We start from the raw sequence: 60,948 nt of genomic DNA, 5'->3' as shown, positions 1-60,948 counted from the left end.
TTGAATTGATGTTTTTTTAGAAAGCAATATTACGATAGGGAGTTTTATTGCTTCATAGACTAAATGAACTTGACCATCTTTCTAATTGGACAATATACCATTAACAGTGAAAAGGGGTGCTTACCAAACATATACTGACTGAATCGCTAACACTATAGATTATGATCAGACTGCACGGATGTCCAGGCTGATCATGATCTACATTGGTCGCTAAAGCAGAATCAATCGTGTCCAGCATGCTTAGGGCTAAGTACCGTGTCTTGACTGGTGTAAAACGCAATGTATTCAAGCACATCCGATCTCATTAGAGCCCGCATACACACAATTGCATTCATACACTAAAAAAACCCACAAAAACAAATGATAAACTGAATATAAAATTTATTGTGTAAATAAGAAATTCTTTGAAGCAGTTTAATAACAACATAAAAACAATAAGTAAAACTGTCTTGTAAATAGATGATAGATACAATTTAAGAGTGCCTTTCATATTGAAACTATCAGAGTTAAATAAAATAATAAAATGCGATTCTCTTTTATTGAATTCAATGTGGAAAAGCACATTAATATTCTTTCTATTACATGTTAGCTTTTCTTGCTAAAACATCAAATTAAAACTTCTTTTTTCTTTGCCTAAAAGGCCTACAGGCCATTCTAATATTGTATTTCTGTTTAAGATAAAGGGCATACTGGAATCCAAATAATGTATTCATAGCAAAATCGTGTTTTACTTAAATTAATACACTCAAAATCGGTTATATATACAGTACGTCGCCAGAATATTTCACTCGGGCTACGCTGTTGTTGCGTGGATCATTCCCAAAACGCCAAAGTGATAACAATATAACTATTGTAGTGGTGACGTAGTGGTGTCTTTTCAATTTTGATCATATTGAATAAAATATTTCCTCACTTTTCTGGGGAATACAAACAGTATGATTTATGGAGTAAAAAGCGAGATTCTGCATACTTTATTACGCTCGCCATCATTATTGTTAAAGAAAGCGGAATGGAATGTTATGAAAGGGGTATCAAATAACCGGCGCAGCCGGTTAGGGTAGTTAAAGTGATTTAACGTAGTATGTGCTTCAATGCCATGTACAAGTTTTATTTTACCAAAACATAGTAGGCCTAAGTGTTCTATACAAAGTTCACTTATTGAACGGCTTGTCGGTCAATAGTCAAAACTACTGTCCAAGGTTCAAAAGAATGGAGAGCAAAAGTTTTTATTGACCAGCAAGGCTTTCAAGAAGAGTTTTATAACAGGACATCTGAAATTGATTTCGACAGTTTTTTTTTAAATTTGTTTTGTAAGTCCAATAAAAAAAAACGTTGAATACAGACCGAATATACAGCAAAACATTCTTACTTCGTCTCATATATTCCTTTTGCTGTAACTGAGCTCTCATATTTGAAATAACTGATTGACAAAAAAAATGCCAGTTGTAAAATTAGTAGGGTATCAGAGTTGAATATTGGTGAATATATGACATAAATACCACACATAAGTGCAATTTTCATTATGATCAAGTGGATGCCTGATTATGTTTCTGATTAATAAAGATTAACAAAAGTTCTCATGTACAAATCAACAATTCGATTCGAAGGTCTAGTTCTTTTTAAGAACATATTTTTTTTTCCACATGGAAAATGGATATCATGTTGAACTTGAAATTAGATAATTATATAAACAATATATCGGCTACAGACTGTGATCGTAAAGTTCATGTGTGGTACTTAACCCACATGGTACTAGTATGGCACAAGTTCAAGGCTGCTTTCAAAGAAAAAAAATGACATCAGAATGAATCTGGAAACCAAATTCAACCAGCTGATGCTTGTTTATAGATAAGAACTACATGTAAACATATTCGCCATAGCTGTCAGCCCTGGCTAATTTGACATGCACGACTGAGTTATCCGCCCGCCCACTAGTGTAAGATGGCTGCGCCTGCCCGCTAGAGTAAGATGGCTGCGCCTGCCCGCTAGAGTAAGATGGCTGCGGCTGCCCGCTAGAGTATGCTGATACTACACTGCCGGACTTCACATAGCGTGGTTCTTCCAACATGTACGTCTGATTACTCATGGCTTGTTGGCCCTTGAGTACCGCTCCGTTGTTTGAAGTATCTGTTGGATAATACATCATTGTTGGTGTTGGTTGACTTTTGGCCTTCGGCTGCCAGTTGTTATAGGTTAGAGTCTCAGCCTAGAATAAAAATGCAAAAAGGAAATGGTCAGCTGTGTTTATTTTGATACCTCTGATCGATTGCAAGAACAACACAACTTAAGATTTTGATCTAAAGGAAGTGACTGAATACAAACTTACGGAATACATCTTCTTTTCTTCTCCAGTAGAATCTTCTGCCAGGCGGCGCTTTGTGAATGTACCAATCACAAGCAACACCAAAAAGAGGGCACCAGCAATTGTAACGCCTATAATGATTTTACCAACAGTTCCAATGACGTCCTTCCTTTCTTCCTCCTCAGGCATGTCAGCTGTATCACCAACTGTAATCACATTTATAGCCGAATTTCAAGTTTTGCTGTCTCCAACAGTGGGATTATCATCATATCTAACTTTGAACGTAGGAAAGGAATAAGGTATAAAGTCTTATAACAATTCTAATTTCTCCATTGTCTTACGAAACTCAAAATGTGAGTAGTAATTCAAAGATTACCATTTCCTCTCGAAAAAGTTACCAAGCTATAAGTTCGTTATAACCTCGGTGAAGACGTGACACAAAAAAAAAACCATTTGCTTGTAAGATCAAACTTTCTTGCCTATCTAGCGGGAAAAGACTATAAGGATCTTATATGACTGCCTCTGTACGACAAGGTTTTCCTTAACATGCAGGGTAGATTGGAAAACCGAACGCTAGCGAGTTTTTTTATCCACGTTCCCGAGTGTTGGGAATATAAGGATCTTAAATGACTGCCTATGTAAAACAGGGTTTTCCCAAACCCGAGGGACAGCGTGGAAAGGAAACCCGAGCACTAGCGAGGTATTTTATCAAAGCTGTCCCGAGGGTTAGGAAAACGCATGCCTTACTCAGACAGTCATGTTAGATTATTTTTCTTGCTTACCGTTGATAATATTGCAATATTTTCATAGATATAAATTAAAAATTGCTCATACATTATGACGTCATAATACGGCGTAAAATAATGACGTCAGGTGTAGCTTATCTTTTTCCTAGGGATATGATAAGATGGTCCCTTACTGGGATAACCTTATCTTTCCCCAAAACGATTATCCGGAAAAGAGATCTCCTTACCATTTTCTTTGCGAAAGGGTAAGATGAACATGCGCATATTAACGTCATTATTAACGTCGTTTTACGACGTCATAGGATACGTGCGACTTTTATTTTAATCATACCTTTGAAAATATTCGATAGGCAAGAAATGTTATCAAAATGACTATCTGAGTAAGGCAGGTGTTTTCACAGTCTTACATCAGCAGTCATATACGATCATTATAATTTTTCAACGAGTAATCACCAGAATGATGCTACGATGAAAATATTTTATGACAAAAAAATCCATACTTTCTTTTGGATCCCTTATCGTGTAAATCGCACTGAAGACATAACCACCGCCTTGCCCCTCAGTTACCATTTCGTCTACAACGGTTGTCACATCATCTTTCATATTGCTTTCTATTTCAGCTTCGGTTGCCCCGGAACGTCTCAAATCAACTGCTGCATCCACGTAAACACTCCCTTGTCTAAAACAGATCAAATACTCTTTAAAAATAAACTGTGATAACAGGAAAAGAAATTGGCATAACTGAAAGTGGTATAGCTGGCAAACAAACAAGAACAATATGTCAAATTCTTGCGAATATGTGAAAATGATGTCATGATGACTTTTCACAACCCTGCTAGTACATTTTATGCTTATTCAAAACGAGGGAAGATTCGAATATTTCAAAATACCGTGAATATGACAAAAAAACGCCAACTACAGAGCAGAGACAAAGTTTAAAAGTGGAAGTGATCGGTTGGTCAAATCTTGAGGTCATGACAGCATACAATAAGCTTTAATGCAATCTATTTTATATTCATTTTCTTAAACACTTCCTTAATTTTCGAAAGGGACTGTTTATGTATGAACTTATATAAACTTTTATATTTTTTTTTTTATAAAATTTAAACTTGCAGTAGATGTTCAAATAAGCTTTGAATGTTATTTTCTTTCTAGTGACTCTTGAATTACTTCTATTACGTTAAAAAAAATAATGATTACACTCGTTTAAATGCAAAAAATAAATCCAGCATTTATTGCATTTTTACAGTACAAAACCCATGCTTTTCAACATAATTATGAGTTTGTTAATCTTGATAAAAAAAGTCAGACTTACGACCTAAAATACCAGTTCTCTGCACAAAATACATAGAGAATGTAACTACATAAGAATCTAAATATTTTACAAGACTCTGACGCAGTGTAGGGGACTGATTATAATTATTTGAGTCAACCAAGAAGTTTGCTGTTTTCGTGTCAATATACGATGTCAGACAATAATAATGAAAATAGATTTGAAAAGGGAATTATCGAACAAAAATCGAGAAAACATATTTTTTAAAGCCCTGGGTTGTATGATACTATGTTTGTTAATATATTTATATACACTGTTATGAAAATTGCAACATGACCAAACTAGCGTAACAAGAGCTGTTTGAAAAAACATATATGCCACCATTGTCAAAAGAAACTGGGTATATTATCTGCTGCTACTTTGACCTAATGACCCACAAACATCAGGGATAATCCACTGACCGTAAATAACCATACCATGAAGTTTGGTGACCATAGGCCTAGGCATTCTCAAGCATTTAAATTCTAAAGGTCACTGTGACCTTGACCTTTATCCTCCAAAACAATAGTGGTCATCCATTTATTGACCATAGAAAATCATGCGATACAGCCGTAGGACAAAACCATTTCCAGCTTTCATTAAAACACAAGTTTCTCGGTCATGTGGTTATTGAGCAGAGATCATTTGCTCTAACGACAGATGGACCGACCGACACGAAAGACATCTACGAAACAATAAACCCCCACTTCTTCCAAGGGCGACATAATAAAAACAATAAAGATTGTGTTCTAAATTTTGCTTTCTGAATATCTTTCAACGACTGATTACAAAGAATATGTGTATTGTATATTTATTGTTTACCTGAACATTCTTATTGACACCCCAATGTAGCCTGGTAGGTTATTAAAATTGGATTCCAACTGTAACAGAAAACAGAAATTCTTACATGAACACATTAGACCAATTCAGCTTTATTTCGACTTTCGAGATTGTTTGAAATTAATTCAACTTTCGGTTAAAGTATAATGCTAAATCCAGTTAAGCTTTTCTAACATCCGTGAATTAAGACTTTCAACCAGGTCCGAAGTTCCATGCTGTAGATTGAAATTCAGCTTTTCAAAATTTCAGTTTCAATGCCAGCTAAAAATTCGTTCTTTTTTTTTTTTTTAATTTTGAATTTTGATCATCAGGCTTACTCTAAATTCAACACAAGCCCGATACTCAACTTCTTGAAAATAAAATGAATTTAGCTTGGAATCAAATTTCGACACACTATGATGTTGAATGTCGACCTTCGATCTAACATAAGTTTCAAAGCTGCTTTATCTTCAATGACAGCGCGACTGGTACTTATTTGATAGGAAATGGACAATCACTGTTATTTAATTATGCACAAAACTGTTATCAAGCACAGTATTATGACAACGAGTTTTTGTCTGGGCCTTTGAAATCAGAAATTATCTTGCAAATTGATCATTTCATTATCAGTGTCGAATTTATGATGTGAAATCGCTGAAAGTTATGGGTTTTTTTATTCATTTTTTTTATTGAGCCCCCTCCCCACCCCTCCAAAATGAGTGAGGCGGAACCATTTAACAAAGTTGAGAGAAGTTTATGAAAGGATATTACAGACCAAGTTTGATCTAATTCTGACCAGCAGTATCTATGAACATGTTAAAAGTAAAAATGTTGAGGCAAAACGATTGACAAAGGATAAAGGACCATCCACTTCACCAGCTCTCCTCCCACTTCACCTCCAACATTTTTTTTCTGCGCGAAAGACTTAACCTCCACTTAAAATCCTATCACTTTTTGAGTTTCTTATTAAGGTATCCGACCCACAAATAGATTACATTCAATGCCTGGTGACACCATCTTTTTGGTATCATTTGGAAGAGTTGTGTCTGCTGAACAAGAATTTGTAAATAAGATGACCATAATATTATGCACGAATCACTACAGTCATGTAATGACTGCGAAATGATAAATCTTACACTGCAATAACTGGATTTTTGTTGAAGTATCAATGAAAACTATAAAGTAAAATGATAACAAGAGGGCCATGATGGCCCTATATCGCTCACCTGTTATCATTGCACTTAAGGACAAGTCTTCAAGGTCAAAAGATCATAATAGAAATCAATCAAAAGAATTATGAGAAAATATAGTTGAAATTTTCTTTAAGTAACTTTAAAAACAAGATTTGAAAACTTTTTGTAGAGGTCCACTAGGCAATGCTACATGTCAAATATCTAAGCTCTTCTGGTTTATTTTTAGAAAATTTTGAAGATTTTTCTATGTACAATCAAGTAACCCCATGGGGCAGGGTCAATTTGACCCCAGGGGTCATGATTTGAATAAACTTTGTAAAAGTCTAATAGGCAATGCTACATGTCAAATATCTAAGATCTAGGCCTTCTGGTTTATTTTAGAATTTTTTTTTAAGATTTTCCTATGTAAAATCAAGTGACCCCTAGGGCGGAGTCAATTTTGACCCCGGGGGACAAGGTTTGAACAAATTTTGTAGAGGTCCACTAGGCAATGCTACATGTCAAATATCTAGTCTCTACGCCTTCTAGTTTATTTTTAGAAAATTTTTGAAGATTTTCCTATGTAAAATCAAGTGACCTCTGGGCGGGGTCAATTTTGACCCAGGGGTCATGATATGAACAAATTTTGTAGAGGTCCACTAGGTAATGCTACATGTGAAATATCTAAGCTCTAGGCCTTCTGGTTTGTTTTAAGAAAAACTTTTGAAGATTTTCCGTTGTAAAGTCAAGTGACCCCTAGGGCGGGGTCAATTTTGACCCCCGGGTCATAATTTGAACAACTTTAGTAGAGGTCAACTAGGCAATGCTACATGTCAAATATCTAAGCTCTAGGGCTTCTGGTTTTTGAGAAGAAGATTTTTTAAATATTTTCTTATGTAAAATCAAGTGACCCCTGGGGCGGGGTCAATTTTGACCCCGGGGCCCATGATTTGAACAAATTTTGTAGAGGTCCACTAGGCAATGCTACATGTGAAATATCTAAGCTTTAGGCCTTCTGGTTTATTTTTAGAAATTTTTTGAAGATTTTCCTATGTAAAATCAAGTGCCCCTGGGGCAGAGTCAATTTTGACCCCGGGGTCATGATTTGAACAATTTTAGTAGAGGTCCACTAGGCAATGCTACATGTCAAATATCTAAGCTCTAAGGCTTCTGGTTTTTGAGAAGAAGATTTTTTAAGATTTTCTTATGTAAAATCAAGTGACCCCTGGGGCGGGGTCAATTTTGACCCCGGGGTCATGATTTGAACAAACTTGGTAGAGGTCCACTAGGCAATGCTTCACACCAAATATCTAAGCTCTAGGTCTTCTGGTTTTTGAGAAGAAGATTTTTAAAGTTTTTCCTTTCGGTTGCCATGGCAACCAGTGTTCTGCATAGAATTCAATTCTTTGAACAATTTTGAAAGGGGGCCATCCAAGGAACATCCCTGTGAAGTTTCATCAAAATTGGCCTGTTGGTTTAGGAGGAGATGTTGTTTAAAGGAAAGTGTGGACGGACGACGGACGGACGGACAGACGGACGGACGGACGGACGGACGGACGGACGCCGGACGGTGAGCGATCACAATACCTCACCCTGAGCACTTTGTGCTCAGGTGAGCTAAAAAACTTATAACATATTTTTGTCATGTAATTTATATTTTCGTTTTCAGTAGACAATACACTTTCAAATGATAACAATAAAGAGTTTACCAGGCATCAATATTTGATATATAGTGGACTGGATTCCTTAACCAAGAATTGCTAAGTTTTTAAATACATATACAAGGAACGTAGCTATGTCATCAGCTAAACAACAACTTGTTTGTGTTTTCACCGCCCCAGCTACATAATGGCTGCTGAAAGACAGGCCTACTTATGAACATAAATTTTAGTGAACTAAACATGAATGTTTGAAGACAGTCAATTTATTTTCGATAATTTAAAGATCAACTTAACATGGGCATCTACCTACCAACATAATCATATCATCAGCTAATGATCTGTAAGCAGCTGACGTACTGATGCCGTAGTTCGGGTCCCATGGCAACCCTTTCAACTGGAAAGTAATATCTACCCTTCTCTCCCTTGTCATAGTCGCTAATGAGAGAGAAAAATAAGACATACGTTAACAGAATATGCAAGTATGAAAACTGTCGTTGTTATCTTTACTTAAAAAATTAACGTTTGTCATATTTGTTTTACTTTTCAAAAAGGGGTTTGTGATTTTCAAGATCTAGAATTTTTGATCATTCCTTAAAATAGAGAAATGTTTATTTAAAGTCCATGGAATGAAAATCATACGCCATAAAATCGTAGAAAGAAAAACGACCCCACTTATCAATGATAAACATGGTCTTTACTAACCTACTGTTCCCACAACATCTTTGGATTATTGTCTGTAACGGCATACTAGGTTTTGCAGATTTATGCAGGGGAGAAAGTCTTGATTTGATATTATTTTTTTTACAGGATTTGGTAATTATCAACAATTTCTATGTAAGCATAAAGGGTAGAAACGTTCTTACCAGGTCTATCGCAAGAAGTGAAACGATATTTATTGATGGATACCGATTTCCCCAAAAGATGTTTAGTGAGGCCACCATTAGCATTCACATTGCCTCCCCAAGCAAATACTAAGTAAGCTTCGTTGGTTCCGTCGAAATCGAAATCTTCTGCATCCCCGGTTACCAGTGCACGTGTAAAGGTGACAGACGTTCTGCCATTTTCAACGCTACCAGATACGCCTTCTACGTTCTGACTGGCGTCTAATGGTGGGGGACTATAAGCTCGAAGGTGTCTGAAATTATGAAAAGTGTTTTACTCTGAATAATGTTCCTAATCATGAGGAAGAATTGACCTCATGACCGATATTGCAGAAAATCGATATCAGGGGAGACAACAGCTATTTGGTATTGGTAACATATATTGGTAACAGGTGACCGGTATTGCGATGTCGATATCTACTGCCTCCAGGATGTTTATTTCAATATCAAGTGTAATAAAAGAGAAGGTTTTTCATAAGATAATTAAACAAGCTTGAATTATCACTGGAGTTACAAATTATGGAAAAGGGATTTTTCATTAGAAATAAAAGAAGTCATTTTTATCAAATGAATGTTTAATATGTAATTTTCTGAACCATAGCATTTTTAACATGTTATTTAATAATAATTAAATTAATTTTTATATCAATAGACCATATCTATCAGCAATAAAAACCATATTTTCATATAAACTTATTTTCATACATATTTTTATATAAGAAGAATGTATATTTTAACATGTTTTCGAAAAACAATGTAACAAATCGGCTGAACATTGCTATCTGTAAACCATTTAGATTCAAGTTAAAGGCAAATATCGATGAAGTCTTATTTATTTATTTCTTTCATTTTCAACCAAATCTGAAATGTAAATGACCCTTAATCTCTAGAAAAAAGGAGGTTCGTACCCATAGACACATCCTTTTATATTTATATAGCACTAGCATTGATATTTTTACGGCGTCTCCCATCTATAAAATATGCTGTCGTTGAAAAATAAAATCTGACATATATATTTAAGAAATATGATCTGATTTTACATTGTTTTAAATAACGCTGTCTTTAAGTATAATATGTGTAAAAGACCTAGGTACCACCGCCCCCCCCCCCCCCCCCCCCACACACACACCCAACAAAAAAAAGAAGATCGAACCATGTTTTATCCGATTTTATAACTTTTACGGCCATAACACATTCTTGTCCAAAAAAGGAAAACAAAGACAAATATCAAACAGGGAAGTCACAAAATACTAATAAACTTGACGAATATATTTTAAAATTGTCTGATTGATATGTATTATACCTCCTGCCACTTCCACGTCCATTCTTATGTCACAAAAATACATACGTAAGTTATTTTGTTGTTGTTTTTTTTTAAACAGCTGTTTACAATTTATAATTACACAGGTGTAGGTTTTGAATTATTTTAATCTGAAATGGTTGAACATCACACGTATATCAATTCAGTAATTCTTAACATATAGACAAAATAGGAAGTTTAATGAATCGAAAATTATGGTATGTTTGTAAAAATTAAAAAAAAAAAAAAAAAAAAAGATGGCAATCAGCGTGGTACAGGTATTTTGCCGTATTCAGGCAGACATTATTCATTTTAATATAACTACACATATTCCACCAATATATGAAAACTGTTTGCAAAATAAAAAATATGTAAAAGATTAAAATCGCATGATAACTTTACCTTGTAATTACAAAACAAATACCCGTATTAAATTCAAAACGCAATTATAGCCTTATCAGTATTATAAACGTCTGTGTTGTTTTAACGTTCCTTATTTAGAGGTAATTGGCAAGTTTTAATACAGGTCCAATAAAAAGGATTTATGCGTAATGCATACAACATTTTATTACTTCTATATAGAAATTTGTTTCGTGTAAAATTATCTTGAATTGAACATGTACAATAAATTATGAAAGTAAGTTAATCACGACGACATTTATGATAACTGAAAAGATCATGAAACCAGGTAAAATGTTCACGAAAACAAAAATATATCATTAAGTTACTGAAGAAAAATTCAATTCTGTTTTAAATGCAGATATTATTTACATTGCAAAAACATTCTTGTACACAAAAAAATGCTCCGGACTTATTTTCCAGCTTTAATTTGATCAAGGCGGACCTTGAAATTTATTTACTCAAATTTATTAAGTAAAATATATACAAAAAATTCTGTATTTTACTTTTTTACGACAGTTTGCATTTGTGATCCAAGGGTCGATAGGAAAGCTATCTCTTTTAATGTTTAATTGACATAATTGGCATAACTGACACTTGATATTTAAATGTATATGAAATAAGGTGAGAACAACAACATAAGAAGAAATGCGCATCTCTTTCTTTTTAGAACCGAAATATTAAAATGCAATATTTATCTTATATTGTTTTTTTGATATTAACACAAAATGAATTACTCGCGAAGTAAAATTACATTAAATGATTAAATCATTACTTTAACCTTTTGATCACAATACCGCATGTTCACGCGGCATACTATAATATCGTCTGCTTATGACGCTACAACAACAACTTCGCGCTGAAGTTAATTTTTCTTCGAAATTAGTGGAAATAAACCGTCTGAGAACGAATCAAATTTTTATTTCACAAAAATAAAATAAATATCATTCAAAAGATAAATTCAATGAGAGTAGGAAAGTTCTTGCACCTAAGCTTTCATATCAATGGTTTTATACAAAAAAAAAAAAAATGCTTTGAAGAAACGCATGTATGAGATTTTTGCACATTTTATATGGAAACAAAGAAGGGAAAAAATGACGAAATGATGGCACCAAACTTCATGCGAAGAACGAATCAAAAATTAAGATAAAATTTAATCAAAACAATCCTTGTGATGAATCAAATGTTGAACTTTGGTAATATGTTTGCACCTAAGGTTTCTTATTTTTAGTAATTTTGTTATTAAGTAAAATGTGAACATGCCCTTCTTATTTCTATATAGAAAATCTGACCGCTATCGATTATTGGCCGGAGGAATATTCTTCGGTATGAATTCCTTCAACTTAACCTTTCCAGTTTTTGCAAATAGTAAAACATAAACGGAATCAATGTTTGTATCACAGAAAGTCCTGCTATGATATCGTTTATGGCATTTACGTATTGATCATTCATTATTTTAAAGAAATAATTTATAACAAAACCGTGATTTAACACTATTTTAACATAAATATATTTTATGTTCATCAACAAAAAATGATTTTATATGTCGGTGGACACGGAATCTTTTTTTTTTTAAATGTTTTTGTTTTAGTCTTTTTCGTCTTATTATGTGCAATCATTCTTATTTCGGTGTAAACCGTTTCTCACCCACGATTAATTCGACAAATCATATCTGATCAGTTTCTTCTACTTACACAATTTCATTTTTGTTTCGGTTTTTCTTAATTACATTGAGCGTTATAATTTTGTGAAATTATTTCTTACAACGTATATAACCACCGGAGTGTATAAATAGTGTTTAAACACGATTTTGCTATAAATTATTTCGCATCTAATGTCCTGTATTGTAAAATTTAGATCAATTATGATAGAATTGTTTCTTTGTGCATGCAAAGAGCTATAAAAATAAATAGATTGGCAACTTGAAAGGCATATAGAGCAAATCTCGCCAACCTCCCGTGACAAAAAAACGAGATCTCGTTTACCGGAAGTGGCGCTTTCTCCGCGCGCCATTTTGTTTGCGAAAGCAATTATTCATCGGTAAAATCACCGTATGACCACGCTTCTTTCGATGGCAAAAAAAAAACGTGTACCATTTCACATTAAACTTATTTTGTTTTAGAAGCTAACGTGTATTTTAAATGTAGTTTTAAAGGTACACATTGTAACTCCATGCTCGCTGATGTTTGTTTTTAGTAAGATAACGCCGAATCACGCTATGACACGAGCTCACGCGAGATTACAGCCAGTTGCCATTCTGTGCATTTTATACTTCTTTGGTGCATGTATGGCGCAAAATGGTAGGTCGACACGCTCCTTTGATTATACACATCATGATCTGGACCGGAAATGAAGAGCACAAATAATTCCGAATTATTCTGCTGAGAATAACCTATTCAGTTTGGGCGTAAATTAATCAAGACAGCAAGACAGTTGTACTATGCGACATTTCGTTTTAGACATGTTTTTAAGTAAAATATTTGATCAAATTCGAAAGTGCTATTTTTTTATGCATACATGACGCCAAATTTCACGCCGATTTGAGATATTATTGCCATAGATTGTATAGTGTTAGTAATAGTATGATTTGCCGTTATTTAAATTGTAAAGGCGGTTTGAATTATATTGTGCAAAGAAGTATAAAATACACAGAATGGCAACTGGCTGTAATCTCGCGTAAGCTCGTGTCAGAGCGTGATTCGACGTTATCTTACTAAAAACAAACATCGACGAGCATGGAGTTACAATTTGTACCTTTAAAACTACATTTAAAATACATGTTAGCTTCTAAAACAAAATTATTTAAATGTGAAATGGTCTTAAGACACGAAGTACACGTTTTTTTTTGCCATCGAAAGAAGCATGGTCATACGGTGATAATTATTTTACCGATGAATAATTGCTTTTGCATACAAAATGGCGCGTAGAGAAAGCGCCACTTCCGGTAAACGAGATCTCGTTTTTTTGTTACGGGAGGTTGGCGAGATTTGCTCTATATGCCTTTAAAGTTGCCAATCTATTTATTTTTATAGCTCTTTGTATTGTGTGATATATACATTAATTTACTCTGATTTTTTGATACGACCTGTGTGATGACAATAAATATATTCTATATTAAATAATAGTTTTAATTATTCTTTCAAATTGGAGTTTAATTTTACATTCTGGAATTAATGGACTGATATCTGCCGGCCAGCGTTCAAGATCAAATACCAAATGCCACATGACATTCGGAATGTTTTTACAAAATGATTATCTCTATATCGACAAAAATGGTAAAGAACTACAAACCTCGGCGAACTGCAGTTTCAACGAGTGGTAGTGTTAACTATGTTAACATGAGAAAACATGTTGCTCAGTTACAACTCACCTGTCTGATACTGTTACCGCTCCATTACTTTGTGCCCATGCAACATACACATCTGCTCTGTCACTGAACTGAAATACATACAGACTCGCAATGGGCTGATTAATTAATAAAACTGTATGTTCTGAACCTTACTTTCGGGTAGATAAAAAAAATTTGCACGAAGACCATATACAACACAATTTGGTTGAATGTCACTCTCGCATAATTGGGTGGCATGCTGCATGTACGTTAAAAGTATACATTTGCTATAAATATTGACTGTACTTAACAGTAGATATAGCAGTATTTTATTTGACATGAAAAGTGAACATTGGCAACAATTAATGACTGTACTTAACAGTGGATACAACAATCATTTATTAGACGTGAAAAGTGAACATTGGCAACAATTAATGACTGTATTTAAAAGTAATTACAACAATCATTTATCAGACGTGAAAAGTGAACATTGGCAACAATTAATGACTGTATTTAAAAGTAAATACAACAATCATTTATAAGACGTGAAAAGTGAACATTGGTAACAATTAATGACTACTTAAAAGTAAATACAACAATCATTTATTAGACGTGAAAAGCGAACATTGGCAACAATTAATGACTGTACTTAACAGTACATACAACAGTCATTTATTAGTCGTGAAAAGCGAACATTGGCAACAATTAATGACTGTACTTAACAGTACATACAACAGTCATTTATTAGTCGTGAAAAGCGGACATTGGCAACAATTAATGACTGTATACTATAAAAGTATAATATAGAAAATCCAGTTCTATATATACGTCATTATAGACGTGAAAAGTGAACATTGGCAACAATTATATGACTAGTATTAACGGTAGATCAATATGCGACTAACTCATTGTATTATGACGTCGAAAGTGAACTTTGGCAACAATTAATGACTGTACTTAACAGTGGATACAACAATCATTTATTAGACGTGAAAAGTGAACATTGGCAACAATTAATGACTGTACTTAAAAGTAAATATAGCAGTCATTTATCAGACGTGAAAAGTGAACATTGGCAACAATTAATGACTGTACTTAACACTAGATAAACAATCATTTATTAGAAGTGAAAAGTGAAAATTGGCAACAATTAATGACTGTACTTAACAGTAGATACAACAATCATTTATTAGACGTGAAAAGTGAACATTGGCAACAATTAATGGCTGTACTTAAAAGTAAATATAGCAGTCATTTATCAGACGTGAAAAGTGAACATTGGCAACAATTAATGACTGTACTTAACAGTGGATACAACAATCATTTATTAGACGTGAAAAGTGAACATTGGCAACAATTAATGACTGTACTTAAAAGTAAATATAGCAGTCATTTATTAGACGTGGAAAGTGAACATTGGCAACAATTAATGACTGTACTTAACAGTGGATACAACAATCATTTATTAGACGTGAAAAGTGAACATTGGCAACAATTAATGACTGTACTTAACAGTAGATACAACAATCATTTATTAGACGTGAAATGTGAACATTGGCAACAATTAATGACTGTACTTAACAGTAAATACAACAATCATTTATTAGACGTGGAAAGTGAACATTGGCAACAATTAATGACTGTACTTAACAGTGGATACAACAATCATTTATTAGAAGTGAAAAGTGAACATTGGCAACAATTAATGACTGTACTTAACAGTAGATACAACAATCATTTATTAGACGTGAAAAGTGAACATTGGCAACAATTAATGACTGTACTTAAAAGTAAATATAGCAGTCATTTATCAGACGTGAAAAGTGAACATTGGCAACAATTAATGACTGTACTTAACACTAGATAAACAATCATTTATTAGAAGTGAAAAGTGAAAATTGGCAACAATTAATGACTGTACTTAACAGTAGATACAACAATCATTTATTAGACGTGAAAAGTGAACATTGGCAACAATTAATGGCTGTACTTAAAAGTAAATATAGCAGTCATTTATCAGACGTGAAAAGTGAACATTGGCAACAATTAATGACTGTACTTAACAGTAGATACAACAATCATTTATTAGTCGTGAAAAGTGAACATTGGCAACAATTAATGACTGTACTTAAAAGTAAATATAGCAGTCATCTATTAGACGTGAAAAGTGAACATTGGCAACAATTAATTACTGTACTTAAAAGTAAATATAGCAGTCATTTATCAGACGTGAAAAGTGAACATTGGCAACAATTAATTACTGTACTTCACAGTAGATACAACAATCATTTATCAGACGTGAAGAGGGAACATTGACAACAATTAATGACTATACTTAACAATAGATACAACAATCATTTATTAGACGTGAAAAGTGAACATTGACAACAATTAATGTCATATGATTACTTTATCCAGAATGAAGGAATAGAATAGATTAATTAACGGAAACTGTAAAAATAAAACCTACCATTCTTCTTTCAGGGTTTATACCAATAGCCATCCATGTATTCGCTGAGATTGTAGCAGTCAAAGTAAAAGTAATCTTCTGCGAAGTAGCGTCATACACCCAACTAGCGGTATAATCTCCTGATGGGGATGTCCAACTTCCGTCACAGGAACTTCCGGTTGTCGGTGGTGTGGTGACATTTGGATCCACTGCAAACGATAACATACATTCCCACGATTATTCTTAAGAAATAGAAAGTATATGTACATACAAATAGTGGAATATATCTGCCGATGTAAATCAAATAACTTCCGAGAAAATCTAATAGCGTTCGCGAAAAAGATAAATATTCTTTTCATGATTGTATGAAAATATTACCTGGCCGTCGAAAAAAATGTAAAAATAGTGACCACTACTATTAAATCTAACCAGAAAACTTTTCGCCCCATCTTTTGAATTTCGCGAAAACGTTTAGTTTTCAGGAAAATAAGTTTTCACGACAGCAAAAGGTTTTCCGAAAACTTTTCTCGAAATCTCTTCAATAAAGCGTTCACTGACAAAATTTCATCAAAGTAATAACATTTTACGAAAAGTTTAGGAAAAATAACTTGTTTTTGTTTGCAGTACATTGTATAAATATGAATTTTCCATCTGATAATAAGACTATAATGTAAGTGAAAAAAAAGACATTTTCTTTCAAAAGTTTTTTAAACATTTACAACTTCAATTTTCTTGAAAATTATTTTGATGTTCATGAAATTTAACGGTCATCGTATGCCGCCATACATATAAGTAAAACAGGCTGTATAAGTTATAATATGTTGATGAAGATATACTATTGGGAAATTTATTAAGATCTACTTTTAAAGCTGGATAATTTCTAGCGTTTTTCTATTGAATGTGTTGAACAGCTAGATTTTACCGAAGAAATTTGCTGTGAATGATCCTCTATGACCATACGTAGATCCACTGACATCCCGGCCGTGGTATTTCAGCTCATCCGAGTAATAGTAGTCTGGTATAGAAGGTGCAGACGCTGAATGCTCCAGGCCGGAACTAGGGTTATGATGAACATTTCCCGCCTCTTGACCGCGTGCCCATATAACATGCATGGCGGTATTGGTAATGGCATGGTCCGCCTTATCCGAAGCTGTACATTGAACAGAAATTGTAAGTAAAGTAACTTTAATAAAAACAAGAGATCCAAGATTCCCTAGGCCGCTCACCTGAGTAAGACACCATAACAGTGTAAACATGTTTTACCTAGTGATTTAATGGAGACAAATATTCTGACAAATTTTGATTATGATTTGACCCAAAAATGTGGCCTCTTCAGTGTAAACAACCATTTTCTTTGATTTGACCTAGTGACCTAGTTTTTTTTTATCTCACATGACCCAGATTCGAACTTGTCCATAATTTCATGAAAACAAACATTCTAACAAAGTTTCAGGAAGATTGGAGAAAAATGTGGCCTCTAGAGTGTATGCAAGCTTTTCCTTTGATTTGACCTAGTGACCTAGTTTTTGATCCCTCGTGACCTAGCTTTGAAATCATCCAAGACTTACTGATAACAAATATTCTGACCAAGTTTTATGAAGATAGAATAAAAATGTGCCCCTAGGGTGTAAACAAGCTTATTCTTTTATTTGACCTGGTGACCTAGTTTTTGACCACACATGACCCAGATAAAAAATTCATTCGATATTCCATGCAGACAAATATTCGGACCAAGTTTCATGCACATCAAATGAACAAGAGTGTTAACAAGCTTTTCCTTTGATTTGACTCGGTGACCTTGTTTTTGACCCATATAACCCAGTTTCACACTTGACCTAGAAATCATCAAGATAAACATTTTAACCAAGTTTCATGAAGATATTCTCATAAGTGTGACCTCAAGAGTGTTAACAAGCTTTTCCTTTAATTTGACCGGGTTACCTAGTTTTTGACCCCATATAATCCAGTTTCAAACTTAGCCTATGAATCATCAAGATAAACATTCTGACAAAGTTTCATGAAGATAGGTTTATAAATGCGGCTTCAACAGTGTTAACACGCTTTTCCTTTGATTTGACCGGGTAACCTAGTTTTGACCCCATGTGACCAAGTTTCAAACTTGGCCTAGAAATCATCAAGATAAACAATCTGACCAACTTTGTATCAAATCAAACCCCAGAACCTAAGAATGGATCTGACAGATTCATCTTGAAATCAAAGAGTTATTGTTGTTAATGATATTTTGCAAGTTTGTATCAAATTAAACCATAAAATGAAGCCTCTATATGGCTGCAAAAGCCAAAATAGTAAATTTTGTCTCTTGAAGGGGCCATAACTCTGGAACCAATGATGGGATCTGGCCAGTTTTCGAAAGGAACCGAGATTTTATGCCAGTACAAGTTGTATACAAGTCTGATTCAAGTTGGTTGCAAAATGTGGTCTCTATCATGTTCAAAAGCCAAAAATAGCAAATTTTGGCCCTTTAAGAGGCCATAACTCTGGAACCTATGAAGAAATTTAGCCAGTTTTCAAAAGGAACAGAGATATTTTGCCAATATAAGTTTTGTGCCAGTTTTTTTTTTTATTTTTTATTATTTATTGTTTTCCCTTTATGTACATCATACAGACAATAATAATAACGTTACATAATACATATACAATTTTACCAACTAGTTTTATATATCGAGTACATGTCTGCTTCTATTTTTTTTCATTTTTATACCATGATGCTCATATATTATCATTTGTTTAATGTACATCAGGAAATTTCTTGAAATCTCACATCCATCTAACACCCACCCTCAAACATACACATTTTCATACAAAACAACCTCCCACGCAAATCATACACGCACTCACACATATCCTTATATACATATGTGATATCAGCAGATATAGTGTTGTATATCTACGTTTTGTATCCAACTGCCATATTCCAATCTAAAAGTATGTTTAGAGAGTTTTTTTTTAAATTATGTAGTTATTTGTAGAGGGAATCCATTCCATTTATTTTAATATTCATTTATTTTGTCATGTTGTAGTGCTATTAAGTTTTCCGTTTCCAATCTTGTCTTCAAGTAATTTAAGAAATGTTCCAAAGTTGGCATAGTTTTATTTATTTTATTTTTATAAATAAAATATTTTGCTGTTAAAATGATACCATTTTTAGCTTTACTTTGTAGAACTGGTTCCGTAATTAAAAAAGCCACTGTCTCATATGTGAGTTCTAAATGTACGTTATTTTGTTGAAGAAATTTTCTCAAATCTCTCCAAAAAGTTTGTATATGTGGGCATTCCCAGAAAAGATGTTCAATGGATTCAACATGCATCTGACAGAAATCACACAGGTTTGATTCGATAAGACCTTGTTTTAGTAAAAGTTTATTTGTCGCTATTATTCTGTGTACAAATTTATACTGGAAGTTTCTAAATGTACTATCTATCGTTGCTGTAAAGATATTTCTATATATTGATTTCCATATTAAATTGGCTTTTGACGTAATATTCTCCCATTTCGTTTCAGCTTTATTTTTCAGTGCTTCTTTTTTTATTTGATGTTCATGTAGGAATTTATTTGCCCTTTTTGTGTCCGTAAACCTTTTCAAAATTGCTTTTCTTTTTGAAGTTAAAGGTACATTTTCTATCTTGATTTTTTGTTTTAGTTCTGTAGGTATACTTTTTATTAAAGACATGTATTTGAGGTAGTCATGTTCAGGAAGACTATACAGATTTTTAACGTCTTCATATGTATAGAATTGATTTTTTCGGAAATCATATAAATGTCCGAGATATAACACACCTTTGTCTAACCATGTTCTATAGAAAAATGTTTTATCGTTTACTTTTATTTTCCTGTTGTTCCATATTATCTCTTTGTTTACATTTGTGCATTCGGATAGAATACCGATTTCAATCCACGCTGTAATGATATCTCTTAAAAATGGATTTGTCTTATATCTTTTAAATATTTCTCTTTCATTTAAGTTACATTCAAATATCAAGTTTGCTCCTATTTTTTCTAGTTTATTTATGTAAATAGCTTTTATTATTGATTTGTCATTTTTATCCAGTAACTTTTTAACCCAACAGGCCTTTAATGCTCTATTAAACTTGGAAAGATCTATCATTTTTATACCTCCATTTAAATAGTTTTTCTTTATTGTTTCCCTTTTAATTTTATCTGGTTTCTTATCCCATATGAATTCAAACATGTTTTTTTCTAATTGGTTTATTGTTTGTTTTGGTGGGGTTTGTAAAACAGATAAATTGTAAATCAATTTTGGTAAAGCAAGACTTTTTATAACTGTGACTTTTCCCAGTAGCGTCAGTTTCCTATGCTGCCACTGTTTGAGGCAGTTCTTAAAGGATTCAATTTTTGTTTCTAAATTTTTTGATTGTGACTTTTGTATATCTGTGTAAAAGCTAATTCCTAGAGATTGCGCAGAATCTGATGTCCATCTAAATTTTTTATTTGTACAGTATTTAAAATTTGTATTACGTATTGAACAAGCTTTTAATCCTTGACACTTTTTTTCATTTAGTTTTAGACCGGAAATATTTCTAAAATTGTCTAATATACTTATTAACGTTTCAAAAGACTTTCTTTATCCATCAGTTATAAAAGTGGCATCGTCAGCAAATAACACATTTTTAACTTCAATATCATTGATATGTATTCCTTTTACATCATTGTTTTTTAGAATACAGTTTGATAATAACTCTATACAAATAATAAACAAGTTAGAGGAAAGGGGGCATCCTTGTTTTGTGCAAGTTTGATTAAAGATGATTGCAAAATGTGATCTCTATCGTGTTCACAAGCCCAAAATAGCAAATTTCACAGCCCTTTAAGGGGCCATAACTTTGGAACCCATGATCGGATCTAGTCAGTTTTTGAAAGGAACCGAGATATTATGTCAATACAAGTTGTATGCAAGTTTGATTGAAATTGATCACAAAATGTGGTCTCTATAGTGTTCACAAGAAATTGTGAACGGACGACGGACGGACGTACGATCACAAAAGCTCAACCTGTCACGTAGTGAACTAATAAATAGTCCATTTTATGTAGTTTTGAAGCATATTTTTTGTTAAAAATACTCTCTATTATATAGGTTAGTGTTTGCTGGACCAACTGACTAATGAAGACATTGTTTTATAACATATGACAACTGTAAATTCTTAGTCAAAACATCTTCTTGATAGTAACATCTAAATTTAAAAAGAATAAATTTTTCGAATTTAATATTGTTTTTGGTTTACTGTGAAATCATTGATATTCGTGGGGGCTTCATTTTCGTGGATTTTGTGGTTGATTCAATCCACGAAATTTAATCCCAACGACGAATAAGTAAATTTACCATTCATTTTATGTTCGAAAGTTGAAAACCACGAATTCATATCCCCACAAAATTGCCATTGTGACCAAAACCACGAAATTTTATGCCACGAAATTAAATGATTGTAAGTATGTAGTTTTTTTTTGTTCAGAAGTTAACTTACTGTTAAGTTTTCTTCTAAAAAGGATTGTGGTGAAGCCTCCATTTTCTTCACCGAAAGCGGCCGTCAAACTTTCTTCTCCTCCGTAAAAAGAATCGAACCTAGGTGTTGACCTATCCCTTGTGTAATAGTCACCGATTCTTGAATAATTTCCTTTAGCCGTACCAATAACTAGGTCAGTACAATCCATAGCATGGATACCACCTGCACAAAATATTTCAATCTGTTATGTATGAATCTTCATATTTTTGCTTTATTTCAAATTTGCCACACTAAGTGAACTATCTTGTTCCCTGTTTGTATTTCATATGTACGTTTGTTCGTTTTGAAATTGTTTGCTTTCTTGCAGTCGCCCTGAGCAAATGTATACAAGTATAACAGACATATTTTATTATGTTCATATAATTCGATATGTATTATATCTGTTTATTCCACTGTTACCAATAAATCAACAGAAGAAATAAAAGCAAGGTATACTTACTTCCGCCGCTCCCACAAGATCCTCCTCCTTCGCCTTCCCCCTCACCTTCGCCTTCGCCTTCCCCCTCACCTTCGCCTTCGCCTTCCCCCTCTCCTCCTTCTCCTTCGCTCTCTTCTTCTGCTCCCTCTTCCTTCGTGCCCTCTTCCTCATCTCCCTCTTCCTTCGTGCCCTCTTCCTCTGCTCCCTCTTCCTTCGTGCCCTCTTCCTCTGCTCCCTCTTCTTTCGTGCCCTCTTCCTCTGCTCCCTCTTCCTTCGTGCCCTCTTCCTCTCCTCCCTCTTCCTTCGTGCCCTCTTCCTCTCCTCCTTCTTCCTTCGTGCCCTCTTCCTCTCCTCCCTCTTCCTTCGTGCCCTCTTCCTCTGCTCCCTCTTCCTTCGTGCCCTCTTCCTCTGCTCCCTCTTCCTTCGTGCCCTCTTCCTCTCCCCCCTCTTCCTCTGCTCCCTCTTCTTTCGTGCCCTCTTCCTCTGCTCCCTCTTCCTTCGTGCCCTCTTCCTCTGCTCCCTCTTCCTTCGTGCCCTCTTCCTCTCCCCCCTCTTCCTCTCCTCCCTCTTCCTTCGTGCCCTCTTCCTCTCCTCCCTCTTCGCTCTCTCCATCATCCCTGTTCGGGAAGTCAGGTAGGGCAGGGAATTGTCTACATCTGTAGTTAAGGTCTAGAAAAAAAGTGAAATAAAATGATATTTTGTTCGACGAAAATGGCACTCTCTGTTAACAGAATCAGAAAATAATTAGTATTTTCCCCAGTAAATAACCGTAACGCCTTTAAGGTATTAGACCCGCAATATGAAGAGTATTTAATTCCTACTATACACCTACATTGACTGCAATTTTCAAGAGGGCGTAGGTTCAAGCCCCACTAGTTTTTTTTCTAGTAAGTTTTTACTTCTTTCATTATTCTTGTTATTGATTTATTGTACAAAAGTGGAAAAATCTTATTTGATAAGCGATTTTTGCTGTTCAAAGTAAATTTACCTCTGAAACAGAAGGGTTAGAGTTAGACATCTTTAAAAATACTGAGTTACATGCGGTAAAAGTTCTCTTTTTTGCCTTCACTCTTTAGACTACATATTGTGGAAGAAATTTTAGATAGGTTTTACTTCTGCCCCAACGTTATTTTTGAATGAAGTGAGCAAAATTCAAAACAGACCCGCATGATTCGACCTTAATTTTTCAGTGGTGGAGTTAGCGTTTTGTCTCATTAAATACGTTTAAATGAGTCATGGAAAAAATTATATTGACAAGTTTTATTTTGTGTTTTATAATTGTTTACCAATAGTTTGATATTTCTTTTATCAAAATTGATGGTATAATGAATTCTCTGCAAACACTAAATAGTGGCCATCACTTTGAAATTTGTCTCTACTTGAGCTTGAGGAAATATAATAAATTATACAAAATTAATAAAAACGACACAGTAAAAGTTGTTTTAAAATTGCAACACGGTGCGGAACACGGTCAACTTTAAGAATATACCTAGCAAATGCCATTTTTTAAACATTACTATTAGTGGTCTAATACCTTAATTGTCCTTTAATTTCGGTATCGATAATATGATAAAAATGTACATGTAATAAGTTTATCTTTCGGGCGTTAAATTGCTAATATAATGTCGAATTATAGAAACATAAAATGCTAATTCTTCCACGTTCAAATGAGAAATTATTCATTACATGAGCTACGTATGTGTACATCCAATTGGACACTACCTAAACTATAGGAGAAACATCGGTGAGGGAGAAAAGAAATCAGATAATTATTTTAAAGCAGCCAATCATACCAAGTGGTCTCCAGCCGATCCCTACCCAGGTGGTGGTTTTTACCCTAAGTATCATCTCCATCTCATTTGTTTCCTGAAGGTAAACAACAATCATACAACAAAAACACAATAAGATTCTATATCAAGTATAAACAACATACAAAACTTGGAAACAAATGTACGCTTCGTATATTATCCAAAGTCAAGGTAGAGCTAGATCTAATACGAGTTCATTAACAGGAGAATTGTCAACAGTGGAATTTTTACACAAAAATTTCAATTCAAATTCACACAATGATTCTTTAATCTGGTAGAGTGCAATATATTTCTTCTAAAATATATTCTATTTTTGTCTGTTACATAATTAAGAAATAGATTCGCTAAGTTTTGTCCTGTTCTGTATTCCTGTTCTGTGTTCATACTATAAGAATAATCTCTTACTTTCTTTTCGCGTTCCACACTAATTATAAACGAAAACAAGAGCTGTCGGAGGACAGCAACGCTCGACTATTCAACAGCCTTGTCGATTGAATGAATACGAAAGTCGAAAAAGGGACATAATTTAGTAAAAAAGCAAAATAGGGTTATGGAACCTGCATAGTGCTTATCAGCTCATGACAGTGGACAAATGTGTGAAGTTTCAATTCATTCCCATTAGTGGGTACTAAGATACCAGATTACATAATAGGAATTTAACCAAAAACTCCTAAGTCGAAAAAGGGGCATAATTTTGTAAATTGCAAAGTTGAGTTATTGACCCTTTGCACTGCATGTCACATCATGACAGTGAACAAGTGTGTGCAATTTCAATTCTTTCCTATTAGTGGATACTGAGATACCAGCTTACATACAAAAACTTAACCAAAAATTTATATGTTGAAAAAGGGGCATAATTTTGTAAAAATGCAAAATAGAGTTATGGAACCTGTGCAATGTAAGTCAGTTTATTACAGTAAATAAGTGTGTGAAGTTTCAGTCCATTCCCACAAGTGGTTACTGAGATACCAGCTTACATACAAAACCTTAACCAAAAATTTCTAAGTCGAAAAAGGGGCATAATTTTGTAAAAAAGCAAAATAGAGTTATGGAACCTGTGCAATGTAGCTCAGTTTATCACAGTGAATGAGTGTGTGAAGTTTCAATCCATTCCTACAAGTGGTTGCTGAGATACCAGCTTACATACAAAACCTTAACCAAAAATTTCTAAGTCGAAAAAGGGGCATAATTTTGTAAAAAAGCATAATAGAGTTATGGAACCTGTGCAATATAGGTCAGTTTATCACAGTTAATAAGTGTGTGAAGTTTCAATCCATTCCCACAAGTGGTTGCTGAGATACCAGCTTACATACAAAACCTTAACCAAAAATTTCTAAGTCGAAAAAGGGGCATAATTTTGTAAAAAAAGCATAATAGAGTTATGGAACCTGTGCAATGTAGGTCAGTTTATCACAGTGAATAAGTGTGTGAAGTTTCAATCCATTCCCATAAGTGGTTGCTGAGATACCAGCTTACAAACAAAAACTTAACCAAATCGGGACGCGGACGCCGACGCATGGGCGAGTCCAATAGCTCTACTATTCTATGAATAGTCGAGCTAAAAATCAAAATAATCCAGAAGCTGTAGATCTACTATAATAAATCGAAAACTAACGGAAAATTGTCCTGAGTCCTTTTTCCTGCAATATCCATTGAATTACAAAATCCCTAGAATATAGGTTTTGTAAAGAACTTTTACAGGCGGACACTTCACTTCAAATGAACAGACCCCTTCAAAGCTGATTAATTTGCTCCATTTACGTTCATTGTTATCCTCGTTGCCAAACCAAGACAGAGTAAAAAAAAATAATATGCATATTTGCCTAAGAAAGAACAAATGTATTATTAGACAAAGATTTGCATAGACAATTACATAGATCTAGTTTGCCGAAATTCGTTCGTAAAATTATCACTAGCTCTACCTCTCTTTTGCCTATCAAAAAAGATTTAAAATTTGCCTTCAGTTTTGGATTGTTGAAATATCCAGATAGCTCTAGCTTGTAGGCCTATCTATCAAATAAAAATATAAACTAGAAATTATATTGAAATCAAAAGAAATGATTATGTTTTTTATAATACTTCCACTTCAAAGAGTGGGTGGTGGGGGTAACTACATTTCTAACTGGGATCTGTATGAAATAGACCTTTTTCTTCATAAACTTGATCTCTAAACAATATAATAATTATACGAAAAATTAAAAAAAAAAGTTTCATAAATGAGATTTACCACTACGGTAGACGACATACATGTGGTTCACTCTTAGAAGTTACCCAAAGAAAGATCTTAAAGATCTTCTTAACATATTTGTCCTTACACTTAGGGACGGACCTCCGTGCAAATGAAGACTTATTTTGATGTGAGACAGATATTTGAATGTTTTACGGAAGATTGACAATTCTATCCACGTGTCAGTCCTGTCTGAAATGTTATAATGGAGGGGTACCTTGGGTCTTCCTCTACAAGTAGACAGTCACTACATGACCTGAATTGTGTCTTTGCGACTTACAATAAAAATAACCACTTACACTGATAATCTTATGGTAAATCTTGTAGTCCTCGGTACCAGCCACCGGTGTTGGTATATAATCGCTCATGTCTATGCCCGAGAGAGACGTAACTGGGGATTCTGAGAAAGGAACAAAATCACACATATATCACTAGACAATTGAATTAAAATTGATATATACCACCATGACTTAAAAAATCCTTCTGAGCAAAATTTCTGACTGGACAGATTAAAAGATATATGACGTGTCTTTCATTTTCATTCTGTTCGGAATTAGATTCGAACAAATTTGACACTTATGAACATTTATGTATATTTTTGTAAACAAACAAAATGCTTTTTGGAGGAAGGGCTGAAATGTAATTGTGCAGAACTTGTTGTTCAACTTATTATATAATCTTTAATGTTCGATGGCAATGAAATATTTTATACAAAATTTACGTTTTTCACATGCTCTCCCGAAGTACCCGGCGGGACAGTAGCACTGATTCTTGGGATAAGTCGTTGAAACGTTTCTCATACATTTCCCGACATTTCCACAATCTGAATCCATCTCGCATTCATCTGTGATAAATAAACAATGTTCAAACGTTTGTAATATCCATCATAATACTGAAGTAATCAGAAACAATCAAGATAAATTCAAAATCTTATTTTCTATAAATATGAACACATTTAATTTATTCAAAACTTGTTTAAAGTTATTTGGCGTTTTCACCGAATTGGAAGTTACTGAGTATTGATCCACTCTGCATACAATGGTTAATACGTTATTGAAGCTTATATTATGTTATAGCACATTTCTTGCATACCAGACGGGGATTTCCGGTATTCTGATCGGTGCTGAAAAAATCCATCTTATAGCCTCTACAGACGGTAAGTTTTTGTTGTACAACACCAATTAAATTCAAGATGTACAGCCAAATATTACCGTGTGTACGATGCTATTCCTTGATTTTGTAAATCTTAAATTAGGACATGTTCTATTTCGTAAGTTTTGCCTTACGTACCACCCACGTTGACAAGCAACAAATTGGTAAATAATTAGTTGATAAGAGGCAAGTGAATGAAATTCCAGAAACAATTGCCCAAAAAATAAACACAAATCGTAATATAAAATGGCTTCTAATGCATAATAGAAAAAGGATGACACTGAAAAGTTAAATGATTTGAGCCGCGCCATGAGAAAACCAACATAGTGCGTTTCCGAGTCTGGTCCATGCTGTTCCCTAACGGTTTCTCTAATTGTAATAGAGTTTGAAAGCAAACATCATTGATCATGACCAGACTGCACGGATGCACATGCTGGTTTTCATCCATGTTGGTCGTAAAGCCACTATGTTGGTTTTCTCATGGCGTGACTCATTTGTGTCATACGTAATCAAATTTATGGAACATAAAAGGGTGAATATTATTTTTATTATTAATAGTTACATTTTTTTCAGTACCTGATGCACTATGTTTACTAGGTAAATCTCTGTGATTTTTATGAGAATGGAATACTGTCTGTATGTGAAAAATGTACACTTTCAAAATTGTACATCTTTGAGATAATTAGTGTTGTACAACAAAAACCTACCGTCTGTAGAGGGCTTTACACCCCGGACTCGTGCTGTAAATGACATATTACGAACTATATATATGTAGCAATTTACTTTTTTTTCCCATAAAACGGAATGAAAAATCCGATACCTTGACAGTTGCTCTTGTTTCCTGATAGTGTATTTCTCAATTCAAAAAAGGTTATTTTATCAAAAATTCCTAACGTTACGCTGCAACTGATAATACAAAACCGGAACTTAACATTGTTATTTGTCTTTGAAACGTCATGACGTCTTTCCTGTTTACTGACGTTGGTTTCCCGCGCTTTGTTTAAATAAGCTGCTAGAAGAAATAGTTCTAAAAGTTCTAAAAAGAAAGCCGTTCGATTGATTTCATTTCTATTTTTATTTCTTTAATATCATGGTATGCAAGAAAAAGATTCTGTCACTGGTTGTAGGTGCAGATGAGAATATCCGGCTCTCGGGTAACTGTTTACGCGGTTACTCGGCTGGAGCCTCGTAACCGCCTAAACAGTTACCCCCGAGGCCGGAAATTTCCACCTGCGCCTACAACCGGTGAAAGAATTTTATCATTTTCCTATCTCAGCTTCTTACAAGACATTTTGTCTAATGTAGAATGTTATGATAAATGGATAAATATAATAGAATGAACTTTGAATTACAAGAATCTGTTGAAAACGAAATTCTAAAATATCAGGCAGGTAATCCATTTATCATAACATTCCACATTATACAAAGTGTCTAGTAAGAGGCTGACAAGTGAATACGCTAAATGGTGTACGTACTCTAAAATATATAATCAAAGCGTTGACAGCACAGAAAGGTTGAAACCCGCGTTTGATGTGCAAAAACCTCTGACTAAAACCATCAAGTGCCTTGAAACACACTTACGACCTGGGTAAAGCAACCCTATATCAGCTTAATTAAAATTTGCTATAATGATACCAATGAAAAATACAGTGTCTGTTTCATTAAAAAACACAAATATTCGCAAAGAGAATATAGATAATAGAAATATAAGATATTCAAATTTAACAGTTAAAGGCACTGGCCTCTAGATCTTTCAACAAAAACAACAACAAAAAAAAAAGGAGAAGATTTTTAGATATCTGGAAATAAATGTTACATTTCTTAAGAATGCTTTGAAACTTAATTACTGACAGACTATATGTTACGGAAACACATGAGAATTAGTTGTTTTTTACTACTTTTTACATTGAAAATCGAAAAGCGTTTACTCGGAGTAAACTGTCTCGATTATAAATATCTATATTTAACACGCATCAAACACTAAAGCCTCCATAGCTCTATTGGTAACGACAGCCGGAAAATTTCATTGTCGCCGTGGTCCGGGTTCGATTTCCGACGCGGTCATCTTTTTATTTTTCTTGATTTGGCATTTTCAAAATAGTTTAGAAACAAAAACTCTAATGTTCATAATATGACAAAACGTCTTTTAGCCAAAATCTGGAGGTCAGTGCTTTTAACGGTTTGAAAGATATAAAAGTTAAAATCTACAGAATTTGCTATTTTAAGCTGTAAGTTTATCACAGTTTCTCCTTCGATTTTCTAAAGTTTTACTCCATTAGAAATCTTGCGATCTGAGCTTTTCAAAGATGTATAATTTGATATATTTTCTTTTATCATGTGCATTGAAATGATTGTTAAGCCTGACCAGGAACTTTTACATAGAAATCATGTAGAGAGATATGCAGTTGGTATACTCGTAAGTAATCAATAAAAGTAGTGCGGAAATAGAACGTCGGATTAATCTGCTTCAGTGAAAACTGTCATTATTGAATTCTTGCAGTATCCAAAATATGGTTATAATAGGTTACAACCGCTTCGCGGTTTCAACCTAAAAATGAGGATGTTATTTCAAACTGTTTCGAAACAAAGCTTCGTTGTGCAAGATGGCACTTTTAACTTGTGCATCTACAACGTACCCTTATACTGACAAGCTGGTCCGGTATAAAGTCTGTTACACTGACATTGCCCGTTACTAAAGCTACCGTGAGATGAACAAAGCTTGTAGTCAACAACTGAAAGTACAGTAGTATAGAACGATAAATCTATCTGTCAAATATGTAAAATAAATGTAAAATATGAGGAATGCATATAAATATAAAGTCTAGGAACTATTTGTTCTTAATCCATTTATAAAATGTCGCATTTATGTTTCAAACTTGGAAGTAGAAGTCGATTTGTCGAAGGGAAATGAAAGATTCATAAGATAGGTTGGATTCACATCTTTCACTATATGTAGCCAAGACAGAGACCAAACGTTTTAGAATGAGAATGAGCCATTCAGCGAGAAAACAAACAATGTATCGACTCGGATCAGTGGCTTGCGATGTCTATATTGGAACAACAGTTTTCACCTGTTGGGAATAGCGATAATGAGTAATGATAAAGTCTAAAATCGTAGCTACCCGGAGGTGGAAGCTGTCGGTCTGTATCAGCTGTCTGCGAAAACACATTTCGCCTATTGGAGGTACAGTTTATATTTAGTAGCTACCAAGGTGGTGGAAAGTGCCGACCTTGATCAGCTGTCTGTGAAGGGTAATGTGAACCAAAACATTTCGCCTCTTGGAGATATAGATATATAAAAATAATTTCTGAAAGAGGTGGAAAGTGTCGATTGCGAAGGCTAATGCGGACCATCACATTCTCTGCTTCTTGAAAATTGAGATAACCAGAGCTATTTTAAGACAAATGTGCCCCTATGATGGCCTGTTGGAAGCAATTTGGTAAGTAATTTTGTATGTTGTGACCTTAACCTTTGACCAAATGACCTAATAAACGCCAGGGGTCATCAATTGTCTACGGCATCAATCCTACATTCGTAGGGAATATTGACAGAAAAATATTTACTTATTTAACGGAAATCATTTTCAGTCTCAAGGGCACTGTGACCTTAACCTTTGACACTCTGACCCCAAAACGGTAGAGATTATCTACTGACCACATGCATTCATCCTATGAAGTTGTACGAATGTAGGCCAAAATAGTTTTTTAGTCATTGAGCGGAAACCGTTTTCAGTCTCAAGGTCACTGTGACCTTGATTTTTGACCAGCTGATCCCTAAAAAGATAGAGGCCACCTACTGACCATAAGCAAACATCCTTTGAAGTTTGACAACTGTTGGTCAAAGCATTCTTTAGTTATTGAGCGGAAAACGTTTTCAGTACCATTTTACCTAAACAGTATTAAACAAAACAATACAAAACAATCACCTACTGACCACTATAATCATTCTATGAAGTTTCAGCATTGTGAGACCAAGCATTCTATAGCTACTGATTGGAAACCAAATGATCTACCGACCGACCAACAGACAGATCTAGAGCTCTTTCCGAAGGGTATGTTTTCTGAAATAGTAATACCCAGGAGGCACGTTAACCTTGATCAGCTGTCTGTAAAAGATAATAGGCGCCGACACTCTCTGCCTCTTGGTGAAACAGGTAATAGCTGATGGTTTCTGAAATGGTACCTACCCACTAGGCGGAGAATATCAACCCGGATCAGCTGTTTGCAAAAGCTTATTCGGACAGACACTCTTCGCTTCTTGGAGATAAAAAAGTAATGCTTCCAGAAATGATAACTACTAAGGAGGTAAAGAATGTCGACCCTAAGCAGCTGTTTACGAAGACTAACGGGCCGATATATTCAACCATTCTGAAATAGTGACTACCGAGGAGGCGGATAGTAACATTCTGGATCAGCTCTGTAAGGTTAATGTGGACCAACACATTTAATCTCTTGAATATAGAGATAAAGGGTAATGAAGCATAATATGTCGACTGTGGTCAGCTGTCGGCGAAAGCGAATACGTGCCAGTATTCTCCGCATCCTGGAGATAGAGATAAAGTGAGATGATTCCTGAAATAGTCGCCATTCAGGAAGCATAGTGTCGACCGTAGTCAGCTGTCTGCGAAAAGTGGTTGAGCGTCCGCTTCGGGTTTTTTCGATCCCCGACCGCGTCATACCAAAGATGTACAAAATGGTACCAGTGCCTTCCTTGCTTGGTGCTCACCATTAACAGGAAACTGGCTTGTGTTCCTTCATACCCTCGTGGCGGTGGAATATTATATCAGGAATCAGGTGTTGACAGTGTATTAACATAAGTTATAGAACTTGCTTCACTAAAATAAATTAGTATAAACTAAAATGTCTGCGAAAGCTAATGCGGGTAGACAATAGACAGAGATAAAGAGTAACGATTCCTGGAACAGTAAATATAAATATACAGGAGGCGGCGGGTGTCGACATGGATCAACTATCTACAAAAGCTAATGTGGATAGACAAGAACAGCCTTTTGGAAACATAGACAAAGAGTAACGACTCTTGGAACACTAAATATACAGGAGGTGGCGAGTGTCGAAATGGATCAACTATCTACAAAAGCTAATGCGGATAAACAAGACCAGCCTTTTGGAAACATAGACAAATAGTAACCATTCTTGGAACAGTAAATATACAGGAGTCGGCGAGTGTCGACATGGATCAATTATCTACAAAAGCTAATGCGGATAAACAAGACCAGCCTTTCGGAGACATAGACAAATAGTAACGATTCGTGAAACAGTACATATACAAGAGTCGGCGAGTGTTGACATGGATCAACTATCTACAAAAGCTAATGCGGATAAACAAGACCAGCCTTTTGGAAACATAGACAAATAGTAACCATTCTTGAAACAGTAAATATACAGGAGTCGGCGAGTGTCGACATGGATCAACTATCTACAAAAGCTAATGCGGATAAACAAGACCAGCCTTTTGGAAACATAGACAAATAGTAACCATTCTTGGAACAGTAAATATACAGGAGTCGGCGAGTGTCGACATGGATCAACTATCTACAAAAGCTAATGCGGATAAACAAGACCAGCCTTTTGGAAACATAGACAAATAGTAACCATTCTTGAAACAGTAAATATACAAGAGTCGGCGAGTGTCGACATGGATCAACTATCTACAAAAGCTAATGCGGATAAACAAGACCAGCCTTTTGGAAACATAGACAAAGAGTAACGATTCTTGAAACAGTAAATATACAAGAGTCGGCGAGTGTCGACATGGATCAACTATCTACAAAAGCTAATGCGGATAAACAAGACCAGCCTTTTGGAATCAGACAAAGAGTAACGATTCTTGGAACAGTAAATATACAGGAGTCGGCGAGTGTCGACATGGATCAATTATCTACAAAAGCTAATGCGGATAAACAAGACCAGCCTTTTGGAAACATAGACAAAGAGTAACGATTCTTGAAACAGTAAATATACAAGAGTCGGCAAGTGTCGACATGGATCAACTATCTACAAAAGCTAATGCGGATAAACAAGACCAGCCTTTTGGAAACATAGACAAAGAGTAACGATTCTTGAAACAGTAAATATACAAGAGTCGGCGAGTGTCGACATGGATCAACTATCTACAAAAGCTAATGCGGATAAACAAGACCAGCCTTTTGGAATCAGACAAAGAGTAACGATTCTTGAAACAGTAAATATACAAGAGTCGGCGAGTGTCGTAGCGGATCAATTTAACTTAACGCACAGTCTGATCTGGGTCATTACGTACTACATTGATGGAACAGCTCAACTGAATGAAACAGGAATTAATTACACAACTTGAATATCTAAATACCAACACGAAGGGTTTTATATTTACTTTTTATGAAAAAAAATTGTTACATTAATGTTTTATATTATTATGTTACAAAAAGTATATATTTACAATACAATAAAATAATTGTCGACCAAATTTGCTTATTTCATGACTATACTGACTAATAGATTTTGTGTTCATTTTATGTGTAATGACTCCAGGGAAATCACTTTGTCAAGAAAATCATTGGCTAGCCTACCTTTTTTGATGTTGATATCTGCGCACGAATAAAAGTCGTATTTGCCATTATTGCACGCGGTTGTCCATTCTCCAGCCTGTCGGATGAGCTGTATACTGCAGTTCATACACTCTAGGTTGGGCAAAGTGATGGTATGGGATAGCTTTCTGCAATCAGAATAAGATAGCATATATTACCATTAGTTTATCATTCAAATATCAGGATTACAGATGTCTTCAAAATTCTAAAAGTTCCAACCACCACATCTGGAGATCCATAGAATGATGTTATTACTTATACGTAGCTCTTGCGGAATGAAAAAGAAATTAAGAAAAGATCCTTGATACGTATTTAGTAAATCAAACAGTTACTTGGCAACATGGAAGACATGACAGACCATGCGGATTTTTAGATTTACCAGAAAAACTCATGGCAAGATTAAGATGATGGAAGACCAAAGTACCCCTTCAATCTGTTCTTTAGAAAAAAAGGGAGAAACAGAGGCGACCTTGTACTAGCCATTTTGAACTGTGCATGACATGACAATGTATATGATACAAGTATACTGTTATAAGGCCCATGCCACAGAATACAGTCTTCATTTGCAGTTGGCCTCTTTTGTCTCGTTAAAAGACAAATTAAATATTTAAACTGAAAATGAATCTAATTGTTTTTTTACAGGTAGGTGGTCTCTATTCACAGATAATCGTAAAGCAAATGTTTGAATGTGACCAAATACCTTCAGTTTACATTTGTGGTGTGTGTGTGTGCGTGTGTGCGTGCGTGCGTGTGTGTGTGTGTGTGTCTGTGTGTGTGTGTGCGCGCGCGCGCGAAAGTCGTAATCTAAGGAGTTACTGCGTATAACATTTCGTCCATACATGATGTATAAAATATTCACATTTTTCTTGCTCATTATTATCGGGGTTTAACGTAAAAGTAAATGAAGGATGAAAATTGCTTTAAAGTAATATGAAGCGTAAATATTTATAACTTGATCGGGTTTAATATATGATTTATAACAGTGTACCAAGTTGTGCATGTAAGTTATTTTACCAACGAAAGATGTATTGGATATAATAGATAAATATTGGAGTAATTATTAATTTCGAGTAATTTTGTTGGTAAATACTGTGTGGTTATACACATGCTGTGCTGGTTATATTACTAGAAATAATGTCAGAACCTTGAGCTAATTCCAACACAAAAGTTTATTGATAATTTATGATCAATGCAGGAATAAATTTCTCAAAAGAAATCCAAACCAAACTCTGATAATTAGGTGATATTTAAGGGCAGCTTCCTTTATTTATCTAGCTGAATAAAATGCTAGTATCATTTCTTTATTTAAATGTATGCATAAAGCAGTTCAAGAAGCATTTCACACAATAGCTGCCGTAACTGTTTATGAATTCGAGCAAATATTGATGTTATCAAGTACCCCACCCATCTGCAGTGACATTGTGAATACACTTTTGTTTTACGAATCCGTTTAAACACCAAGTCACTGTGCTCTACAAAATAGACCAGAAGCACCACTGAAGGCGGCGAAGGTCTTGCCCAGATCCTCACACAGCAACAGATATCTACCATATCGAGCATCAAATAACTGCTACAAGTCCAACTTTTTCCCAGGAATATCTCGGTATGGAACTCTCTGCCAGCAACAGTTGCTGAGGCTAACTCTTTAACATCGTTTAAGAGTGAGCTGTCCAACCTGGCCTTCCAAGGGACCCCACCCCAGCTAAAAGTAGCGGCTCTAAACGAGGGGCTCCGTGCCCTGCTACCGCCACGGAAGTTGTACTCGTCATGTCTTGATGGTGTGAAAAGTATCTGGGCAACACTTATACAATACACTTTTTTATCTTTTACTCAACACCCTTGAACCATTCTACTTCTTACGTTTTCTATCAGTTTCTCTTAATACATTTTCTTATTCTTGCGCATCGTCGCAGAATTGTAAAGTCTGACAGTATGATGTAACAATGTAGATAAAACGTTTCTTTTTCTTGCTTCTAACTCAGAGATAAACCGTTTGTTTGTTGTTCAACCCATTTTAACTCCAATGCCGATAAATGTTTAGAAGTGTGCATGTATAAATTTGGTATGAAATTCTATATTTTGAGTTTTGACTGCTATATGTCCTGAATTTTGACAACCCTAAGCTTTTTGACAAAGATGGTACTTTAAAATGTAGCCTACCAGTACTTGCTTAGTCAAAGCAAACATTTATGCTGTAGTAACCAGTAGTACAACAGTACAGCATATGGCCCACAGGAACGATCGACCAAATTATGTAATTTGATTCCAGAATTTTGCTATGATATTTTGAGGGCTTTTTTTTTCTGTGATACTACTTTTTCCACTTTATGTTGGAACCCCAAAGGTTAAAATGACCAGCCTACTAAATACTCTATCAAGAAAATTATATAGCTGAAGCAAAAATGCTGCTCACTAAATTTACTGTCTGGAAGGAAGAGTAACTAGTCTGGCTTGGTCTCAAATATTCCTAAACATTGATAATGTAGCAGATGCTCTGAAAGCTGTAAGAAATATACTTACGTAGGGTCACTTGTTGATATAAAGCCGCTCGTAAATCTGTGCACGATTGTTTCGTTCTCAGCCAGTAGATTTAAACTGAAGCCTCCCTGAAAGAGATGAAAAAACTGGATGAGTTTTGAAAATTATACAAGCATGAAGACAATTCTTACGAATATTGTGATAGACTGACCAAAGTTACGTAAGTAAATGTGTACCTGCTGAATGTCCGCTGCGGTGTTTAAAATGCTGACCTATAATGATTTAAATTTACTTCTAAAATAAAAAAGAGAAAATCTTTTATATAATTTTTTAATCCTTTCTCTTATATATTCAGGCTTGAGAAGAAAAGGGACATCTCCAGTCAAAAAGGAGACGTAATAAGTCAATGTTAATTTGAAGCATGAATTAAATTAAAGCATGAACAAAGTTTGGAATTTTAAAAGCAATACTAAAATAAACAGAATGTTACAAGTCGTGTTAATTTCATAGCCGGAGACATATTAACATTATGTCAACAGACATACACTATAGGATGTTTAAGCAAAAAGGTCGTTTCCAAAAGGTGTTTTAAGGTGGAGACATATAACACTCTTTTTATATATGCGCGTTCGTGTGACTGCATGTTGTGGCCAATAAATAAACTTTTAAATCATTCATATCATACCCGGATGTCACTAGCACTATCATTAAATCTTTACCACGATAAACACAGCTAAAATACAAACCAATTAACATTCTTGTGCTTATATCTCTTTCCAAAGATCGTTTCAATACAAATCTTAAATCTTAAAATATATGACACGTGATATATCTGAATGGTTGTTCATTTTGTTATTTTTGATTTTTTTGCAGGTATAAATGACGCATGCACATAACGCAAGCACGAAATAACACAACGGGTAGAAATCTATGACTTACATGTATAGCACGTTAATTCAAATATCTAATAGAATATTTAACGGTCTTGAGGCAAAAAGTGAGACAGGTCAACAACCTAACTTAATATCATGCTGGTCATGCTACACTAATATATCGTTGTACTATATCAATACCTTCATGGGTTGCTGCAAGAGGAGTATGGAACGCCAGAGCTGTCTTATGTTAGATGAATACAAGGTATATTCTTTATTTAGAGTAGTAACTTCTCAAGATTCTGTTACATCTTGTTAATTACTGTGTTATCATGTTGCTGTCATGTCCAACGTATGTAGTATTTTGTCAGAGTGATGTATGATTTTGTAAAACCACCGTCCTATTTTCTTAAAGTAACACGCTGTCATGTCTAGTGAACATACTATCTTCTCAGAGTGACGTACTATTTTGTTAAACTACCAGCCTGTTTGAATGACAAGTTATTTTTAGACTGGGAAACTAACTTTGGATGCATGATATCGCAAGAAAAAAAGGTCAATGAAAAAGTATGTTCAGGCCTTCATGAAGAATGCTATTTTACAAAAACAGCCCACCAACATCATCAACACAACTGTTTCTGACTCAAAGTTAATATTGTCGGTGTATACTGTAGAGCCATTACGCCTTTTCTATGGATGAAACACTTTTACTTTGTCTTGTAACAGTGTACATCAACATTAGTATAATTTGCTGGACTGTACACGGCACTACTATATCCGCCGGATTATTACTGTCTTCATAATCAAAATAAAATAACTTTGCTTATTTTGCCGGATTAAAACAGAAACCTAGTCAACCGGTCGGGCCTGTTCACTAACAAGTATTACACATACAATCCATGGGAAAAAATTGGTGTTATTTGGTGGAGCGCTCGAGATACGTGCGAGATATAAGATATTTTATAACTTGAGATGAAGCAATTGAGCTAGAATGTCAAGCGCATGAGGTAAGCTCCTGTTTAAAATATCTGGAGTAATGACATGGTACGACAATGCCTGTAAACAACCATAGTGCTTTCATATATATGTCACAGAATCGCTAATTGCATAATACTCTAGAGACCTGATTGGCACTTGTTTATGTTCGTATACGCCCTCCCCCCCCCCCCACCCCTCCCGGAAAAGCTATATTTAATGGTGACCATATCATGCATCAAATTTTATTTCCGTCTCTTATCCATTACATAACTATTTGAAGAAGTAGACTGGTGGCAGTACGTCAATAAAACGTACAAAGGGGACGTTTTAAGTTTGCATAAGAGCAAATTTTATGAATATGCTGAACTGGTAAACGGTAGTCACTGATACAAGAAAATGAATATGCTAAACTATTATCGTGAATCTGGTAAACGGTAGTCACTGATACAAGAAAATGAATATGCTAAACTATTATCGTGAATCTGGTAAACGGTAGTCACTGCTGTTCTTGTCACTTTTCGGGGTTTTTTTGACAAGAGGGAAATCGTGTGTTAACAGAGAGGTTCATGCGCTCACGTGCTGTTATAACGCCTTTTTATATATGCTCGTTCCGTGGCAAAGCGTAAACGTATTACAGCGAGAATGGCTTCATTTATCAGTGCTTTTTGCGTTAAATATACTAGAATAGCGTTAGCGCATGTTCATTTCGTGTTATAACATCTTCAGAATCCCTCGGGATTCTGCAGACTTATATTACACGAATAAACATACGTTATCCCTACATTATCGTTGAACTGGTAAACGGTAGTCACTGATCTATAGGAAATGAATATGCTGAGCTAGGGTCGTGAAGCTGGTAAATGGTAGTCACTGATCTATAGGAAATGAATATGCTGAGCTAGTATCGTGTAGCTGGTAAATGGTAGTCACTGATATAAGGAAATGAATTATGCTGAACTATTATTGTGATACTAGTAACGGTAGTCATTGATCTAGAAAATGAATATGCTGAGCTATTATCGTGGTAGTCACTGACTTAGGTCATCTCCAATTAACGTTACGCATTTAATCTAAAGACATGCTATAGATGGTTACGTTCAGACGAACTTTCCGCTAGCCAATCAGAGCTTTTGAAAGTGAAAGTAGATTTTTTAAAAATCTACATTTAACCTGGGACTTCTAGTTTTAACACGAGTTTATAATTCTTATGGCTGCGCCCAAGTGTTTTTTTTTCTTTGCGAAGGAATCAAATAATAAAGCTTAAGGAAAGATATTAGAATTAGTTGTTGTTCTTATTTTTTTCCGTTCATAATTGAAAAGCGTTTTGCAACGGGGTACCGGATGTAAACTTGTCTTAATTACTAAGCTTCATATCTAACCACCTGTAAGTACGCGTTCCTCTGTGGTGTACTGGTCAAGAACGCGGGAAAGTTTTTATTGCCGCGGCGGCCCGGGTTCGATTTCCTGACTCGGGCGGGTTTTTTTTCGCATTTTTTTTAAATTTTAAGATGTTAGCCAATATTTGTCAAGCCAAACCCTTGTTGAAACAAGTCGTCTGACTGGTTCAAATAAAAGTAGATTGGTAGCAATAAAAATAGTAATATTGGAAATCCGATTAAACAGAAAGATGAATTTGAATGGGTGGCCATCAGATCTAATGTTTGTGACTCATGATCCCTGAATTTTTTCACTTGAATTTGTACTACATACTGTTTATGTCACTAAGGATTAATTTGTTCATAATACGGTATTTCAATGATAATTATGTCTTTCACTTCATTGTCTGTTACATACTTTTTTTAATTTTTAAATTATTATTATTATAGTATTATTATTATTATTATTATTACTTAAGATTTAAAATTTGCATCTTCTCCGCCTTAACAAGCTATAATAATAATAATAATAATAATAATAATGTTGTTATTATTATTACTTAAGATTTAAAATTTATATGTTCACCGCCTCAACAAGCTGTACCTGTTATATTGAAACTCATAGCCTACAGTGCAATTATTTATTTTATCAAGTTGCGAGAGAAAAAAATGCGATCAAAATAAAAATTTATATACGGTTGTTATGATTTTTATAATAGATAATATAAGTAAAATCTTGACATTCTAAAATACCGGATACAATAGAGCTACAATAACAAAAGGTTAAAAAATCAACAGCAACAATACAGAACAAGAGCTGTCACAGAAGACAGCGTGCTCGACTATTTTAATGCTGGAAAGTGAAACTGAGCACATCTGAGAAGCTGGAGCTGCCACTGGAGTGTTTAATGACCCCATATGTGGATGAAGATATTGGACAATACTTTGTGTCTTTGTCAAAAGTTTTAAGTAATAAGAGAGATAAAGTGTATCAAAACATTTAATAAGTATAATTATAAGCAAAAAGAGGGCAAAATTCATGAAATATTGTGCAAGAATGATGCACCTTGTATCATATGATGTAGGTGATAATGTTGAACAACTACTTCGAGTTTGAACCAAATCCATTTAGTAATAACTGAGATATAGTGAAAATGCATCAAAATTAACCTTAAATTCTAAGTAAAAGTGGGCAAAATTCATTAAAAAATGGTGCAAGAGTTATAGACTTGTGTCATATGATGTGGGTGATAAGGTGTAACACCTATTTTAAGTTTGAATCAAATCCATTTAGTAATAACTGAGATAGAGTGAAAGTGCATCAAAACTTTAATCTGAATTTCTAAGTAAAAGGGGGGATAATTCATGAAATATTGGTGCGAGAGTTACGGCTCTTTTGCCATATGATGTGAATGATGATGAGGAATAACTATTTTAAGTTTGAAACATCAGTAATTACAGAGATAAATAGAAAGTTCATCAAAACTTAAACCAAGGTGCGGACGCGCGGAAGGACGCCGACGCCGACGCCGACGCAGACGCCAAGTCGAGTAGGACAGCTCTCCATACTTCGTATAGTCGAGCTAAAAACTTATACCATCAGAGAGCTTCGGGCATATTTGTAGTGCATTCACAGTTTCTACTGTATAAGCCTTAGAAAAACGCTTGCTATTATTTCCGGAGCGATGCTTTTCAAATAGACCGAAAAAGTGATTTAAAATGCAAGCTTTATATACTGCCATCAAAGTTTGTAAAGCCAAAACTGTAGTTTCACAAAACTGAAATTCTTTTTATTCAAATTTTGAATAGTAAGCTATAGCAGCAAAACCTCCTGTCATAGGCCAGCAGCTATACATATCAAAGGCAACAGCTATTTGTGTCATAGGTCAGCAGCTATAATACCTGTCATAGTTCAGCAACTATACCTGTCATAGGTCAGCAGCTATACCTGTCATAGGTCAGCAGCTAACATATCAAAGGCAACAGCTATTTGTGTCATAGGTCAGCAGCTATAATACCTGTCATAGTTCAGCAACTATACCTGTCATAGGTCAGCAGCTATAATACCTGTCATAGTTCAGCAGCTATACCTGTCATAGGCCAGCAGCTATACATATCAAAGGCAACAGCTATTTGTGTCATAGGTCAGCAGCTATAATACCTGTCATAGTTCAGCAACTATACCTGTCATAGGTCAGCAGCTATACATATCAAAGGCAACAACTATTTGTGTCATAGGTCAGCAGCTATAATACCTGTCATAGTTCAGCAACTATACCTGTCATAGGTCAGCAGCTATACCTGTCATAGTTCAGCAACTATACCTGTCATAGGTCAGCAGCTATACATATCAAAGGCAACAGCTATTTGTGTCATAGGTCAGCACCTATAATACCTGTCATAGTTCAGCAACTATACCTGTCATAGGTCAGCAGCTAAAAATATCAAAGGCAACAACTATTTGTGTTATAGGTCAGCAGCTATAATACCTGTCATAGTTCAGCAACTATACCTGTCATAGGTCAGCAGCAATACCTGTCATAGTTCAGCAACTATACCTGTCATAGGTCAGCAGCTATACCTGTCATAGGTCAGCAGTAATACCTGTCACAGGTCAGCAGCTTTAAATGTCATAGATCAGCAGCTATACCTGTCACAGGTCACCAGCATTAAATGTCACAGGTCAACAGCTATACCTGTCATATGTCAGCAGCAATACCTGTCACAGGTCACCAGCTTTAAATGTCACAGGTCAGCAGTTATACCTGTCATAGGTCAGCAGCAAAACCTGTCACAGGTCACCAGCTTTAAATGTCATAGGTCAACAGCAATACCTGTAATAGTTCAGCAACTATACCTGTCATAGGTCAACAGCTATACCTGTCATAGGTCAGCAGCAATACCTGTCACAGGTCACCAGCTTTAAATGTCATAGGTCAACAGCAATACCTGTAATAGTTCAGCAACTATACCTGTCATAGGTCAACAGCTATACCTGTCATAGGTCAGCAGCAATACCTGTCACAGGTCACCAGCTTTAAATGTCATAGGTCAACAGCTATACCTGTCATAGATCAGCAGCAATACCTGTCACAGTTCACCAGCTTTAAATGTCATAGGTCAGCAGCAATACCTGTCACAGGTCACCAGCTTTAAATGTCATAGGTCAGCAGCAATACCTGTCACAGGTCACCAGCTTTAAATGTCACAGGTCAGCAGCTAAACCTGTCATAGGTCAGCAGCAATACCTGTCACAGGTCACCAGCTTTAAATGTCACAGGTCAACAGCTATACCTGTAATAGGTCAGCGGCAATACCTGTTACAGGTCACCAGCTTTAAATGTCATAGGTAAACAGCTATACCTGTAATAGGTCAGCAGCAATACCTGTAACAGGTCACCACCTTTAAATGTCACAGGTCAACAGCTATACCTGTAATAGGTCAGCAGCAATACCTGTCAGAGGTCACAAGTTTTAAATGTCACAGGTCAGCAGCTATACCTGTCATAGGTCAGCAGCAATACCTGTCACAGGTCAGCAGCATTAAATGTCACAGGTCAACAGCTTTACCTGTAATAGGTCAGCAGGTTTACCTGTCATAGGTCAGCAGCAATACCTGTCAGAAGTCAGCAGCAATGCCTGTTATAGGTCAGCAGCAATACCTGTCACAGGTCACCATCTTTAAATGTCACAGGTCAACAGCTATACCTGTAATAGGTCAGCAGCAATACCTGTCAGAGGTCACAAGTTTTAAATGTCACAGGTCAGCAGCTATACCTGTCATAGGTCAGAAGCAATACCTGTCACAGGTCAGCAGCATTAAATGTCACAGGTCAACAGCTATACCTGTAATAGGTCAGCAGGTTTACCTGTCATAGGTCAGCAGCAATACCTGTCAGAAGTCAGCAGCAATGCCTGTCATAGGTCAGCAGCAATACCTGTCAAAAGTCAGCAGTAATACCTGTCAAAAGTCAGCAGCAATACCTGTCAAAAGTCAGCAGCAATACCTTCCATAGGTCAGCAGCAATACCTGTCATAAGCGAGCAGCAATACCTGTCAAGTTGAGCAGCAGTTTATTGTAGTTAATTAATAAGGTGTCCAACACCTGATTTTCATCAAAACTGTTCATTTCTCATCGGTAAAAATTTATCTTTGCTTTAGAAACGAACTGTTCTAATTTCACGGTCTTATATTCAAATGAAGGAAATCAATTATAATTATCATAAACATGGAAACTAAGATTACTAAAGAAAGATCTTGTGGAATGTTAGGATTTGCAAGTGAGGAATATATTACTATACTAGGCTTACCCTATGCGAAAGGTGTCTAACCGCCCCGATAGCCTAGTAGTATAGAGCATTCGCTTCGAGCGCGGGAGGCCGTGGGTTCGATCCCCGGCGGTGTCATACCAAAGGCGTGAAAAATGGTACCAGTAGCTCCTTTGCTTGGCGCTCAGCATTAAAAGGGAAACTGGCTTCTCTTCTCTCATAGCCTCGTGGCGATGGATTCCATCAGGAATGAGGTGTCGAGAGTGACTAATATAAGTGATAGAACTTGTTTCACAATCGACCTAAAATAAATTAGTATAAAACTTACCCTGTGTGGATATGCAACATGCCAGGTCACTGTTATTGTGTCGTTGGTTTTGAAGTTAGTGACAGGGCCGAGACCTGAAAAAGCAACAGATAATTCTGTTCCATGGGATGAAAATGACGGTAGGTCTATACAGTTTTTTAAACCAACGATAAATGCAGCAAATGTAAATGTTTCGTCATATACGCTCCTTTTAGGGTGGTTATTTTAACTTTTGGTGTTGAACTAATTCCAGAGTGGAAAAAGTAGCATGTAAGGAAATGAAACGAAACCGAAATGAGACGAAAAGTCTTAAAAAATATAATGTCACATTTTTTAGACATTGCATCTGGATTTCTGAAGTATATCTATTGTGGCCGTTATTGTGAACGATATGCTGTATTGTTCCACTACTGGTATGATAAAGCATATTTATGATTTCTAGCAGGTAGAGCGGACGCAGTGGTCCAGTGATAACACCGTTTGACTACGAAACCCCTGCTTCTGCAGCTAAAAATTTCTAACACTGGGATAAAAGTCCCGTGTATACGGGTGTTTTATACCTGGCACGCTAAAAACAGGGAAGCTTCTGGACTTGTAGCGTCTTCTGTATCTTGCACTATCCTCCCACTAACATTATTTAAAGTCTTCTGGAGAAGTCGCCCATATGGGTTACCGGTAACTCAATCTGACTAAAGTACTTGATCTTCTAAACGAAGATCTGAGAACGACCCATTCACATTCGTCTTCTGTATATTTTGGATTTCCAGTATTGCTATTTTTATTTTATCCAATCAGACGACTTGTTCGAATGTCAAAGAGTAAGAAAAATGTGCAGTCATTCCAGGGCTCGAACCCGGGACCCCTCACTTACAAAGCAAGTGGCCTACCGACTGAGCTAACCGGCTATCTGATACATTATGACATAAGAATTGTAAATATCAAAAGTCAAGGCTACAGGTAGATTTGCAAGATGTTGTAAGTTAGGCTCTGATTGGCTAGCGAAAGGATCGTCAGAACGAGGCAATGAATAGGTCGTTCTCAGATCCTATGCGTAGCGTAATAGGATATGTACTTTAGTCAGATTGCCGGTAACTTATACACACACAAACAATTTTGGCAGGTACGAATAGGCTACGTTTAGTATTTTATAAAAGTGTAGAGGTGTTAAAATTCAGAACATAGGTGTTAAAATTCAGAACATAGAACATAGGTGTCAAAATTCAGAACATAGAAATTCTAACAAAATCTCTCTCTCAAGTGTATCTCAAAGTCAGAAACAAGTAAAAGGTAATCGATGGGGATTCGTAAAAAATGTATTCATTATGTTACTGCAGATGCGTGAGGTACTTGATACCATCAATATTTGCTCGAAATTAATAAACAGTTGCGGCAATTATTCATAAAAATGCATGCATGTTAATAAAGAAACGATACTAATATTTCAGTTAACTTCCTTTGGATTTTAGATTAATTTGTAATACTTTATTTGATTAAAATCTAAATGAAGTTGCCCTTAAATATCACCTTATTTTCAAAATTTGGCTTGTACTTCTTTTGAGGACCTGGTATTGCATAAGTAACTAAAGATGATGAATCATCATTAAAACTTCATTTTTAAATTAGTTCAAGGTTCAGACATCACTGTCTTGTAAGCTGTACGGCCGTAAATGTTTAGACACTTCCAAGATGGCGGACGCTGAAAGTCAACACAGGTAGGTGTTCCAGTTTTTCATTGATAACATGTTTTCTTCAACACTTTTAACGGCCACACTTATAGCAAATGATAGCGGAATAACATGGTCCTCCCCGGCATTATCTAAAAGTTTGTTGATTTCATTGTTTCTCGAATTATATTGACGCAAAATGTGCCAATTTGATGAAATTAAAATCGAATCGAGGAAGGCACATTATTTTCGGTCGTATCTTATTCAATAATCATATCTGTTTGAATATTTCTGTGGTATTTTGAAGCTTTTTACCGGTTCTTTACGATGGTAATGCTTGATTTTACGAAACATACCTGGAAATATCAAAATTTTTACGATTTTTAAATTGTCAATACAGCGGCGTAGACTATACCAACATATTCACGCTGAGCGGTGTAGACACGGTTTTTTGTGAACGGTTTATACATAGAATTAAGCGAAAAAACTGAACGATGTAGATACAAGTTTTGAATGGTGTACATACTGATATCAATACATTGTTCTCTATTCAGGCTTATGCCATTCACGTGTAATTACTGTTGCTTCGAGGGCAAATTTGATATGGTTGTTGAACACTGCACAGAACTCCACTCCAATCAAATTCGTCTAAAGAAAACATGCCTGCCTGCACAACACAGCAGATTATAGATGACTGGGATGAGCCTTTAAGAGACGTATCAACCATTCGTTTAAGGTATATTTATTGATTTTGAATGCGTCTGTTCCTCTTTTTTTCACCCTATTAGGAAATTTCAAGTTATTGACTGTGTAATTTAATTTGTAAGTATGTACACCAATAGCAATAATCATTAATATTTTCTTCATAACTAAAAGTGTTACCATTATATCAGTAGGTATTGCTACTTCGTTTGTTTACAATCATCTTGAACCATACACCGCTCTGGATACGGTAACGATTACTCCATGTAAAAATCATTGAAAAATATAGGTTCTGTTTTTGTTTGTGTATCTTATTGACAAATGCAATCCTTTCATTTCTAAAAATTTCATTTATTAGGGACCATTCGTTTGATCTAGAGGAGAGAAGGCGAGGAAAAAGAACCAGAAAATCTGGAAAAGTGTCTAAGCCAAATCAGCAAGCACGAAATCCGTTCCCAGTTCGGGAGTACCACAAGGCGTCAGAGGCAAAGATACTTCCCCATGTGCGTCGTGGGTTAAACCTGGAATCTTTTAACGACTTATAGAAACTAGACTCTTTGAAGGACTCATAGAAACACTACTCTTTTAATACCTCGTAGAAACTGGACTCTTTTTAACGACTCATAATATCAAAATGGTTACACAGTGGTATATGAACTTGATAAGTTTATGTGCTACCATTTTCAACAGTTGCTTAAATACTTCATATTTCGTTGTTGGCTTAGAACTGATTATTAATAATTGGAAAGTAAAAATGATATAACGTATAATTATGTAGTTTATCTTTTTATTAAATGTCTTATTGAGACTTCAATATTGCAAATCATAAATATTATAAAACAACAAAACAAGTATATAATCAAATAACATAAAAACATAGAACATGTATAATGATTAATCTAATAAAGGTAAATCTCTAAAGTTAAAAAATAACTTCTTTATTTTGGAATATTTCCAAATGATTTACATATGATTGTAATGCATATCACAATAAGCTTTGAATCACAATTATGTTTATCACGTTTGAAAGAAGAGTGACCATCACTGTTATCCTCCTTTATGGAGCATGTCTTCATATGCCTCTTCACGGACTGTAAATGTGTAAAGCTTTTATGGCATTTGTCACATGTTAACATATCTGATCCGTGTTTTCTCATGTGACCTTCATACTGGTGTTTTTCTACAAATTTCTGATGACATTCTGCACATTCGTATTTGTGCGAACGTTCATGCCGGATCATGTGCTTTCTAAGCCCACTCCTGGTCTTGAACTCTCTCCTACAATCAGCATATAGCTTTGTCTGTGTTTCCTCATGAAATGATTCTTCAAGTGCATTGATTGTTAAACTAAAACAGGAAATCAAATAAAATTTAATGATAGGCCAAAGAAAAAGAACAAGGTGCAATGCCGTTTGCAAAATCTACCTAATTCGTTTCGGGGAAATTTTAAAAATATCTCGGACATTTAAAAAAAACCCAACTTTCATTGAAATGACAGCTCTAAATAGTTGAGGAACACCACCTGTTCCCCTCTGTGCATTATTTCAGAATTTCAGAAACGAATGGGCACCTAGGTAAAAGTACCGATCTTCCATAACCCATCTTAGCTTCCATACATGAAAGAATGGTACCATCTTTGGATTCGAACAACAACGGCGAGTGGCAAAAGGTGGTAATCTGTTTTGATCTTCCGTGGATTTCTCTTAAACTTTGACAACTGATCTTATGCATTCATTGATAACCGTTTTGCACCTTATATGTGAATGTTTCGACTTTAATTATTTCTAAAATCAGGTATTTCCTAGCCTAGTTGTACAACCAAGATAAGAAGTTGTTAACAAAAGTATTTTTATTACAAAATCGTTATCTGAAATAAATGTAAAAACAACCATATCATATTTGTTAAAAATTGAAGTTGCAATTTTTAAACTGTTAAAAAATTGAAGTTGCAATTTTTAAACTGAAAATTAATAGGAATCCACATCTGTTTAATATTTATTATCTCCCCTTTTCTACCTCAAGACGCAAACAGGATAATAAAAATAAAATTTATGTATTATCAAAGTTCGAGCATATTTTAGACTCGCCTTTTGAATAATTTTATTACCTATTCAAATATAACTAAAATATCAAATATTTATTTTTCTTGTCAGGGTATTAAATTACGGTAACATCGCAAGTGAGGGTTAAAATCCGTAGCGCGTCTTTTATTAGCGCCAAATAATGATCTCCCTTTCAAATACTGCGTCTGAAGACGGCCAGAACGGCAAAAATACCTAACCTACGTATAACGTGTGTCCCCGACAACACTTTAAACTAAGGTGAAACTGTTAACAATATAAACATTATATCTACGAATAATAATAAAAAAACTGAATTTAAAATTTGATGGTAAAAAACAAATTGCTAAACAATTCACAAAAATGTGAAAAACTAATGGCAGTGGCTAGGATTACGGATCCGAACAAATATAATGTATGATGTCCCTCAAATGCTGCCGTAATCCTATCCTTTTCTGATAGAGTTGTCTAAGTATACCGTCGGAACTTCCTTTATCCTATACTCGGAGGCTACGATTACAGAACCGTAGTTAATTTACATATATTTTTAAGTGGCATTTTTAGCATAGACGAAATTAAATTGTATCTACACCGTTCAGTTTTTTCGCTTAATTCTATGTATAAACCGTTCACAAAAAACCGTGTCTACACCGCTCAGCGTGAATATGTTGGTAAAGTCTACGCCGCTGTATTGACAATTTAAAAATCGTAAAAATTTTGATATTTCCAGGTATGTTTCGTAAAATCAAGCATTACCATCGTAAAGAACCGGTAAAAAGCTTCAAAATACCACAGAAATATTCAAACAGATATGATTATTGAATAAGATACGACCGAAAATAATGTGCGTTCCTCGATTCGATTTTAATTTCATCAAATTGGCACATTTTGCGTCAATATAATTCGAGAAACAATGAAATCAACAAACTTTTAGATAATGCCGAGGAGGAACATGTTATTCCGCTATCATTTGCTATAAGTGTGGCCGTTAAAAGTGTTGAAGAAAACATGTTATCAATGAAAAACTGGAACACCTACCTGTGTTGACTTTCAGCGTCCGCCATCTTGGAAGTGTCTAAACATTTACGGCCGTACAGCTTACAAGACAGTGGACATTATTTCTAGTAATATAACCGGCCTATTATCATAATTTTGATATTTGATATGGTCGATTTGAAAGCAAAAATAGATAAACAAGGTCGTAAGAAATCTATATGTCATATAAAAAATACAAAAACAAGGGTAAATGGAAAATGGGTTTTTTCTCCTCGGCAGACTACTATTAGGTTATTTAACATTGTTCTGTACAATACGGTGATATATTTGGACGAGTACCCAGCTGTGAAAACCATATTGGACGAGCCGCTAGGCGAGTTCAGTATGGTTTTCTCAGCTGGGTACGAGTCCAGATATAGCTCGTATTGTACAGTACAATGTTAAATAACCTTTTTATTCTATATCTATTTTATCTTACTATAATAATAGTTTAAATTAAAAGTGTTTCAATGAATATTGTATTCCTGCCTTTTCTAGTTTTTCCCAGCTTGGTATGAGTGCAAATATATATTATACAGAACAATGTTAGACCTTAAATAACCTTTTTATTCTATATTTATTTCACTTCACACGTAATATACGTAATTCATTGAATGTTGTTTTTTCTGCGTATCATCATTAAAAAAAGTATATGGTGCAACCTCTCTACAACAGCCATTTGGCGATTTGGGTGGTAATAATACTTGGCTGAGATATTATGCCCACAAACATTTTCAGCAGGTTTGGTGAAGATCGGATGAAAACTGTTCGACTTAAAAGAGCGGACAAGGCTAAAATTTCCCGTTTTTCGAGTAATTCAAGAACTAAAATCAAAGAGTGCCTGGTACAATTTGGCTGGTTATCGAAATTGGCCGAGATGTAATGCCCACAAACATTCTCAGCAAGAGCCGTCAAAAACTGAATTATAGAGCAGACATGTTTTTGATGCTGACCACCCGTCCGCTGCCATTCATAATCATCTCCATTTTGTTTCTTAACCGTTAAACAAAAAATGCTGAGGTAGCTATTCAGATAGTCAGGGCTGATACCAATTTCTAGGTTTCGTCCGGAACGGCTTCTTTTAGCGACTTTTCAAATATTCCAACATCTGATGATCCTTTTTACTGTATTTTTAAGTTTTTGATTATTAACGAACGTTTTAATATCTAAATCAGATAGCATTGTTATCCCTTGAATCGTTTTTGTGTGTTGTAAACAAAAAAAAAAAAAAAAAAAAAAAACAACAAAAAAACTCAAATTAAATCCAGATTTCAAGACGCATAATCAAACTATGTACACAGAGGGCCTACTTCATCCGATTAACATTCGGAACATTTTCACGCGTTTCGGGCTTTATTACCTGGAATGCGACAAGTAGTGTAGCACATGGGGAATGGGTGATATCACGTGATTTTTTACCGATATGTGATTGGTTTATCTCACTTATGGAACGCCGTTTTCGCAATATAGCTGGCGAGCTATATGATATATAGAGAAATTCCTCATTCATTATTTCATATAATTTATTTAAACTTTCAGCAATGATCAATATTGATACTTAGTTGTGCATAAGAGATTTTTAAATGCTCTTTAATTTCCTGGATTATGGTTCTGTGTTGTTTTACTCTATGTCAACGGCATGAATCACATTTGTGACAGCTCTAGTAAAGTGTTTCAATAGTCAATGAATGTGACCAGTTGAGATAAAAGCTATTTATACATAAAAGGGAAATATAGTTATTTTGCTCGAAACAATGACTTTCAGAGTTAAGAAATACCAAAGAGCTATAAAAATAAATTTAGATTTGATTAAAAATAGATTATCTCCTTTGCGATTCTGTGTATTTCATACTTATTTGGAAATGTATATTTCATAGATCTACTTGTAAAACACGTAGAATGGAGTAATATTTCCTACATTAAAGCGTAATGGTACGATAAAAAACAAGCTCTTTTCACCCATAAATTACTTTTTAGACTGTGCATGGTCACACAAACATCAATAACAATTTCTGGTCTGTTTAACTTCTGGCCGCAGGAAATCTTTCGACTTGTCGTATGTTTAACATGGGACTGTTGAACCGTCCAAATACAGAAAATACAGGATTTTTTGTACGCGCGTGCGTCCAAATACAGAAAATGCAGGATTTTTGTACGCACGTGCATCCAAATACCGTAATATATTGTACGGTCACGTGTTGCAAATGAACGTTCGCGATTGGATAGATAAAATAGGTATAGAATAATAGTAGTTAAGCGATACGTCATTTATACATTAACCGTCGTATCGGCAGACTACTAGTAGTTAAGCGATGCGTCATTTATACATTAACCGTCGTATTGCTATCATTTTTTTAAGTTCCTATATCTAAAAGAAACAACGTTTAATTAATGTGCTGTACTCTTTGCGTTCTTGTGGAACTAATGTCTTGAATTGCAATGAATATACAATCAGTTACGGTACAAAAACAGTTTTATGAGGCGTGTGCTTTTCGTGGCGTTAAGAAGCATTTATACTATCAAAAAGATTATAAAACGAATTTAAACATAATTCAGTATGTAGGGTAATATTGCGTCAAACAGATATTTATCTCGTGATGTATTCAGAGTTTTTTTTTAGTATCCCAATAGGTTATATGTATTGTAGGGGTAAGGAATGGACAGGTATATCACATGTTTTTACGTTTCCTACAGTTACCTACAGTTATACTTAATCTTGGAGAGCAACGGTGGCTGAGTGGATAAGGTTGCTGACTATAGATCACTTGCCCCATATCGCTGCAAGCTCGAAATTCCGTTTAGTATGTAGAATTCTTTCGTTTGAGTAAGCCACCCTGATGGTCTGTGGAAAGCCAATGGTTCTAGTGAAATTTCCGTACGAACATGGGATAATGTGGTGCATGAGATCTTCTTCGATCATTAAAACTAATAAGTTATAACATGACTATAGACAGTTACTGTTCTTTTGAAAATAAGTAAAGCAAAGACAAATCCTGTTTATTACTGATCTATATTGTTTTTATATCTATATGGTCTTTATTTATTTATATGAAAGAAAACGTTAATTTCATTTCAAACATTGATGTTATCATTATATTAACAACATTCTAGAATTCATTTTAACGGGCAAAACTCGTGACGATCTTTATTTATAAAATACATACATGTATATATATCCATTTTATTACGTAAGATATCATGCATGACAAAAATGCAGTGAGCGTATCCGGTACTGAGAAGATTATGCAAGAGGCAACCTGCAAGGATCTGGCGTAACTTACGGGGAAAATGCATGAGCGTAACTTATCGTGGAGAATGCCTGACTTAACTTATCGGTGAAATTGCCTGGGAAACTGCATTAATTAGCGTAACTTATGGGCGTTCAAAGAGAGACTACATTTACCTTCAAATAGGAACATAACTTATTTAAGTGCATTCGTATATTACGGACAACATTTGTCTTTGTAGATGAGTAACCGGAGACAAAATACATGCTTTTCAGTGCTTTTTCGAAATATTAGAGTGAAATATGTCTGGTATTTGAAAACTATCCAATATATTTTTCACTGGTAAAATGGTAGATTTTGTCAAAATATGACACAAAAAGAACATGTGTTGGTTTTTACATGTAAGATCAAATTATCTTTCACTCATGAACACCAGAGCATACATTTTCACTCGTGGCTATGTCACTCCTAAAAATATTTCATCTGGTGTTCACAACCATGGCGGTAATATAGAGATCTCTATATCACCTCCATGTCACAACCAGCAAATATTCATTCTACTGTTTGCAATAAAGAAATCGATATTCATTTAAAACTATTTAAGGTCATAAAATCCAACAAATTTATTATGCAAATGGATTTTGGGCGGGAATAATTGATTTCACAAAGATGAGGTAAATATACCACGTATAGCTCGGAGTCTTTAAAAATCATATGCAAAATGGGCTAACAAATACTTAATGTCATAAGGACTTAAAATTGTATTGTCCCGCCGTATATATATGAGGACTACTTTGTTTACTATAAAATCATTGTGAAACATTATGCTACATACATATTGATTTGGCATATTTGCTTGATTCCAAAGCTAAATATAAATTGATATTATATATTCTTTTCAATAATGATTGTCCTTCAAGAATATCTTTTTTTTTATTGTTAAAAAAAACTTACCCGCCATACTATTTGCATTATTTTCACTTATCTCAGACAAGTCAAAATAATGCACATGTTAGAAAGAGAGGTTCGCTGTTTTGAGCAGTACGTTTGCATAGATGTTGTAATTCATTATGCATTAAAATCAATAAATGAACTATTAATTATTTGGGAATTGGCTTTGTTAAATTGTCAAATGTTTTTTGTGTGTGTTTGTTTGTTTTTTTATTTAAAACAACAACAACAACAACAAACAACAACAACAAACAACAACAACATTGCTTTTAATGCTACCATGTAAATAGCTGCTTAATCTTACGTAGATATTTAGTTATTTAAAAGCTTTCAATCGTTATGACTTACCTTTCGACATTCCACACGGAGGCGGGGTTCGAACAACGTCAAGAAAGTCCAGGGCGTATTTACGAGCTGGAGGGTATGTGAGTCGCACATGGCCAAAACTGGGTACTGTCAGTATTAAAATTATCACAGAATTCAGTAAACCGAACAAACGTAATCCAGGCGGCATTTTCGTAATACAGTTAATATTTACACCCAGCAAGTATATCCTACAAACCCCCTATTATATTGCTTATAGAATGAATGCGAAATAATATATTATTTTTAGTAGTTGTGTATTGATTGAAATACACTAATCGTTCCAACTGAAATAACATGAAATGGTGGTAAATATAGAGACTCGTTGAGCCGTCAAAAACAAGTTTACAAAAGTACTTTTGAAAGGACACAAATCAGTACGGGTTTATATATCCGGTTCAGTACCCTGATGACATTACAAAATTGTTTTTTTTTTGTTTTGTTTTGTTTTTTAAACACGAGAACGCGTTTATTTCAATACTGAATGACAAAATTAGACGACATGTGACGGTCGGCTTCATATTTCCGTACAGAACTCCGTTTCTAATCGATAAAAGTAGGCTTGTGGAGCCTTTTCATTGCTGTTTTGTGCAAACAAAGAACCCGGAAACAAACATGATACTTTGGTAATTAAACTGAAGGACACAGATTATTTTCTTTTATGACGGTTTTTATTCAATAAATTCACTTGAAGAATAAACTTGACGAATAAAACTTTCATACTGTATTCCTAGAAGTAATAGTACATAATTTTAAGAGGAACTTTATTCAAATAAAGTTGTTAGGGATTGGGTATATCACGAAACGAAATCACGACTACAATAAATAAACTATTTTTAAATGCGCTATAAATTAGTGGTAGCTATATACCTTGCCTATGCTTATGCAATGGAATGAGTAGCTAAGTGCGTAAAAGCCAAAGAAAGTTCATTCGGTGAATTTAAATGCAAACGAGTACGTATGTCCTTTATGACCTGTTAGAACAATATACCTGCTACTTTACGTAATTTTTAGACAAGACATGATTTAAACAAACAGTGACATAATATACAGTAACAGCCATGGAAAACAATAACATGTAAAATAAAAACACAATCTATAAGATTCTGCTGTACCTAAAAATAGAAAATAAGTCGGAACAGCTCCGCTGTGCAATTTATTTATTTTTCATGTCCGTAACATCTGATATGTAATTGATAGAAAGACTATTTAACATAACCTATATTTATTACACTTCCCAACAAAAGAAATGCTGGTGATGATCAGGCTGAATTTTAATATTAGTAGGTTATGGTCTAAATGATATTTGATTGAATGAGCACATGCGTTTGATGTGTATGGACCTGTCTGATTCACTGAATTTAGCCAAAACACTGATGACCTGTACCCTATCTCTAATTCTTACCCTTACTTAACACATGCTTGTTGCGCTCGTTATTTAATAAGGTTTTGCGGAATTGAAAATGTATAGGATAAAAGCTGATGCGGTAGCTCTGGGAGACCGCTTGGCTGATGAGTGACGAGTACCCTAGCAGTAAATTACTTCGGCCGGAAAAAAATGTGACTTGATTATTTGAAATATTAAATGGACTTGGAATAGCCCAGCCGTTGACTGGAAAATCCTTACTGTATGAGAGAAAATAATTGCTGCAGCAGTAGACTGCAAATGAGAAACAACTTATAAAACCCTGTGTTTTTTTTTTTTTTAAATAAATATAGCAGCTGGTCAACTAAAAGATATTTAATAAGATAATGGTGGCGGTCCGTGCTAATTGGATAGATGTAAACAAATATCGCTCTAACTTAAAATGCAAAGATGGAAGTGCGACTATAATATGAAACTAGAATGTGTCTGTAGGACACAGAGTGTGATCCCCCCCCCCCACCCCCCACCCCACTGGTACATTTGTCACAAATAAGGGGGAATAATTCAAATGTTTGCAGTCTTAATGGGGTAGAGCTTCAACAAACATTTTATGAAAAGGATTCATTATTCTAAGCCATATACTTTTTGAGCTATGAACATCACAAACAAAAAATCCACTATTTTGGCTATTTCAAGGGTCATAACTCTGTAATTAACGCAAAGATTCTCAGGAAGAATGCCAAGTGTGCAAGGACACATCATGATAAAGACTTGAGCAAGGTTTCATGAATTTACATCAAATACTTTTTGAGCTAGGCACATAATTAGGTGAAAATGTGCATTTTTATACTATTTCAGGGGCCATAACTTTAAAAATAGGGGGTGGAGCCAGCCAAAAAATAAGAGGTGTGCAAGTTTATATCATGATAAAGACTTATGCAAGTTTTCAACCATTTATATTAAATACTTTTTGAGCTAGGTGCATCACAAGGTGAAAATGTGCATTTTTGACTATTTCAGGGACCATAACTCTGAAAATAGGGGGCGGACCAAAATAAAAAATAGGAGGTGCACAAGTTCATATCATGATCAAGACTCATGCAAGGTTTCATGAATCTATATCAAATACTTTTTGAGCTAGGCGTGTAACAAGGTGAAAATGTGCATTTTTGACTATTTCAGGGACCATAACTCTGAAAACAGGGGGCGGAGACAGACGAAAAATAGGAGGTGCTCAAGTTCACATCATGATAAAGACTCATGCAAGGTTTCATCAATTTATTGAGCTAGGCGCGTCACAAGGTAATAATATGCATTTTTGACTATTTCAGGGACCATAACTCTGAAAATAGGGGGCGGAGCCAGACGAAAAATAGGAGGTGCGCAAGTTCATATCATGATAAAGACTCATGCAAGGTTTCATCAATTTATATCAAATACTTTTTGAGCTAGGCGCGTCACGAACTTCGGACGGACGGACGGACGGACAAGACCAAATCTATATGCCCCCGCCACTTATGGGGGAGGGGGGCACAATAAGATATTTTGTTCGAACATGTGAAATTCTGAACTTGTTTACAGTGCCAAAATACGAATATTTAGAAAGTCAACATCAAAGTTTTCAAATGTATACTGCGGAGACAAACTTTTTGCATATATTAATACTAAGTCAAAGACAGTTGACAATGTATAAATAGTGTTAAAACACTGGTTTGCTTAAATATATTGATATAGAAGTTATAACGGACACAGCTATATATGTAGTTATGTGTGTCTTATTTGTGGAAAGAATATTGAATAACTTAACAACCAGGCTATTATTGTCGGCCTCATCATATATGCACGAAATAGTTTTAATGATAAATACAGGTAGGTATTAACTGAATAAACGTTTGTTATAGCATAATTATACGATATATATACCCCTATAATCATTGTAGAATTTTGCTTATAAATAGAGGATATCACATTATTTTATTCAATTCGTTTAACCAGAGCTCAAATGTAACATTCCTTTTCTCACATGTAACCTTTTCCTGCTGAAACATAAAAACTTCTTCTTTCTTTACCTGTTATAGACAAAGTAAGTTCGACCAGCGTCTCCTATATTTGAAACGACGTCAACGTCAAAGCTTTATTACACTAGATGTTTTTACATGAGTACCTATAAATTGTAACAATTTTGTGCTGAAAATGCTCCTGTTATCGTAAAGCCTCATGCATTATCACATTATCATAATTTACCCCGGGGCCATTATCGATAATGGCCCTGACGTTAGCGCGGGAAATTAACGTCCGCAAATAGAAATGACGTCACGACGTTTCATGGAGGCAACACATCCAATAATCCAGTTTTAGTTTTATTATCTGGAGCGTAAATTCGTGTTTTCTTTTCGTGAAATAACTTTTTTTAATCCAAAATTGTACTCTAAGAAAAAACACCTATAAAATCACGAGTTTGCACACTAAAATGTTCTTACTATATTATAGGTAAACATGTAATAAACAGATAAATGCATGGGAGATCGTTGGAAGAAGGGCCATTATCACTCAAAGGCACCGCTCTCCCATTCATTAACCTATACGTAAAAACAAATTTATGTAATGGATTTATTCACTCCCATGAAGTCAAACATGTGATAAATAGAAAAAATAAAACAGACTTGTCACATATAAGGTTGCACTTGCTTGGTTTTGTCAAATAGCTTACATTTCATGACGATGCAATAATCTGTTACTATAAATAGTAACACAACTGCGTAGGACAAAATCCTGTAACCAAGGCAATACCTCTAACCGAAGATTGCGCAATTACCGGGTTTAGGATCGTACAAGGCATCTGCAACGTCATTTTATCTTGTGTCGTCGCGATAAAACTTTGTTTGAGCGACTCGTTCACTCATTTTAGGGGACTTTTTTTCTCTCAAAAACCTAAACTGGTTAAATTAACGTAGCTACGTGGTACAAGTTTAATGACATACGCGTTTTGCAAGGTATCCTAATAAATAACCGAAGGGAGTAAGCCGTTACAACGCTTTTGAAATAATAGAGAAAATCAACGTTATTTCTGCTTTTTTACCAATAACTACTCACTTTACACCATTGTCAGTGTCATGTATGTATTCTATGCCAAATTTAGAGGGAATGAACATGCCAAAAATTTCACCCACACTGCAGGCGAGTAGCTTTAACATCAACAGTCTGTATGATTAACTGATTCAAATAGTCAAGTCATTGTAATTAAGTGTCAGCTGCCCAAACATATGTTACGCATAAGAATATGGTTTACTACAGTTAGAGCCAAGGGAGGTAATAGGTAGTAAGAAACGCGAAGAATATTTCTAAATTGCCGACCTTTAATTTATTGTTAGAGTGTGCTATAACAGTGAATGCGTTTGTAGACCTGGGGCTACTATCTCGAAAACCTATTCGTATCGTAAGTTAAGGTATGATTTACGATAAACTTAATTAAGGTAAGACTAAGGTAACGTTATTCAGCTATCTTCAAATACCTCTTAACGCCCTCGTAAAGGGTCCGTAACTTAATGTTAGTTAGTTACGATATCGTAAGTCGAGGATAATCCATTTAGTGACGTCATTTTCGACTAACTGCACGTGTATCTGATGGCCCACAAGCTGTCTGTTGCTAAACATTATGGAAATATGTTCATATCAAGTGAATTTTATCACTTGCAACGGTATAATGCCTACTAGAAAATATTTACATTTCACCAGACTTTTGTCCGTAATGAAATAAAAACAATTGTCTAATATTTATTCAGCGATGACTTCTAAAATGTTAGAAATGCCTATTAGCTTCACGCTCAACTTAAACTCTAAACTTTTGGTCACATATACCAAGTTTTGTAAGGAATGTACGGTTTATTTTAGACTAGGGTATTCATAACTGTATTCAAGGAACCTTTCTACTAAACATCTTTTCAACTGTATCGACTTTGCCTTTAAATACCCAACATATGCACAGGAGTGTTGTCAAAACAATCTACTGTACCGATAAGGCAAAGAACACTGTTGGAGTGTCACACTTTTGCCTTTTTCTGTGATGAAATTAGTCAGTAAGTCAGTTAACTGCATCAGTATCAATGGGTTCTAACAAGTCTTAAGCTGTTCTCCACAAATGCCTGTCCCCCCCCCCCCCCCCCCCACTCCCCACCCCTCTTATAAGTCAGAGGTGGAGAATGAATGACCTTAGATATATTTCTTTTAGCCAATAATCACGGAGAACAAGAACGCCTCGCCAGTAATTCGGACCTACTTTGAGATCTTGTGTGCTAGCTGAGAGGGGATCTGCGTGTAGCGTTAAATTTTAAAAATCAATTCATCACATGTTTGACAACGCGGGAGTATAATAAAGCCATTACATAAAATGATAATACACTAGTGTAATTAAGCTTTGACGTCGACGTCGTTTATAGTATAGGAGACGTTGGTCAAATTGACTTCTTTATAATACTAGTTAAAGAAAGCAGAAATTTCAATGTTTCGACAGGAAAAGCTAACCTGTGATAAAAAGAATATTTCATTTGTGACTTTCCGCATTGATTTCATTTGACTCTTTAAATAAAATTGATAAAATGCTCGGCAGAGCCTCGCATTTTATCCTTTTATTAAACTCGTTTACTAAAGTCAATATGAAAAGACACTCATGTAATATCCTCCATACATCTTTAATCCATATAGACATTTCAGCCTGTTTTTAATCTTGTTACTTTCTCTGGAGGCGACTCTTATTGTGAAATATTTACCGTCAAAAAATAAGTTCATGTTGATGGGACAGGAGTGGTTCTTTGTAACTATACGTATATAGTCTTGCACAAGGCAATTCCTTTCATTATTTGTCAGTTCAGAAAACAGTGACGGAAACATAATTCATTCTCACCACTTTTTACAGTTCACGGGCTATATGTCTAAGATTCTAGTAATTCTATGATAGGAAATCTCAACTATATGTATGTCTGTGATATAAACACAACGTTTTTCGTACTGCTCTAAAGCTTTATAAAGTTTGCGTTCTTTCCAATAGAATCCGCCAGTGAATATATACAGCAGTAACTGTGGTAAAAGAATTTAAATGAAATACTTTTTGAACTAGGCGCTTCACAAAGTGAAAGTGTGCATTTTCGACTCTCTCAGGGGTCATAACTCTGGAAATAGGGGGCGGAGACAGACGAAAAATAGGAG

At 34.9% G+C, this 60,948-nt stretch overlaps 1 protein-coding gene across 3 annotated transcripts; it reads right to left on the bottom strand.

The window, feature by feature from the left end:
* Window positions 1–364: 364 nt before the first annotated feature.
* LOC123524508 (uncharacterized) lies at window positions 365–54,682 on the bottom strand. Of its 3 annotated transcripts, XM_045302753.2 has the most exons (19): window positions 54,366–54,682; window positions 44,400–44,473; window positions 36,620–36,705; window positions 34,082–34,227; window positions 30,152–30,247; window positions 27,085–27,207; window positions 26,663–26,763; window positions 24,122–24,194; window positions 22,350–22,997; window positions 21,872–22,072; window positions 17,292–17,519; window positions 16,391–16,578; window positions 13,963–14,030; window positions 8,876–9,147; window positions 8,323–8,447; window positions 5,183–5,241; window positions 3,549–3,727; window positions 2,327–2,508; window positions 365–2,206 (listed from the first exon to the last, which is right to left on the bottom strand). In XM_045302753.2, exons 1-19 carry the CDS (start codon window positions 54,529–54,531, stop codon window positions 1,856–1,858), a joined length of 3,366 nt encoding a protein of 1,121 aa, XP_045158688.2. In that variant the 5' UTR covers window positions 54,532–54,682; the 3' UTR covers window positions 365–1,855. The 3 variants fall into 3 exon arrangements, with proteins under 3 accessions (XP_045158688.2, XP_045158689.2, XP_045158690.2); XM_045302754.2 differs by lacking the exon at window positions 44,400–44,473 and having other exon boundaries at window positions 54,366–54,671; XM_045302755.2 differs by lacking the exons at window positions 44,400–44,473; window positions 54,366–54,682 and having other exon boundaries at window positions 30,152–30,249; window positions 34,083–34,227.
* Window positions 54,683–60,948: the final 6,266 nt, after the last annotated feature.

This window comes from Mercenaria mercenaria, chromosome 3 (genome assembly GCF_021730395.1).
Source record: "Mercenaria mercenaria strain notata chromosome 3, MADL_Memer_1, whole genome shotgun sequence".
NCBI classification, from domain to species: Eukaryota; Metazoa; Mollusca; class Bivalvia; order Venerida; family Veneridae; genus Mercenaria; species Mercenaria mercenaria.
Note: the sequence above shows the minus strand (reverse complement) of the source record. Positions and strands in the feature narration are given on the sequence as shown.

Coding starts and splice junctions, on each gene's coding strand:
- LOC123524508 (XM_045302753.2), bottom strand. CDS start 54,531: ATGCCGCCTGGATTACGTTTGTTCGGTTTACTGAATTCTGTGATAATT. Junction 16,579..17,291: donor ATTCACAGCAAATTTCTTCG/GTAAAATCTAGC, acceptor TATCGTTTGCAG/TGGATCCAAATGTCACCACA. Junction 9,148..13,962: donor GCGGTAACAGTATCAGACAG/GTGAGTTGTAAC, acceptor TCATAATTTCAG/ACACCTTCGAGCTTATAGTC.